The sequence below is a fragment of the Bombus pascuorum genome, unplaced genomic scaffold, assembly GCF_905332965.1.
Source record: "Bombus pascuorum unplaced genomic scaffold, iyBomPasc1.1, whole genome shotgun sequence".
Lineage (NCBI taxonomy): Eukaryota > Metazoa > Arthropoda > Insecta > Hymenoptera > Apidae > Bombus > Bombus pascuorum.
This window is the reverse complement of record NW_026869733.1, coordinates 122012-194100: the sequence shown is the minus strand read 5'-3', so window position 1 is coordinate 194100 and position 72089 is coordinate 122012. Positions and strand designations below refer to the sequence as shown.

Sequence of the window (72089 nt, the reverse complement as noted above, 5' to 3'; positions counted from 1 at the left end):
ACATGGATGGATGGTGATTTAATGCTAAAAAGAAGATGAAATATAAGAAAATTTATCCACATGAAACTTTATTTCTAAAAAAAATGATTTTAAATATTTGTCAAACGTTTGTTATGATATATATGCATTTGGTAATATTTTATTTTACTAATTTCTTCGTCAAATGACTACAAAATATTGTTCTAAGAATATTAGATATACATATACATATTTCTTGAAAAAATTTGGGACAAAGATTTATAATTCATGTTAAATATACATTCTTCTAAGTAAACTTTGAATTGTAAATGGAAAACAATATACATTTTTGATATTCTAACTTAGAATTAGCTGAATTACTAGAAACAGTTAGTTGAATTTTAAACACAAGATTTTATACATGTTTCAAAATGTATATGTGTAATTTAGATCTAGAATATTATAGAAAATGTCAACGATCCACCTCAAAAGATTTTGAGATAGATGTGCTTTTCTATAAAAAATAAAGTTATTTAGAAATTAAAATTGAAATTAAAGCAATGTATGAATTCATTAATTTTTTTCTTAAAGAATCAGATCAATATATAAAATTCACATACTACTGTATTGAAGAAATAAAAAAGAGATGTTCTTATATATAAAAATACACATACACAAGAAGTATTTCACTTATGTAAACAAATTTGTCTGTACAAATATTTTTAAATCCAAATATTACCAAATAAACATTCAATTAATTATATCTTTCACATTCAACAAATAATCAAAAATACATTTGCTGAAATTAAAACTCTATATTGAAAGAAATTTACCTTACATTTTGTACGTATTTCCTAACATAAAGTCACCATCTTCCAGTGCGTCACCATTTATAAAATATGCATACAGCATAAAAAATACAACTTGCTCGTGATCTAATCGCGACTCGTCACAATAATCGATTCACCGAAAATCTCAAAAAAATAAGCGGTTCTAGGTAACCGATTTTATGTTTAGTATCTGTGATGAGACTGAGACTGCCTCCACTCGGGCGTAGAGTTACCGTGGTGATGATGATGATGATGATGATGGCGTTTCTTGTCAGAAATGCTGGCGTGCTTGTTAGACGGGTACGTGGCTACATCGCTCACAACTAATTCTGAACCATCTCTCTCGGTGTTGTTGCCACGGTAATTTTCTCGGTATCCTGATTCATCCAGGGTCTCCTTGCGACGAAGAGGAGGATGATTGGTCTTATGACCGGCCGTCTCATGCAGATTTTCCCAAGCTTGACGGTAATATCGATTCAGTCCTCCTCGACTCTCAGAGGAACTGCTTCCAAAGCTGGCCACGGTATTGCAATCTGGAGATGCACGGTGTCGGTAATGCTTGCTGCTTCTACCGCGATTTCTGTGTGAATAGTTTAACAAATATTTATTATTATTTCAACTTCGAGACCTTTATGCATAATGATTTACTGGTAATATCTGTAGGTTGACAAAATGATAAGTTGTACAATTTTTCTATTTTATATAGAACATTAGTCGAATAAGACTATTGAATGGTAATTTGTTAAATTGATGTACAGAAGTAGTTTTCTAGAAAACTAATGTATAGAAGGTAACTTATAATTTGTAATATGTAAAATTTCACTAATAACATTAGTTGTATTGTGCAAGAGGGGCCAAGTAATATTTTATATTACTGTTTTATTTTTCTAACTTGAAAACAATACAATATTATTGTTGTGTTTAATTTATACACCTTGGATCTAAATTTATAGCATAAATGAAGTCAGGAGAGATTCTCTAGTTCAAAATAACACGAAAATAAAAAGATAAAATTGCGTCGAAGATTTCATTTTATAGAAAATCGTGTTTGGAAACTTATCACATAGGTATTCATGTATTTGATTGATTTTCGACTGGGTAGGAGTAAGGAATTGACAGGATGTTATTCTACATACGAAAATAAATTAAATTTTTTCGACCCGAAAATATAGAATAAGATTTATTCGCTTAGAGTTTAATTTTCAAGAAAATAAAATTTGAAAGTTTGTTGAATATGCGATTTCTTGACCGAATAGGATCAAACTTTATTTTCTTCAAAAGGAAGCTTCAAACGAAAAATTTCTATTTTACATTTTTATAGGTAAAATAGTCTCTTGTCGATTATTTATTCCTGTATAGCTGGGAATGAAGCAAATATATATGTACTTGAAAAGTAACACATATACATTTTTTCGAAAATAAATGCTTCGATGTAATTTTGTTATTTGTTACGGCGGGCTAGACGGTCAGTGCGACGTACCTTTCGGTCTGACCGCCGACGCCTATCTCTCGTCAAACTGACCTGCAGTAACCTAAGGAACCACCATAAACCGAATCTTTTCAACTTAATTTCGATTCATACAAATATTATTCGGTTTATGGATGGTCATTTGAACAGTCATTAGGTTTATTGCACTCTCTTGCTAATTACGGGGAAAGCAGATGTGTCCCGCTAAATGGCGGGTTTTTCCCAAGACCAAGGCCACCCATGAGCCAAATATGCAGGAGACTTTCTCCTCGCATTATGTTTATTAACTTCGGCTATAACCAATGGGCATCGCGGATCGTGTGAACAACGAATCCGGGTCCTTGGTTCGGTAAGGGCACACCCAAACCGATCTTTCCCCCTAAATGGCATGAGATGAGTCAGTCAAGTACAATTCTAGCCACCGAGGCAGTAACTTCAATTCACGCCAACGAGACAGTCGATTCTTGGCGTCAACATACTTCGGACGGTTCTTGCACTCATTCGGCAAGCTAGTCTAATAGTTTCACACGATATCGGGATTCATCGCGTTAACCGGTATCAATTTCAACATATTTCTATATACGTTCCAAGTGTTGTGAAAAGTGCGAAATAAATAAAAATATATAACTGGAGACTACAGTTATTTCAATATAACCACCCCTATTATCGTAACTGAAATCAGGGGATTGCCCTGCTCGCGGTGTCGATTCGTAGATCGTAACGGGAATTTACGACTCCCGTTGACGCGCCTAACGGAGACGCGTCTCCCCGCGAAAGGACGAATTAACATTATTTTTATTTTGAATTTAGAATCTCGCTGATTTCATTCGTTTTAGACCCATAGTGTATTTCTAATTAATAATTTATGATCTTCCTTCTTTCTTCTTAGGAACATATATATACAGTAAGCAAGATATATATGCGGTTTGTTGTATTATCGATTTGGCTTTCAGATATTTAGATTGTTCCTTATAGAAAATTCTTATTCAAATATTTCTGGTTTTTATTATAACACTTAAGTTGAGAAACTGAAGCCAAATCGATTGTTTCATTTTGTATTACGTATGTTTGTTTGGGAAACATAATTTAGCGAAGTGTAATTGAAGCAATTTGTAGTGAAATCATTAGCAATACCATCACCAATTTGAAGATGGAAGGAGCACCAAATAGTTAGATATAGATATATTAGGAGTTTATTATAATTTAAATCTCTTGTGATTTTTATTAAAATTATTTTACTATATATAGTGAGCCATTTTCTAGTAATCATCGCATTTTTCCTTCAGCATAGCTTATTGTACAACCAGAAACTTTATGAAACATTATCAAACTATGCTATTAAATAAATTTTAATATTCACAGATATAATTGTGAATACAGAGATAGTAAATTTTAATTTGTTGAGATTATACAAATATGTTTAGTTGTCAATTTAAAGTTCTATATTTACAGTAACTTCCAAAATTGTTGTAACACTCTTTAAAACTGAATAACTGCTTAAAAATAGGACCGCACGGTTTGAATATTTTTGATAAGTTAGGAGGATTGGTTTACTAGATGACGTATAAAAAAAGTTCTAAAAAAATTGCAATTGGTTGGAATCGTCAAGAAAAAAAGTAAGGATCGCATTTCCCAAAATTTTTTCTTGGAATTGTAATGAAACTTTAAACAACATTTCGAACATTTCTATCAGTTATACATGTACATATATGCCGAAAATTTTATTAAAATTGGTTGACGCGAAAACAAGCGACAGGCACCGAAAGACGTAAATTTCAGGCCATTTTTCACCATCTTTAAACGTTTGCAGCTCATAGCAACGTTAACCGATTTCGATGAAATTTTCAGCATGTATGTAACTGATATAAATGTCTAAAATGTATCGTTTCAATTTTCATTACAAGCTCAGACAAAGAAGTTGCGGAAAATATAATGTTTACTTTCTTTCTTGGCGATTCCGACCAGTTGTAGTTTTTTCAAAAAATTTTTTTATACTTGATCTAGTAAAATAATCTTCCTAATTTCTAAAAAAAATCCAAATCATTTGGTCCAATTTTAAAAAGGTTATTCAGTCTCAATGGGTATGGTAATTTTGAATGTCGCTGGAATTTTATACATTCAGTTTTATCGTATTCAGTCATAATTATATCATGCTATTATTTCTTATTATTTAAGCCTATAAATATCAGTTAATTAAAGTTATCTGACAATTTAATGATGCTCCACGTTTTTAACCCGAAGTAATAGAAGAGTTATAACAAATATAACAACAGGAAGTATTTTTACGACCAATGAAATATCGAAATACAAATAATTAAATGAAAGTTCGAAAACAGTTGAATATGTGCATTAGTACTAAATTGTTGAAACAATTCACATGTATTGAACAGAGGGAACATAGTGGGAAATAAAATATGGAATTACAGCGACATTTCAAGTTGAAAAGTTAAAACCTTAGAATTAGGTATTAATACACTAACAAAATATATAATCTAACTTAAATGTAACGACAAATTCTATTTAAAATTAAATTAAAAACAAAAAAGGAAACAAAAGATATATATTTCCATATTGCATAAATTGACATATAGTGGAAATATCTAGTTTGTGCAAACCTATAACATAAACCAGCAAGCAAGTAGAAACATCCAGTTTGCTCAAGTCCGTATAATTGACGAATGGAGTCAATAGGTTGATCACGTGCCGGTTTATTTGATTTAAACATTGATATTATCGAATCGAAACTATCTCTTGAATGCCCTTGTTCAAAAGTGTTAGGACATCTCGTATTTTTAATAAAATGTTGGTATTTGTTATAGATCATGAATTTTCAATTACAAGCCTGTTTTAATAAAATCATTATGTATATTAGTAGTGTATAATTTCTTCACTGTACAAATACTATTTCTTGATGTCTTTATTATATATTTAATTTTTTCCAATTTTGAGCTAATATAATAACTGTTTTATGACTTTTGAGCGATGGTGTATAACGTCCCTCGACAACAAGATTTGAACGTTAAAGAGTTAATAAAAAATCAGTGCGAATATCAGTTTAGAACAACTTTTCATGCGAATTGAGTTATGTTTAACAGTCAACAAAATATTATTATATTTCTTCCGCTAATTACTCGTTTATTTGCGATTACTTCGTCTTATTAAGCTATCTAGCAATTACTTTTCCTTTATTTATTTAAATCACGAACCATTATTAATCGATGGGCAAGTTATCTTAATTCAGAGACAAATAATTTTCAGAAACTGAGCAAATTTTTTCATAGAACACTTCATCCCATCAAACTCTAAACTTCTCACTATACGTATATTCTTCCCTTAAATCGAATCTCTTCCATTAAGGATAGTGCCCAATCCTATTTAAACGATGTGCTAAGAGAACAGTACACATAGATGAAGCTACTTGGGGGGAAGAAAGTGCGTGAACGCTGCATTGACCTGTGTGCGTCCGGAAGAAGAGGAGAAGCTTTAAAAATACGTGGTAATCGTGGTGAGCGGTGGTGAACGAGCTATCGCTATATATGGGTGCTCATTATAAACGTTGCTCGTTTACCTTGACTAGTAATCACTCGCGAGGGTGGCGCATGGCGGTTGTAGTGGTACGTGGTGATGGTTGATGTAGTGGTGGGCGGTGGTTGCGTGGAGGGTGAAGGCGATAATGGTGGACTATATATGTATATATATAGACTATATAGGAAGTAATTGTTTGATAATCTTAAAGGACAGGGTTGGAAAGGTATCCAGCGCGATGGGCCGCCGAGAGGCCGAAGGAATAAGGATGATCGGTGCCGCGGCGAGCCGTCAAGTCGCGGTGCCCCAGGTGCTGGTCGGGGAAGGGCAGCGCCAGTAGCGTATACCAACGCGAGGGCATCCCGGTGTCACCCCTTCCAAGGCCACCACTACCGCCACCCCTCAACGCACCAATCCCGCCAAGCCCCCTGCGACGCCTTCCTCTGACGCTGCCACTGCCGCTAGCCACCGCAACGCAAATGGGCTCAGTGTTAATTGTTATTTCTTGATCGTTACCTAGTTTCCTCCGATCAATCTTTTCCTTTTTTTCTTTTTTTTTTCTTTTATTTTTTCCACTTTTTAAAATTATTTCTTTTTTTGCGGACGTTACTATTTCTTTTTTAACCCTTTGCGATCTTATTCAGCCGAGATATGGGCACCGTGCTAGTTGGAATTAATTTTCATTGAACAGATACTGGTAATTAAATTGCAAATTCGAGGGCGTAAAAATTTATAGAATGTGCGAAATAATGTGCGAAAATATATAAAAAATAATCCAAATACTGTGCTCATTATAACACTTAATAGATGAAACAAATATCTGTCTTGATTTTATTTCTTTTTAATTATATTGATATATGTAAAAAATATATGCAAAATATGCATTTGCATAAAAATTCGCAGTTTACTGTATGTATATATATATATATATGTCGGAGATGAAAGGACACCGGGCCCCCCCGTTGGAATTATTTGGAAAAGCCCGAATACTGTAGCATTTACGAAATAACCCAGACACAGTCATTCGAAACTTGAGACAATGAGTTTAGGCTCGAGGCGACAACCGGTCGCCGAGCGTAACCACGGTCACGGGATAAACATTCCACCTAACAGAGATATAAAGTAACATAGCTTTCCTTTAAAGAATTGGCAGTACAGACACTTGACAATAAGACATTCCAACATCCCCGCAGCTCGCCACACACAGACCCCATTCTTTGGGCCAGATGATCGCCAGATGCCGATGCATCGTTTACAGTTTATGTTCAGATAACCTGAGGAACCGTTACAAATCTTAGGACTTAGTTAACTAAAGTCCTTCAGATTGACAAACAGTCTTTATTCTATCAGCCTGTAAATCTGTCACCTATTGCGGGAAGTTATGGGAAAGCCTGATTTGGTCACGTACGACGTTGCCTGCTAGGAACTCTCTCTCTAGGGCGGCTAGCATCCTTTTCTAACCGCCAACATAGAAATTGACCAATTAACAGCAGCGCCTATTTCCCTCACCCTCCGAGTGGAGGCTTTCTTTGACGAATCCGATGATCTCGTGCCCTTAGGCACACCCCATCATAGTTTTCCTCTGCAGCGTCGTCGCGACGGAAAGTCATTCTTTTCTGGCAATCCGATTAGCTAAGAGTCAATCAAGCGTTCCTAGTATCACGAGTAGTAAGTTGAGTCCGACTTAGACTTTGAAGCAAAGTATATTCGTTATCCCGTTGACCGTGGATTCGCTATATCGAACCTAGGGCCATTGTCATTAGCGTCCAGCTACCGCGTCCGATTGTCAATCTTGTATCAGCCATACTTGTGTAATAAATATCTGTGCGACAACCATGAACAACACTGGTGAAGATTCATTATACGCCCCTAACGCCAACCCGACATATATATATATATATATACATACTACTACCATACGTATACTAGTGGAAATCCTAACACTGTGTACTTATATTGTATATTAATATCAATATATAGTAATAGACATTAATACCAATACTAATACTATGAGATATTGAACATCATCCTAATAATTTTACTTTTGATAAATAAATAATTTGTTGCGGGGTTAGGGATTTCCACCTTTTGCACTCTGCGCAAGCGTGTCTGCTTAGTTACTTTTCAGAGATATAATGTTTGTCCAGGCGAGGTGCTGACGAAACGTTTCAATAAAAGCACAACAATATGCATATAGCAAGTGGCATTAATATTCGGCAATGTATTACGGCAGATATTCTGTTACTGTACCTACAGATACAATTTTCGTAGGACAAATACAGATTATATTACTGTGTCTACAGATACTTGTCCTACAAAAGTTGTCCACTTGGAACATCATTTTTATTCCAAATAATAAAGGAAATTGTCACTTGCGAAAGTTGTAAGGTTAACGAATGAAGAATTCACCACTCGATTTATGTAACAGACGAAATTACAATATATACTAGGCAGTACTGCTACCCACCGATGAATCAAGAGAAGACACAGTCTCGATTTGAAGCTTTGTTATTCCAAGAAATAATTAGACCGTCCACTTCACCGTATAACTCTGTTTTATGGGTTGTATCGAAAATATCGGACGCCGATAACACTGAAGATGGGCGCAGGATAATTAATTTTCGTGCATTGAACGAAAAAACCAAAGCGACAAGTATCCACTATCTCAAATTACCGAAACTCTGGACCCACTGAGAGGTGCAAAGTATTTCTCGATCTTTGATCTGGCAAATGATTTGCAACGTTTAATATATCAAGTATTAACTCAATGAAATATAAATTCAAAATTATTTGAATGATGTAGAAGTCTACTTTTCATCTTCATAGGAAGTTAAAATTTAAAGATTGTTGAATCATCTCAGAAATCGCGGATTTACTTTCCCAACTAATATAAGCGGAGTTTTGCGTAAAGAAATTACGTACTTAGGGCATAATTTTTACCGACGGTGTCAAACCAGGTCCAAGGAAACTCCATGCGGCAGAAAATTGTCTTACTCCAAAGTCTAATCCAACAATCCAGAATCCAAGGACGTCAAACAATTCTTAGAATTGACAAGTCACATATTATCGTCGTTATCAGAGACTATTATGTTAACGCTAGTATCAGTATTCAGCTACTAGTATCAGTATTGAGCCAAGATGAAATTGGTCGCGATTTACCGGTTCCATATGGTTCTCGCAATTTATACCCAGTCGGAAAGAATTATTCAGCAACTGAGAAAGAATGCCTGGCTATGATATATGCTACGCAATATTTCCGACATTATGTGTTCGTAAATTTGCACTCATTACTCACTATCGACCCTTAGTTTAACTATAGTCAGTTAAAGATCCTATTTCCATTAAATGGAAATTAATGTTGCTAGAGTACAAATGCAATATCGTACTCAAACCTGGGGAACGAAACCAGGACGGAATCGTGCTGTCTCGTAATTCAGTGGTCTTCCTTTAATCGTTCTTCACTTATCCAAGATAAATCGGTTATCGTGTTTAAGGAATAGAACGAAATCCAGGAAGGTTTACATACAGCGTACCTTCTAGCAATTCGAACGAAGAACCAATTACAGCGCCACGTCCATCCGTAAAAAGAGGAAAAGTTCACCAGGAAGCAACCAACACAACAACGAAAAACTTTGGTGCACCGTTCCTCAAATTCACATGGAAGGCGTTATAAACTCATACGATTCAATCATTTCACGATAAGTCTGAACAATAAATAAAATACTAATAATTCAGAAAGGGATCTAATAACATTGGACGAAGGAGAAACCGAAGAAACTACTTCACTTGAAAATCATAACCCATTGAGTGAAATAGAGAAATCACGCGATTAAAGCCTGCAATCCCGTCTATTCTTAGTCTATAAGAATATAGACCCCAGAAATTCTGGAAAGCACTTGAACGCAGTTGAGAAGTATTGTTCCCGATGAAGAATCTGATACAGATATATCTGTTACGTCGGCCGACTCTCTACCTGAGCCGGACCTCACATCGCGGACGGATGGCAGCCAGATGTCCGCACATCCTTATCGCGTACTCTTGAAAACACTCGCAGCCTGACTATAAATCTCAGAAAACTCTGGCGAAAGTCTTTCATTGCAAACAAGGGCTTTTCCACGAAAGCGTTTTCTAAGGTTTCTGGTTAGCGTCTGGAAAACACGTGAACGCTAAGTGTTCACACGTGCGATGCCTCCTACTCCCAACTTTCCATCGAGGGTGGCTAATACCCTTCCTAGTCCATCGATAGTCTTACTAACCAATAGAAACAATTTCTATTACCCTCACTTCTCCAACCAAAAACTGTCATCAACAAATCAGATGATTCCGTGCGTTAGACACACCCATCCTTAGCTCACCTCCGACACAGCATCGTCACTAGCAAGTCAGTTCGTCTTCGTCGTCAATTCAGTCAACACGTCTACAACGATCACTCAGTCCAACGAACTCACTGAGAAGCATCGTAAAGTCGCAATCTAACATTCTAACCGATCAGTCGCAGTCGAAAACTCTCTGTACGGTCGCGTCCAAATCAGTCACATTGTATAAGATATAACTCGAACATTCTAGTGGTAACTTCCGATACTATTTAAACCGACACCTTATATAAACTGTAAGTATTACTGTGATACAAATATATATTTATTCTACAACCGTAGAATAAGTTGCATTCAGTGAATCACCCCGGTTATCCTAAACGAAACGCGGGGAGCGACCATTTCGCGGCGTCGATTAGCCGAATCGTAGCGAGAATTTACGCCTCTCGCTGACGCGTTTCCTCGCGACCGCGTCTCTTCGCGAACGGTCGCAACAATATCACTCTCCTAAGATTCACAACCCGAGGTAGAAGACAACCACGAGCCCTGTAAAATAAACATATACGGAGAAATATTTATCGCTCTAATGGAAAAAGATGTACATTTAATATGTACATTTAATAAATCCGTAAATTGTTACTTAAAAGCTGCCAGGGGAAGAATTCTTGCTGATGTCGGTTACTTGGAAAAAAGTCACCTGCCAAGGAGAATCCGCAGGAAGGACAATTAACCATTTTTTAATCAATTAAGAAATTTTTCCATGAAACTAAAATAAATTGGTCATAAAATATATCTTTGAAGAACTGAAAGACGAAAATATCGTCACAGTACTACGAAACTTGAAAACTATATTCAAGGAAATGAGAACAATAGCCGTTATATTGTCATTGGGAAAGAACCAGAATCAACCCGTCATGCGGGAATACTAAACTCTCATCTGAAAAATACTCAAAAACACCAACGTAGAAATTACTCCATATATGGAAACAAGTATAGCACCTCCAGGGGATATTCGAGAAGAGTTCATAGAAGAAACACATAGCAGTATACAAACGAATCATCAAAACCTAAAGATGCTTCAGAATAAGACATTCATCTCGAGGAATGAAAAACGATGCACAAGAATTAATCAGAAAATGCAAAAGCTGCGAAAAACAACAGTTGGTAAGAGCGAAAATTCCACAACTCATGTTTATTACAGACAATATATAGAAAAACCTGCCATGTACCAACGATGCAAGACAACGTAACCAAAAACTGCATAGCTGTTGCGATATCGAACACCGGAGCCACAACAATAGCAGATACCTTTGCAACGATTTTAATTCCCATCTTCGGAACATCACGTGCAATCCTCACAGACAAAGGAACAAACTTTTCAGTTGGATTCAGAATCAATCTTTCATTCGACTCAGGAGAAGTTATATTTTATGGGAAGTCAAATGTTTTATTACGGTGAAGTTTTGAATGATACAAAGTCGAAACTGGTAATGGCGATAACATACCACGGTTCCACGGCGTTAAGTAGGACATAGTAAATTTAGGTATCGACCGAGCGGAAAAGGCTCGTGGATCTCGCGCCTGGCGCAGACCAACGTTGAATATTATTCCACGTGAGAATTACAGGACCGTTTTTTCAAATTATGGATAATTTCGCGGAATTCTTTTTTATGAGATAGACGTGATCAACAGTCGCGCAAGATGCAGCGAGAACCCGACGACGAAATGTTACCATTGATTGAAACAAACTTTACATAATGCGCCGGTATTAATTTCTAGAGCGTTTTAATTAAATGTATTATGCCCGTAAAAATACACACAACAATACGACACAAATAATAGTAAATCCTAGGCTAAATTTAAAAAATAGTATTTGTAGCATCCATACTATTTCGCACTTTTCTATAATGGAATTGACCGATATGCCTTTTAAGGAATTCGTATCATTTAAAAATATTATTTTGTACTTAACGTGTTTCTATATTTATTATTATTTTGCTATTATCCTATTAATTTGAGTTATAATGTGAGGTAATCTGTCGAGTAATCAGTAAAGAGCTAATTATAATATTGTTTTTGAAAACAGATCTGAATTAATGTCAAGCCTCATGGATATTTTCCACCGAGTCATTAATATATAAAACACGTGAAATCTCGGTTTTCACGCAGTCTGACAGGACGAAAGAAGGAAATTTAACAGGAACGAAGGAAATTAGTGTATGAACACGCCGTTCACTTACGATCGATCAAGGTAGAAAGTGGTTACGGGGACAGTGTAGGGCGAGCGAAGAATAGTGGATAAGAATGGGAAACGGATCAGCCGAATGACTGGCAGTCAGAACAATAGGCCTGGCGAATTCTAAGTGCTCCGCGTTTTCATGTCAAAAGCAATGCACGTAGCAAAAGGGTAAAGAGAGAAACGACCTTATAAATGATATTTTGTCGATTACACGCCTGTCAGGTTTGTTTACTTACGTTACTTACAGTAACGAGCAAAACTATAGTAAGTGCTATTTTATCAGAATGCAAAACAATGACGTGTGCCTATGTGGGTGTCACGTTTAACTGTAGTTACAAAAATCTGAATTTTAGAAAGAGAACGTTATTGTGGAAGTAATGATAAGTAGAGTGCGCGTGTTTGTGTAAATTCATATTTTTATAAATTGAAAAAATGAAATCAGAGTAGACGATTGTTTTATTATAAATATTATAACGAGTACTATATCGCGTATGTTTCATAGTTCGTTCGGTCTAATACTTCATATATAAAACCTATAGTAGTCATTGTTGTCTATATTTATTTAATTAATATTTATTATTAATATTTATAATAAAACAATTGTCCATGTATGAAGCATAAAAGTTTCAGCAACTATATCATACATGGCATTAGCCTTATGTTAGACATTATTTTACATTAGGCTTTGATTCCCAATCTCTCGCTTGCGTGAACGAGAAGGATTAAACTCTTACTTCTTTGGAATTGAAACTTAAATAATTCAGTTTAATTGTTACGACCGTTCGCGGAGAGACGCGGTCGCGAGGAAAACGCGTCAGCGAGAGGCGTAAATTCTCGCTACGATTCGGTTAATCGACGCCGCGAAGTAGTCGTTCCCCTTGTTTCGATTAGGATAACAGGGGTGGTTCAATGAATGCAACTGTAGGCTACAGTTATATTATATATATATATATATATATTTCCATCAGATTAAAACACTCACAGCGTAGATAAAAATTATTTGATTTCGTCGTGTCGGAAGTACAATGATTGACCCGAGAGTTGATAGAGTTAGCGTGTTGATTGCCGAGAACTTGTTAGAATTGTAGAGTTGACTGCCCGATGATCGAAAGAGCAATATTGTTGACTGTCCGAGGTATGTAAGAGCAGTAGTTGACTGTCGGAGATGTGTAAGTGCAGTAACAGTCCCATCTCGTGCTATTTAGGAGGAAAGCTCGATGTGGGTGTACCCTTTTTGAACTAAGAACGCGGATTCGTTGATGACAGTTTTTGGCCGGGAAAGTGAGGATAATAGACATTGTTTCTATTGGCTACTAAGATTGTCGATGGACTAGGAAGGGTCTTAGCCGCCCTCAATAGAAAGTTGGTAGTAGGAAGCATCGCACGTGTGTAAAACTAACTTTCACGTGTTTTCCAGAACCAAACCAGAAACCCCAGAAAACGCTTTCGTAAAAAGATATTTGTTTGATCTGAAAGACTTTAGCTAGAATTTTCTAAGATTTATGGTCAGTCCTTGCGAATCGGAAGGGGTACGCCATAAGGATGTGCGGTCATCTGGCTGCCATACGTCCGCGATGTGAGGCCCGGTCCAGGTAGAGAGTCGGCCGACGTAACATCAATATTCCTTTGAAATTACTTAAGTTGCGACTTACAGAGTACACGTAAATACCCCGACCATTACACTAAATAATTGTACGTCCCTGTTTATAAAATATGTACGTTGTCATTTATTATATAACATTTTGTTCAATCGTAATATCCAGCCAGCGAACTCACACCCACAATGATATACCTTTGCCACTCGAGGTTTACCGATTAGTTGAACGTTGCCAGTTTGCTACTAATACTTCCTGCCTTCTCTTCGTCAGTCATAAGCCCGCGTCGATTTGTTCCCACGCCTTGGCCTTTCCTGTAGCTCCCGTATATACGTCTCATCGATTCGTACACAATAGCCAAACTTCTCGGGCTCCCTTTGCCATAAGTTGATTCGTCTTCGCATCTATTTTCTCAGCAGTCAATGCAATTAACGACACTGGATTTGCCTGATTAGCAACTCCATAACCTAAAAGTTAGCCCGACTACATAGTCGCCACCTTTAGCTCGTAACCATCTTCTATATTTTGTATTATATTTACATTTTTATTTACAGTCCTGCATGTAACTGAAACAATAAACATCTTTGGTGTAAAGATATAATAATTATAAAAGGGGAAAAATTAAGTAACTATAAATGGTAGAATATTCCGTAGCTTGAAACTTTTTATTCATATACTTTACTTTTTATTTCTTTGTAATACAAAAATAGTATATCTCATATATCTTAATCAAGTTTCTAAACACCTCTTTGAAATTAACAAACCTGATTGAACAGTCAAGGTGGCTATAGTTATTAGCCATTTTAAAATAAGATTTCCTTAAGTCCCCTATCGAGGGAACTTGGGTGAAGGTCTTATTTGCGCCTTTTGACGTCATATGAGATTTTCTTATTTCACAAGATCTTTGCTAAGCAAATCCTTAAGACACGCCCTTAAGAATAATCTTCAATCACAACTATGAAATCAAAAGACATCTGACAACTCTTCTTGAGACGATCTTAAGTATAAGACTGAGCATATCATATGGGATGCAATTTTGAGCGCGAGAAACCTAATGTTCCATAGGACGTAGTAATTGCATTACAAAATAATATAATGTTCAAACAAAAATTTTTACAAAGGAAAGTAGCAAAAAAGAAGTGGATGAAATAGTGAGACGGGTTGCTGAAAGCATTCTGGAGGCAGAGGTCAACTATTGGACAGAAGTGGACAACCACTCAATTGTCGAAATTCTAGAAACAAGTAGAATTTGGCATTCCTTAAATTTCTTAAATTCGTTAAATTACAAATTAATCAAGGACGAGCAGTGGTTTGATATTCTCGATCCGTTCTTAGCTTTTGGATGAACAGGAACTTTCCTCCGAAACGCAGGCTCGGGAAGCATCGTCCCACGAGCAACTAGTAAAGAAAGGAACAAAAGCCGAAACAACAGAGAAGACAGAACATTTGAAAATGGTAAAGATGATAAAGGAACAAGAAAACTTTTTACGAAAGATAAATCGATCACAAATGTTTATGACAAATGTAATAATTAATGTAATAATTAAAGCAATTATATGCTTCATTATGCAAAGTACTTCTTCAATATTCGAAGAAAATAAGATACGTAATTATATTTGATAAGTGAATTTCATGCAGTGCTATACTAATGGTACGCAGAGATTCGAGGAGCAATACGTAAATGTTTGACTTTGTGACAATATTAAGTTCAAAGAATGAATGGCTTATATTAAAAATAATGAAAAATAATTTTGGAGATTAACTAAATGAGGAGAGTTTATTTTTATTGTCCCTTATTATAAAAATCATCAAGCAGCGAATGAAGTTGCGACCATTCGGTAATTAATTGAGACTTTCCTGAAGAATTAACGAACACAAATTTAAAGTTCGTACAGTAAATACCTCGAATTTAAAACGAAACGTAGCTTGTAAGATAAAAGTATTGATTCATTGTTATAAAAAAATAACAATAAGCTCATAAAATAGCACAAGCACATTCTTTACATTGAATAGACAAGAAGAAGTAGAAGTATACACAAACCAATCATACTTCTGCCATCAGAAACAAATATTTCGGAACTGTATTACATAGAATATTTCTTTCGTAGTTCATATAGGAAATAAAATTACAACAAAAGCTACTATATGGACTAAGCAAGAAAAGATCTAAACTAAGAATAAAAACTGTACGCAAGAGTAGATTAAAATCGAAATTACTAAGAACAACACCGAAAACATTATGGTATTTGAGAAGCGATGACATAGTGAGTATCCTAAGTGTCCCACCAGTTGAACAATTGCTCAAGACTATTGGCTAAAAACACTGCATCAATGCTCACCAAAATTCGATGATAAAATAATATATAATACCAATTGTAAGAAGATTAAGTAGATTACATCCGGCGAACATGTATCCCGATGCGAAAGCAAATGATCGCAGGAAGATTGATAATGAGCAAAATGAAGGAGTAATAGAAAAGTATATAAATATATAAATATACACGCATACATACGTATGTGTATATGAAAATGAATAAATTACTGCACATATATGTATGTACAAAAGAGATTTGAACATTTTTTATACACATCTGGTAAGTAGCCAGTTTTTTCTGGATACCATACCCTTGATTTTAGAAGGATCTTCGCAAATATTTTGGATGTTTCTGCGTCATTTCGCAGGTGTATCGTAAATTCTTACTGAATGCAAACTTCTCATTACTACATTGCCATGTTTTGACCATTTTCGGAGAAGGAACTAAAACAATTTTGAAAGAAACAGATTCATTTCTGAAGTCAAAAAGAAACCCACGTTCGAATACGTGGGTAAACACGGAGTAATTTGTAGATATTTTCATATGTGTATACGAAAATGGATAAAAATATAAATCAATAAATATATATATACACACACATATAAGGCTACTCCTGTGAGACTTCAGAATGAAGCCTCATACTTCCGAGATATCCCCTCGTAGAGATTTAAAATTTCAGTTTGTCTTAAAATTAAGGTAGTCAATAGTAAAGCAAACAATCAATATATAAATAAATAAATAGTTTAAAACGTAATTAACTAGTCAAAATAAGTAAATAATAAATAAATTATCCGTAATTAAAATGACTAGTAATTAAATCCTATATGTACAATTGATAATAAATAGTTAATAAATAAATAATAAAATAATTTTAAATTCTTAATTGTCTAAAAACAAGTTGCATGTCTCTATTGAACTGCGCAACACATTCATTATAATAGTTTTCATGTCTTTCTTTGATATGTCAAGTGTTTTGAAATTGTTTATCGTTTCTGGTGTTATTGTCCCCCTACTGCCGAGCACCACAGGCAAAACAGCTCCCTCATTGACGCCATATCTCTTTTTGAGTTCATTTAGACAAGTAGTGTATTTGTCGACCTTCTCTTTTGCTGCTTTTTGGAGATAATCTCTATTCTCGTAGCGGACTGTTACGTCGACCACGAGAAGCCGTACCTCGTTTTTCACCACAAGGTTCGGTTTAAGTAGATTCTCTCCAATATTAATTGTAGCCTTGACAAATACTTGATTGTTGACTTGTAAATTTTTGGCAAGGAGAGTTTTTACCTCGTCATGCCTTTTGATTCTTAGGCCTTTAGTGTACTGGCAAAGCCCTAAAATGTGCCTTAGGGTCTCGGGCTGGGCATGACACCTCCGGCACATAATATTGATTTTTTTATCCGCTCTTGCCAGAGCTACTCTGACGCCGAGGGTATTAGTTCTTAATTTCAGAGCGTCAATGAAGCGAGATGGCTTTTACAGATGGTACTCTTTGAGCCAGACGTTGCCAAGTTTCTCTCTTGCGAAGTCAACCACACAATTTTCTGGAGCTTTAGTGGCGAGGGAGCTGCGGGTTAGTGTGGTACTTACCGAATAAAACCCCACGGTGGCCACATCAAGCCCTGGAGCCGCTACAGTATTAGTTCATAGGCTCCCTCCACGCTGTAAGACCGCAGAATTGATCTTGATCTAACAGCGCGATGCGCGGCGTCCGCGCTGACCATAGACTGAAACCTATGAAACTCCTAGTTAAATGAGATTTCATACTTCCGAGGTATCTCCTCGTAGGGATTAAAATAAAATCAAAACTAACATCGACACTCACGTCAATAATAGTGATTAATAATTAACTAAATAAAAGTAAATAAATAAATAATTAAATAAATAAAATTTATTTATTAACTTTATTTGTTTATAAATTCATTATTAAGCATTTAAATAGATCAGTCGGTAATAAGTAATAAGTTAACAAATAAATAAATAAATAATTTCATCTATCTAAACATATGTTGCACATTTCTATTGAGCTCCGCAAAATATTCATAATAATCGTTTTTATGATATTCTTAGTAATGCCGAGTTCGTTAACGAAAAATTTCGTGAATCAACAGTCTTGAAGTTCTATTTTCTAGAATTAAAGGATTGAGTGGATCGTCTGTGGCCCATAGATCTTTGTAGATACTTTTCACCTCCCTTGCTTCATGCGGCTGTTTGGCTGGCTCCAAATACACTGCGACGTTATTCACAATAACATCGGCTAACTTCCTCGAACATTCTTTAAATATCTCCTGACAGCGTACGTATTGATATCGTTTCACCTGGTTTTTAGTCTTCTTGCTATGCCTTCCTCTTCTGCCATCCTTTCCTGGCTTGTTCTGCGGCTTTATTGTTCTGCCATTATCTTCATCTTTATTACTTTTTGACAATACTCCATATAGAGATGTGCTTATAAAATCGTCGACATTACTGATTACTGCTTCCCTGTTACTTTTATATTCGGCCTAAATTAAGTTTAATTGAGTATAGACGTCATGAGTTGGAGGGGGTACCTCAGTAGGATTCTCAATTTCTATTTTTAAGTTACGCCACTACTCATTACTACTGGAGAGTCAACCACTCAGAGATTATATTTAAGAATCAGTAGAAATGAAGGACAAACTCTTAGTACAGCATTTTTACCAGCGGGTCACATGTCACTTTGTATGGAGATTGTAGTTCTACTAGCATTAAAATATGTTCCTCGTCATTTTCTTTCAACTCTTGTATTAGCTACCTAATTTAATTCCAATTGTTTTTTTATTTTTGCACGTGGAGAAGTCCTCATGCAAACTTCGTCCCTGCGGGCAGCAGCGGAGCAGTGTTGGACTCTTACCGACTAAAACTCCACGATGGCCTGCCTACGCGTGGTCTCAGTTTTTGCTAATTACTATCGGTGCATTCCCCGCGGCCCCTTAATCGAGTCGATCCTAATGCATTGGCACGAGTGGAGGTCATTGCCCCTGACGTCATTCCCCTGCTAGTCGCCGCCCGTTGGGGCCGGCGTCGGAGGGGCCCTGAGTGGCCTGACCGCCATCTCCCTCCAGTGCGTTATCCTACAAGTGCGAGAGTTTCTTTTTCACTCCCTTTCTGCCCGCTCCTTTACGGGCATAACTCGCTCGTAGAAGAAGCGGATAGCTTCATATTTCTGCGGCTCGCTCAGCAACGCTTCTACGATCGCCGAGAGAGGGGGTCAATCTTTCGCTTATGACGAGAAGCAAGGTGTAGCGGAGCAGCCGGACAAAACTCCAGCGTGTGCTGCGCTGTGTCCCTGCCCTCCCCGCAGTGGTGACAGATGTCCGTTGTCTCGCATCCGACTTTCATCAGGTACTCACCGAACACGCCGTGTCCTGTGAGCACCTGGGCCATCCTGAAGGACCAGTAATGTGAGCGTTTGAGGGCTCGACCTTTGGTCCACCGCGCCATTCCTGGAGTAAAGACTCATACTGGCTTTGCTTTCAGGTGCTATTCAACTCTCGTCCACTCACCAGCGCCGCTTGCCCTGGGAACGGTGCGCGTAGATGGTCGGCGCGCAACTGGGAAAAACCCTGTCGTCTCCATGCCGCTCATTGGACAAGTTGAACCTACGCTTTCGGGCGGCAGTTCGCATAACCGGTGCCACGCGATGCGTGCATCGCGCTGCAGCTTTACCAACGAGAGCTACGAGGAGGCGGAGCTGCCAGCGTAAAGCTCGGTCCCAGCAGGTTGGCTCTCCAGCCGATTATTCCTGCACCGTCTCGGCACCCATCGTATGGGTTCCGCCTGCGCCGACGGTCGCAGTTATCTTCTCCAGCTCGCATACTGCGTGCTTTTTCTGTGTCTTGGTTCTTTGTACTGTTATTTTCCTGGTTCTATCTTGTATATTGGTCTGGCTTCAGTCCAGTGTTCTGTTTGTTTTTTTCGTTTGTTACTTTCTTCACTGCTATTATTCGTTTGGTTTTTCTTGTTGTTTCCGTTATTCGGTCGGTTTGCCGCTTCCCCGCCCGGGTGCTCGTAGCACCTGCCTAGCACTTCTCCTTAGAGGCTGCCTTGCCTGCTCACCTCTCTGCTCGACTTTCTTTCTGATGGTCTTCCCTGTTGCAGTGGACCCCTCATTTCTTGTAAGATTGTCTTTCTTTTCTGTTCCTTTATCTGCAGAACACTTCTTGTTAACTGCCGGAAGTAGGGGTATACATCTTTGATAATGAACTCCCACTTTTCCTCCGCCCAGTCCAGCTCCAGTTCCTGTATGGCATTCCGCAGCTTCTGTCGTTCTTCATTGAAGATTTGACTGTCTTCCCGTAGTCGCAAGTGTCCACTTCGCTCAGACGGAACGTCCTAAGTTTGCTGTTAAAATCCCCGTGGCCATTGATGAACCGTATCATATAGTGATCGGATCTTACCCAGAGATTCTCAACCCTATCTTTGATGCAATTGAAGTAATCAATGGTCGTCCTGCGTGGTCTGCCTGATCATTTCCCTCTCGCTGCTGCGTCGTCGTGCCCTCTCTTCTTTCTATATAGTCGTGCCCTTACTTCGATTAGTAAATCGATAAACGTGACCCCTGCGATGACCTGCAGTGCTTCCGTGGATGTTGTCCTGTAGGCATTTGTCACCTGTAGGAACGCCATCCTCTGCGTTCTTACTAAGATTTTCTTTGTTTTCCCATTCAGCAGGTCACTCCAGCCAACTGCGGCGTATGTGGTTATCGGCTCCAACAGCCCTTTGTACAAATACGCATGGCCGCATTTCCCCAAGTTTCCATTTCGCCTTGGCGCTTTTGCGAGGCTCTTGAATAGGTTCCTGCACTTGTGCGTTATTTCATGTAAGTGCCTGTTAATCCTTAAGCCACTGTCGAAGTACACACCGAGGTATTTTATCACTTGACGAGTCCGGATGCTTTTACCATTGATTTTAATTATTGATCGTCTTTCCCTATCCAATTTTCCTTGGCTAGTATCGTTTCTGTTTTCTTCACTAATAGTGTGGGCTTCTTCCTAGTACACCAGTTAGAAACGCGTGTGACTAATTCTTGCTCTTTTCTCCGTAGTTCTTCCCTCGCATTTCCCGCGACCTGTATCACAATATCGTCCGTATACGCAATCGGTTCACATTCTGTTGCGCTTGTTCATAGTTCAGTCAGTAGGTTGTCAAATATAAGGTTCCAAAAACTTGGATCCAATACCGACCCCTATGGGCATCCTTTGGTGACGGGCTTGCTAATCACCTCGTTTTTCCCAGTGATCTGCACGGTTCTTTCCGAGCAGTAGCTCCATGTTAACTGGTACAGGTTGTCTGGGTTTTCTTCAGCTCCCGTATTAGATTCGGCCACCATACGTTATCAAAGGCACCTCATATATCGAGCGCGATTACGAGAACGTATTTCTTTTTCCTCTCATTTGCTCGACTTTTTCCGGAATTTGATTATCGCGTCCACTGTCGAACTTCCGGGGCGAAACCCGTATTGTCGGTTCGAGGTCATTTCGTCGTCATGAGAAAGGGTTGACATTCTCGCAGCCATCAGTCTCTCCAGCAATTTGCTTACCATAGAGAGCAGGCTGATCTTCGGGCTACTTTTGTCTCGGTCCGGTCCTTTCGGGATGGTGATGAAATTCCCCATCTTTTCATCTTCTTGGGAAGACCCACCAGGTGAGACAGCCATTCATTAGCTTAAGGAGCTCTTGGTGAATTACAACCCAGGCGCGTTGGATTACCTCTGCCTCGATTAAGTCGGGCCGGGGCATTTCTCTTTCGTCATTCGTTTTACTGCGCCGCAGAGCTCTTCAATCCGAAACTCTGCGGTGACATTCGGAGGGGTTGTCATGTTCCGCCTGATCTCGATCTGTTCCAGCGTGTCGGATTCTTCTTGGTCATCTGGTATGAGAACTGTCAGCATCGCCGCTGCAGTTGATCACCAGTTGGAGGTATCTCCTTGTGGCGTCTGCAACGTGTACACCGTATCTTCCCTCCTGAGTTTACCTGTAACCGTTTTATAAGCGATTCCCCGGGGCTCTTTGTTAGCCTCCTCGGTTACAAAGTTTTGCCAGCACTGCCTTTATTTATTGCTTCCTGATTTCCCGATACCGTAGCTTCTCCCGTTCCCTCGTTGCAGGGTCCTTAACCCCTTGGTATCTTCTTTTTGCCCGGTAGGTATTTCTTTTTTTTCGTGTGAGTTCGGGCGTCCACCATGACACCGATCCGTTATGCCATTTCTTCTTTGGAATGGCCACGTCGCAGGCTCTTATCAAGACTTCCTGCATTTGTTCGACCATTTGATCAACGTCCTCAGCCTGTTGGAAGGTTGTCTGTCGGAGTGCCTCTTTCTCCTCCGTGACAACACTTTGAAACACCTCCCAGTTGCCAAATTATATCTTCTTCTTTGCAGCTGCGGTGGGATACTTCGTTTATCGACGTCCGGTCGCATCTCCAGTATCTTATGGTCACTGGAGGTCCATCCTCGTGAACTCTCCATTTTTTCACGAACAGTATTATCTCCGAACTCGCCATGGTTACGTCTATATTTGATTGTGTTTGATTTGTCTCGAATGTGTGAGCCTGTCCTGGTTTGTTAAGGACGTGTATAATAACGGATTCCAGAGCGTTTCCTGTGTCGTCAGTACTCCTACTACACACAACAGCGATTTGGCATTCGCGTCTATGCCGACGATGATTTTCTTACATCTAAGGCTCCTCAGTACTTTTTCCAGTTATTCAATGTCGACTTGGATGTTCACAATTGGCGGAATGTACTGATTTATTGCGTAAATTTCCGTCGGTCTGTCGCTTATTTGCGCACATACGCAGTGCGTTGTGCACAGCCCGGTGATCTCGAGCGGTGTTATAAATCTACTTTTGACTCCTACCGCTGCCATTGGCAGGTCGTTTCGAGCCTCGGCAGGCGATCGTGACTCCTGTGCCGAGTCCGGGTATTTTCCCTTCTGTGCCGTATGGCTCCTGCGTTAGCAAGATCTCATCACCATCAACTTTCACCTGCGTCTTGTTTTCGAGGGGAACAATTTTGGATCTCTGCATGTTATGCTGCAGGATCTTTAATCCCCTTCTTCTCTTGTGTATACTTCCATTTTCTTCGGTCATACTATTCATATGATGTTCTCGTGGCTCTCACTTTAAGCGCCTTTTTAGGCAGTTCTTTTTGGTCGCCCTTTCTCCCTACTTTCTGCAGTTCACGCAGCTGGGGTTGTTCTCCTTGTTTGGGCACTCTCTCGTGCTATGTCCACTTTCTTCACAGTGCGCGCAGATTTCGTAGCTAACGCGGCAGTATTTTGCCACGTGCCCGTAGCCTTGGCATTTATAGCAGCGACTAACCGCTATGTAATCTCTGACCTTGCATGCATTCCAGGAGATGAAAATTTTTCCTTGTAATAATTTTTCTCTTACCTGTGGGGGAGGGGGTACTTCCATTACCCAATTAGTTTCCTCTTGGTCCTTGCGTCCCGTTCTGAAGCAGAATTTGATGGCTGCGACGTCGTTCTGGTTCAGCCTGTCTTGATGCTGCTTCCTCATGCAGGCCGGTATCTCCTTTTCCGGAATGTCCCTCGGGACATCGTACATGATCATCCTGGGGGACCTTCGCTGCGGTGTGTTGGTTTTTAGGCCAGCCTCCTTTAATTTATGGTGGATGAGGAGTGGATCGGTATTACGAATACAAGAAGGATTGCTGCTGCAACCGTCAATGTATTTTGAATAAATAATTTAAATTACAAATATAATAGATACCGTCGATAGACGTTCGTACAACGTATTCACGCAGACAGAATAGACCGCTGGCGGATAACTCGATAACTCGGATAATAGCTCAATAATAGCTCGATAATAGCCCGATACTAGCTCGAATTGTATCCGCTTACTTATACTGGTCCGGGGGGGGGGGGGCGGAAGATTCAAATTCGTCTTAGAACGGCGGTTGTACGTAGCGGCGACATTTTGAAGTTTGTTTATCATTACGTTTCGTGCGTCAAGGCGGTGCCAATGTCCTGAGGCACAATAACAACATGAGTCGCTCTCGCTTCGCCTCGTCCTATGACTCATATGTCGCCACAAATTTCTCGTTCTCAGTGAACGCTTTATGGCTTTCTGGCTTCGTCGTTCCCACGACTAGACCGTCTCCACTTAGTTTTCGGACTGCGGTAACTTGCATTTTTTTACGGGGAACGGGGGACGGTAACTTTAACGGGGATGTATCAAGGTGAATACTGCATCATATGCTCCCTCACTCGTTTTAATGTCGCTGTCCTCTCCTTCCGGGCGGATTATAACCACGTTTCTCGGTGGTCTAACCGCCATTTGCCTAATCTTCTTGCTTGTCATCTTGACCTTCTCAGCATACGAGGTTTGTTTAGATACAAATTGCGTCGTTTTCTTGACGGCTGTTTCAAGCCGCTTGCTGACTTACAGCGACTTATTCACAGCGCTTAATATTGCTGCTTCTTTATATGTAACTTCGCCTGTGCTTTGCTCTAGCTTTCCGGATAGATAGCTATTGCGAAGCAGAAGCTCCTCAACGATGCTTCTCATGTCTTTGAAATACCGCATGCTTGTTGCGGTCTGTTCTTTATTGATTTGTTCTTTTTTCTTGGATCAAGGCAGAACGCCAGGACTTTCTTTTCTATGTCGCTCGCTTGTACCCTTATATCAGGTAGTATCCACGTTTCTCCTTTTGTTAGTTTATTTTCTTCACTAGTTTGATTTTTGGTTTCTGGGCTTTGCTTTTCCGATGTTTTAGGAGTTGAGTCCTCTATACCTTTCTCTAGCTTTTGTGTCTTCAAGGATCGCAGGACTACCATGTCTACAGGGTTGTGATGTCGCCGGTCGGCCTTCCTTACGGAGCAGAACCAGTTTCGTCGTTCGCCACGTCCGTGGGTAGACTCCATCCCTCAGGCATCTGGTGTAAAGGCGCCGAAGTTTGGGAGAGCCATGACCCCCATTACTTCTCCTTCTCCAAAATCTTCCAGGACGAGCACTTGCCAAGGAAGACGCCGCCGGACTCAGTCGCCAACCCTGTCCAGGAACTCCTCGAACGCTGCCCATCCGCTGTTGGGTGACACGTATACGCTCACCAACATCATTCCTGCCCACTCGACCGCGACGTATGCGTTGCCACGCTCAAGCGGGACTCCATGGAAGAACGCCCCAGGCGTTGATGTCTAAATGACAGCGATCATTTCGTCCGTATCTCCGTCCCAGTCCGAAGCATCCAGAACTCTGTATGGTTCGGCCACCACCGCTAGGGCGACCGTGCTCTCCCAAATGGTTTGACAGAGCAGATCTTGCAGCCGTCTTGACCGTCCCAAATTGGTTTGACAGATGCGCATTTTCTTAATCCCTTAATGACATTACTTCCATAGCATCCTCCGCGCCGCCCTCCTTTCTCGCCAAGTTGGGGTCAGGGGTTTCCTGCGGCGGCGAGCCATTTTTGTTGCTTTACGAAATGAATATTGTTGCATTACGAAATGACGAGAATGATTGCTGCTGCAACTGTCAAATATATTTAGAATAAATAATTAAATAAGTTCGATACCGTCGATAGTCGTTCGTATAAAGTGTTTAACAAATAGAATAGCCCGCTCGCGGATAACTTGATAATAACTTGGTATATACTCGATAATCGCTCAACAATTTATTATTGATAATTGATTCGCTCGCGATCGTGTCCGCTTATTTATACTGGTCGAGGGAAGTCAGATGATTCAAATTCGACTTGGAACGACGGTTGCCCTCAACGGCGACATGCCTGGAGATAATTTCGCGCTAATTTCGTGTCGAGGCGGTGTCCGAGATCCGAGGCGCAACGACAACATAAGTCGCTCTCGCTCCGCCTTGTCCTATGACTCATGTATCGCCACATACTCATCGAAAAGATAACCAATAACTCGAAAAGAAACATGCGATATCTGAAGATTAACTCGTTTGAAGTCTTATATTCGTGTTTAAGACAACACGTATCAGCGCCAACCACTATTAGCAATTGCAGGGATAATTTGAAAAATTTAAAACAAGGAATAACAGAAAGCGTACAATCCTTCGACTCTAGATTCCGACAACAGCTAAACGAATTAAATTACGCAGTTTAAAACGAAAACCGCACGCCAAGTGAACGACGTGTACCTATGGATATCGAAGAACGCGAAGCACTAAAGACATATTTGCCTAATTTACGATACGAAATAGGACAAACAGTAGTAACTAGCGATCCGGAAAACTTGAACCTCGCCCAACAACTAGTAGCCGATAGAGAACAAAGGATCAATCTAATAACACTACGCCCGTATCTAAATGAAATGCTACCGATCCACAACCACGAGCTTTTAGCCAACCATCATGTAGTCTCTTTTATCTTTTTACGGGTACCCTTACCTAGAGCAGACCTCATACAGGGCCCGGGTCCCCTAGGACCAATCGGGGTCGGGTTCACGCCCGACCGACGCACAAGGTACCCAGTACAGTTGCTTTCTTTAGTAGCTAGGTCTGGCAGGAACCTTCGCTCGTCTAAGGTAAAACGGGGCCACCTTTCCTTAGGCCCTACAGTCTCCCAGGACGGTTACGGAGCAGTTGGTACGCTGCTCACCCGCCGGCGTAACCGTTTCCAGAGTACGAGTGGGGATACCTCGCATCCGGGGGATCGGCCGCCTAGCCAGCAACTCGGCTATAAACCACCGCCACCACGAGTCCATACACAATTTTCGGACAAGGGGTCGCTACTCCCTCCGGGCTATTACTCGTACTGCCCATGGTACCAACTTATGTCGCTGGTGGGAGCACCGTGCGGATGTACGGCCACGTCACTGCGGGCATTCAACAGACCAAGATGGGACTTCACGCAAGCGGGGACCTGTGACACTTTCGTACCCAGGGAATTATCCCGGCGGTCCCATCATTCGCATCAGGATCGTGGGTGCGCTACTGCCCAAGACCGCGTAGAGAGAGTATGGCCGCACTTAAGCGCACGCATACTCCCGGCGATCTTCCCTGCGGAGTACATAGAGGACTCACGTAAGCGGAACGCTCGTTCCGACGGTCCTCCCTGGCTGCGGGAACGTGGGTTTGCAGCCCCCATAGGCTTACGCCCTCCCTGCGTAGTTAGCCAACCATCAGGTGAGTTCATGAAACTAAAGTGTTCCAAGTGTTCACGAATCGGATACACAGCCGAGATCTGCTACTCTCGAAATTTTCCATTCGCCAACCAAGGAAAGATCCCACCTCAAGTTAAACAAACAACGAAGAATCATGAAGAAACGTACCGAGTCAACTGAACCACCACCGGAAGATTATTATCAATCGTATTGTAACGAAGAAACGGAGGAAGAGCCAGATGTCTCATTGATACCGGAGCAGGAACAAACCTTATAAAAGAAAAGGCTTCACTAAACGTCCAAACCTCTAACCCAAAGAGTTTCCTAATGCTTAAGAAGAATCACCAATTCCACGTAGTCTGTGACAACTTTCTCCTAATCGAAGATGGAATAATCGGACTCCCATTCCTTACAAAATATCAATGCAACCTCACTAACGATGAACTAACCCTAGACGAAATAATATTACCCTTCCGGAATAGCAACAACAAGATAGGACCAGGTCAAACTCTAATCTCAACTGAATACATTGAAGGAAAGTCATTTGTCAGTGTCATTTCTCCGGAAACATCCGGAGTTGTGCGCATAATTTTCCTCTTCTTCCCCTGGACGCCCCCGAAGCCACTGATGAGCGCGACGCGAACGATGCAACCGACTCTTCGTCGTTGGAGCCCGTTCGCGCCCGCAACACTCCTGCCATCGATGACATGGCATTCGATACCATGGCCGGTGCGAGGAATCCGCTCTCCGACCTGTCCGCAGTTCGGTGCGAACTCCTTGCTACCATCCTTGGAGGCTCTCCGTTCTCCTCGTTTGTCTCCCTCGTGGCAAATTAAATACCTAGGACTCCACTTACACACAACTTACATGGAAACAATATACTAAATCAATTATAGACAGAATACGGATAAAAATGAGACAAATGTACTGGTTAACTAGTCGAAGTTCTAAACTCAGCATAGAAAATAAATTAAAAATTTATAAAACCAATTTGGACGTACGGAATACCATTATGGGAGAACAGCAGCAATGAGCCACATAAATAAACTAAAGTCGCTACAATCGAAGATACTGAGAACATTAATCAACGCCCCATGGTACGTCAGAGACGAGGATATACAAAAGACTTAAAAATACCAACGGTCAAAGAAGAAATCGGCAGGTACGCAAAAGAAAAGCAAGGAAAGAAAGGCAACACATCCAAACCAGCTGGCTGCTGTAGCGAGCAAAACTCTCATAGAAAGAAGACTAAAAAGAGAACACCCCACTGAACACACTAAAGAAATAAAATAGTCAAACTCGAAGATGGTATCCCGTTGGTTGCCATCCAAGTGTTATTTAAAAATTAAGTTAGAAAAATTTATCAGACGCCCAGTCGGATAAATTGTAAAGTACAAATTAAATAATAAAAAAGGAAAAGACTAGTCCCTTCGGATTCCCTTCGCATTCCCCTCGGACTCAAAAACGCTCCAGTAACGTTTCAACGCATGATGGATACCGTGCTACGAGGATTAGTAGGAAATAACTGTTTCATATACCTAGACGACATCATAATATTCGGAAGCTCCATCAAAAAACATAATCGAAATTTAGCTATTGTATTAGACAGATTATAAAATTTAGGATTAAAGATACAATCGGACAAATAGGAATTTTTGAAACCAGAGTTAGAATATCTAGGACACGTAATAACAGAGGAAGGAGTAAAACCCAATCTCAAAAATATTCAGGCCGTGAAAGATTTTGAAATACTAAAAGCCACGATTCACATAAAATCATTCTTAGGACTCATTGGATACTACAGAATATTTATACACAACTTTTCTAACATCGCGAAACCACTGACAGATCTCACAAAGAAAGACAGTTCATTCCACTGCACTGATAAATAACAGTTTGCATTTGACCCACTGATACAAAAATTCTATGATGAACTTGTGCTACAATACCCAGACTTTGAAAAAAGAAACATTTACCTTAATAACAGACGCAAGTAACGAAGGATTAGGAGCGATACTCTCCCAAGAGACATAGACATTCATGCTGTTATATATCCCAAAGCTTGAACCCTCCTGAAAAAAACTATTCCACAACCGAGAAAGAGTTACTAGCAATAGTATGGTCACCTCAAAGACTAAGGCAATACCTACTTGATAGAAAATTTAAGATTCAAAGTGATCATCAAGCTTTAAAATGCTTTAAAACTGTTAAGGATCCCTCACCGAGATTCATGCGAAGAGTACGATTATGGAATTGAATACAAGAACGGAAAGGAAAATACAGCTGCAGACGCTCTATCCCTATTGTATCCTATCTCCAATGAGGAAATTCAATCCGTATCATCCGATCTAGAAAACAGGCTATTATGATGACTACATCAACTGGAAAACTAATAATACCACCCCAGCTCCAATAACTTCTGAACCTAACAAACCACACTTTAAACAAATTACAAAAACCGAACTGGAAGACTTTAAAGAACAACACTGGTTATATCAATTAACTAAACACTTTATTAAATGTCAAACTGAATGCTTACAAATAGTAATAAACAACAATAGCTTCAGCGCGTTGGAAAAAGTAAAGATTCAACTTATGTTAAGATTCTTAACAACGAGATTCCCTCAAATTAAACTAATATTTGGACAAGATCGGTCAGTAGACTACGATAATGAACAAAACCAAAAAATACTACGCGAAAGCCATAACAAAATCGTAGGACACTTAGGTATAAATTTCTAACTTTTGCTCCCTCTGTCTGTCTGTCTGTCTGTCTGTCTGTCTGTCTGTCTGTCTGTCTGTCTGTCTGTCTGTCTGTCTGTCTCCCTCCCTCCCTCCCTCCCTCCCTCCCTCCTTCCCTCCTTCACTCACTCTCTCTCTTTCTCTCTTTCTCTCTCTCATTTTCTATAAATTTTCATTAGCCTCTGAATTCAGAGAATGGTGGATCAGTTACAAGGTCGATGGAATTCTAAGCAGAATAGGACGGTGGCAGATATCAATTCATGATTTTATTGATTTTATCCCGAAACGTAGGAGCAGTGGTTGCGTAATCGCCTACACGTACAGTCTCTAGGAAGGATGACAGATATTAAGCGATCGACTTCCTGCTCACTAAAGGCAGCCTCACAAGCCTCTGCCACGCACATCGAGTGCAGCTAGTCGCTTAATCAAATACGTGGAATCCAATCGAGCCGATCTACGCTACGGCTGCTAAATTCTCTTACGCGAGCCACGTCTACGAATTTATCGCGTTAACGAGCTTTCGATCGCACGCCAATTGCACTTGCCGATTTCTTTGCGCCTGAAAGGAGAGTGGCCTCGATCTACCATTCCTTTTCCTTCATTTTCAAGTCTTATTTCAATTCCAATTGTTACGTCGAGTGACACTCTCCTCGACCGGACCACCTACCGCGGGCAGGCTGGCAACCAGATATCCGCACCTCATCGCGGTGTGTCTTCAATAATCTCAAGGACCCATCCTTATTGTTTACTACGGAAACGTTCTTTCTGTCACGTAGGATGCTGTTGCGCCGCGAGGTTTAGTATGGATCGTGTTTCTTACCGTCGCCCGCGGTCCGTCGGCGTCGTATACCAATAGTCCCATCTTCCCGACGAAACATGCAATGTATCGACGAGCGTGTCACGGACCAACTTTCCTTTTTGCCATGTGGTACGCCAGATGTGACGGTCCTTGTAAAATTCCACGTAGTCCGAACGCCAAGACCTATCTACAGGGTGCGCCGTTAGAATTCGGACAGAATTCAATTTGTAGTTCCCACCATATTAGAATTCAGATGTTTGTGCTGATTGACTCTGAAGTTAGTTAAATATGTCAATAAGTCTTCTATAACCTCAAAATGACAGAACTCGTTAAGCAAAACCCGGAATACGATAGAAGAGCGGCGATTATAGAAAGTCTTCGCGCCGGGTGGATGCCAAAGTGAATCGGAGGAACGACCGTTGGCTGGCCCACAATCTCGAAGATGTTCCTGTTGTGGGCAAAACCAAATTTCCAGCAAGTGTTCACGTTTTGAGCGTTGTCTCAAGTGAGGGCGACGTCATGCCTCCGCACTTCTTCCAAAAAGGCGAAAGAATCACAAAGGAGGTTTATTTGGAGGTCCTGAAGACAGTAATAAAGCCGTGGATGGAAATTACGGCTTCTGGAAGGCCGTATTTATTTCAACAAGATGGCGCACCTGCTCACACAAGTCATCTTGTTCAAAATTGGCTCTCTGACAATGTGGACATGTTTTGGTCGAAAGATTTCTGGCCTCCTAACAGTCCCGACCTAAACCCATTGGACTATTACGTGTGGGGCGTTATCGAGAGACAAACTAATAAATGCAGGCACCCCAACGTCAACTCCCTACGAGCTGCTATCGAGTCAGAATTCGCGACAATTAAACGCGACCAGTTGAAGTCAGCGTGCTCGCGCTTTAGAGCAAGAATAGAGCAGGTCATAGAGGCAGAGGGTGGTTACATAGAATAAAAGTTCTCAGCAAGGACCCTTTAAATGAGATATAACAACATTTTCATGTGTTTTTGTGTATTGACTTAAATAAACAACTTTCTGCACAAAACTTCTTTTGTCCGGATTCTAACGGCGCACCCTGTATTGTTCCATTAACTCGCAACAGGCCTAGGAAGACAAACATAAACCGAATCTGTTCAGTTTCAGTTTCCTTCACGTAAACATTTTCGGTTTATGTTTGTTGCACGCTCTTACCTAATACGGAGAAAGCGGGTGTCTGGCAAGATAAGAGTTTTTCCACGAACAAGGATGCCCACGAGCCATATCTAGCTCTCCTTGTCTTTACTACCTAATTCATTTACCAATGGGCATCGCGGATCGTTACCCTCACTTTTCCACCAAAAAGTGTGGACAACGAATCCGCGTTCTGAGTTCCAAAGGGAACACCCACACCGAGCTTTCTTCTTTGATGGTACGAGTCCGTTCAAATAGTTCTATTTCTAATCTCAATCCAGTTACAATATTGGCCTCTGTAATAAAACACTAAGTCTAAAGAATAAAGACTATACTGAACTCAACATTTGTATAATTACTTAAAAATTACGTGACAAGCGTATGGTTGCCGCCTGGCCGCGAGTTCCAGAAACGTCGATTGCGGTCCGTTCTTTATCTTCACAAAGAAGTCGGCACGTGATCATCGGCACGAGCGGTGGCGTGATCCGAACACGGTGGCGGTCGTCTCCCCGAGAGGACAAGGAATTTATCTAAGGGCAGTCAGTCTCCATCGAACAATCTATTTGAACAGTCGTATTAACAAAGTCTCATACGAATATTCATACTGCAAACATCGAGAATTGTCAGAAGTCGAATCGAATCACTTACTGTATTTATCACGAAACAAGTTGTTGGACGGAGGCGCACCTCCCCTGAACTACAGGGTGAAGCAGGTGCTCACGGGACACGGGTGCTTCGAAGAATATCTACGATGAATCGGGAAGGAGGCAACCGCGCGTTGCCACCACTGCGACGCAAGTGTGGACTCTGCGCAGCACACGCTGGAACATTGCTCGGCGTGAGCAGCGCCGCGACACTCTCTCACCAGGGAAATAGGGGTCAACCTCTCGCCGCCGGCGATTTTTGAAGCGCTGCTGACTAGCGAGAGGGGCAGGAAGGCCGTAGTCTCCTTCTGCGAGTTAGTTATGCTCGTGCGGATCTCCTCCACGAAAAAAAAGAAAAAAAAAGGTCGTAGACAGAAAAATAGGGTAGATAATAAAGTCAACGTGTAATTAAAATGGATATATAATTTAATATTAAATATTAATTATGTATACAGTTTGAATATTCTTGTATTATGTGCCGATGTTTAAATTTTAAATAATCGTAGTTCATTGTTAAATAAAGGTCAATTTGGGCAATGGCCCTGTAAAATGCGATTTTGATAGTATTGAGTAGGATTGGTGGTCCGGGTCTAAAATAAAAATAAAATAAAATAAAATAAAGATAATAAATTGATAGTTGTAGAAAGAAGCTGTAGTTAAGGTATAGTAAGGTATAGTAAGTGTTTCGTTCACTCGCGGAGACACGCGATCGCGAGCACGTCAACGGTATTCGTAAATTCCCGTTACGATTAGCGAATCGACGTCGCGAAATGATCGATCCCCTATTTCGGTTAGGATAATAAGGGTAGTTGAATTGAATATGATACCTATATAACAAATTATAAGTTACAGTTTATTCCAACCACTTTGTAATGAAGATAATTACACTGGTGCATATGTATAAGTAAAATATGAGTTGATAGAGAGTAATTGTAATTTCTAAGTGCAAGTTGGTATGGTGAAAGGTCGAAAACGGAAGAGCAACTGACTCTCTATGAAAATGATGCTGCGGAGAAAAACTTGTTATGGATGGATCTACGGATATGAGATGAGCTGATTCGTTGAAGACAGGGCTTCGCAAAGATAGTGAAGGACATAGGCTTCGATGCCATGTTGTGATAGTGACCTGATTTTCAGAACTCGATTTCGAAATTGCTGCGACTGCGTCAGACGAGAGTGTCATATACGATATTAAGCTGTTAGCGCCATATTGGGATGATGGCTCCGTCCATAATCACATTGCTGCCGGCTGAGATAGTTTCGAGAGATAAGTTGCATTATCGAGTGTAACTAATTTTATTTACTTTTCATGTTATTTACCTACCGCTCTTTTAGTTACTATTAGCACGATGTTAAGCGCATAAAGTTGTGTATGTTTGATTCGGTGATATCATCGTATTATCGACAGTAACCTTCGAATACTGTCAGAGTTATCACTATATTCAGGGATAGTTGGAATATGTTGACCATGTTTAACGCATGTAAATATAGTTTAAGATCGGGAAAGTGGGGTTATTTTAATCGCATGGGTTAATAACATGGAATAAGTCGGAATGGGAGTAATTTTCTAAACGAAAGTTCCCGACAAAATGGCGGCTTGCGAAGTTTGGTCAATATGCCATGTTGTACACGGTTCGGTATTTGTCCAGACGCAGTGTTCGATGTCCACTCGCAACTTTAGTTAGTTTTATACAATTGCAGCTATCTACTCGCCAAATCGCGTGTTGGGGAAAAATTTGGAAGTATGGAAATATTGCAGTAAAACTTCGATACAGTCGGCTTGACATAGTCGACTGCCCGGAAGTTCCTTTATGATATTACACTTGTAAGGAGGGGGGGGGGGCAAGAGTGGTGTTACGTCGGCCGACTCTCTACCTGAACCGGACCTCACATCGCGGACGTATGGCAGCCAGATGTCCGCACATCCTTATTGCGTACCCCTTAAAACGCTCGCGGACTGACCATAAATCTCAGAAAACTCTAGCGAAAGTCTTTCATATCAAACAAAGGCCTTTTCACGAAAGCGTTTTCTAAGGTTTCTGGTTCGTGTCTGGAAAACACGTGAAAGTTAATTTTGCTTCCTACTCCCACTTTCCTTCAAGGGTGGTTAAGACCCTTCCTAGTCCATCGACAATTTTAGTAGCCAATAGAAACAATATCTATTACCCTCACTTTTCCGGCTAAAACATGTCATCAACAAATCCGATGATTCCCTGCGTTAGACACACCCTTCCTTAGCTCTTCTCCGACACAGCATCGTCACGTTCAAGTTAGTTCGTTTTCATCGTCCGAGCAATCAGCAAGTCGAACAACGACTCTACCCTTAAATCAGTCCGTTTGTAAGGTTTAAATGCATACTTCGAGAGTTCCGCCGAAGAAAGTCGCTTAGTTAATTCATTGAGAAATATCGTAAAGTCGGTTGAAGTTCTCTGTAGCACATTTATTGTATTCATCGCCAAATAATTGTGACGCTCATATTATTGTAAGATTGACTGTTAAATATATCTAATATATTAACCTTTTAACACAGTGTTAAATTCATTCAACCACCCCTGTTATCTTAATCGAAACAAGGGGAACGACTATTTCGTAGCGAGAATTTACGCCTCTCGCTGACGCGTTTTCCTCGCGACCGCGTCTGTCCGCAAACGGTCGTAACAAGTGGTGTTCCGCGCATTTTTGGTTGATGGGAAATATTGTCGAGGATAAGGCGTATTTTAGTAATAGATATATAGAAGCAGCTTCTTATTGGCTATACGCATGTAGGGTAAGTTTGAAAGTATGGTCTTGATGTGATGTTCCACCTCGTGTCGAATTTTTTTTCGTCCGAAAACAGGCGGACGCGTTAAGTCCGAAAATTCGGCGAGGAGTTGGTGATACGTCGATTCGCCGATAAAGTTTTTTATCGACGCTGTGTCGGTCGTGATCGAGTATCCCCTTGCGGACAGGTTGGCGGTCGTGTGGATTAGGCGTTTGCTTCGCGGATCCCTTTGAATTCATTTGAAGTCCCGTCGAATGGAGGTTCAGTGACACCACAATCGTACCATAAGTCGCGATGCGCGTTCTGTTGTCCACAAAAAGTTCATAGTCGCCTTTGTTGCGGGCGCATGTACACGCATAGGTCGGCAACCGTGTCCCCGAAGAAAGACATACTTGAAATCCTGCCTTTCACGAAAATGCGGCGGGATGAGAGGCCATCGTCGTACGCCACTGTCACGGACGGCTGCTCGCGTTTCCCTGCTTCCAGTTATAAAGGGAACGGTACTTTCTCGCGCGGTCTCGGAAGGTCTCGTGGAAGTAGCAGAGACCATTTTGCTGCGTCGTATCTCGGGAATTCGGGGATTGTGACTGTGGTCGGCGACCACTGTCGAGGGCAGCGCGCCAATTTGCGCTACTAATCGGCATACCCAGTCGTACTCCGTAGGTGCGAGGGGTGATTCCATTGCCCGCTGGCCGCTGACGGGATATGGGCACCCTCCCAAACGTCGAAGACACCGCAGAGTTCAGCATGGAAGAGCTCAGCGGAGCAGTCAAAAGACTGACGAGAGGGAAATGCTCCGGACCCGACCTGATCTAGGTAGAAGTTATTCAGCACGAAATTCTGAAGACAATGAACAGCTGCCTCGCTTGGGGGATCTTCCCAAAGATATAGAAAACGGGGAACCTCATCACCATCCCGAAAGGACAAGATCAGGACAGAAGTAGCCAAAAATCATACAGGCCAATCTGCCTACTCTCAATGGTGAGCAAACTGCTGGAAAGGCTGATGGCTACCAGAATGATGAACCTCTTCATTCACCACGAACAGGCCTCGAACCGGCAGTACGGCATCCGCCCCGGAAGATCGACGACAGACGCGATAATCATATTAAGGGAGAAAGACGAACAGATGGGAGATAAGAAGTACGTCCTCGCAATCGCGCTAGACACATCAGGTGCCTTCGACAACGTCTGGATGCCAAACGTCATGCACGAACTAAAAAGGAGAAGTTGCCCCGATAACCTATACAGGCTAACGCGGAGTTACTTCACCGACAGAACCGTGCAGATAATTAGCAAAATCGAGGTGATTACCAAGCCTGTCACCAAAGGATGCCCGCAGGGATCTGTACTAGGCCCAAGTTTCTGGAACCTAATATTCGACGACCTGCTGGAAGAACTAAGAAGACACACTACGGAATGCGAACCGATAGCGTACGCGGACGACATTATCATCCTAATTGCAGGAAACGCCAGGTCGGAGCTCCAGAAAGTCGGACAAGAAGCAGTCACACGCGTGTCCAACTGGTGCTCCAGGAAGAAACTAGCACAATCAGCGGAAAAGACAGAAATGCTTCTGCTGAAGGGTAAACTGGACGCCGAAAGGCCTTCAATCATCAAGATCAAGGAGAAGACTATTCGTCAGCGACAAACCATAAAGTACCTAGGAGTGCACCTCGAGAGTGGCTTAAAAATCAATAGACACATAGAGGAGGTAACACAAAAAGCCAGAAACCTGCGCAGCAGCCTCGCGAGAGTGGCCGAGGCGAAATGGGGCCTCGGGCAAGCAGCCATGCGTACCCTGCACAAAGGGCTGTTCGAACCGATAGTCACGTACGCTGCAGCCGGCTGGAGTGACCTGCTGAGAAGTAATACAAGGATCAAACTATTACGGACACAGAGGATGGCGCTCCTGCAGGTAACGGAAGCCTACAGAACGACATCCACCGAAGCACTACAAATAATAGCAGGAGTCATGCCCATCAATCTCCTGATTGAGGTAAGGGCAAGACAATACAGAGAGAAAAGAGGCCACACCGAAGGAAGCAACCCAAAGGTGATCGTTCGAGAAGCCATTCATACATGGAAGACACACTGGGAAACCACTCTGAAAGGCAGAACGACATACGAGTACTATAGTAACCCGAAAGTAAGACTAGCAAGCCGATGGATGAACCCAGACCACCATATGACGCAATTCATCAGTGGTCATGGCGACTTCAATGGCAAATTAGAAACATTCCAGCTGAGCAAAGTGGACACGTGTGACTGCGGCATGGTGGAAACCTCGCAGCACATACTCGAAGTATGCCGACTCTACGATGAAGAGCGAAAGAAGCTGCGGAAATCCATACAGGAAAAAGAGCTACCCCGGCCAGGGGAAAAATCAGGGTTCATGTCCAAAACCGTGTACCTCCACTTCCACGAATTCACCAGGAGCGTTCTCCTAGCAAAAGAGAAGAAGAGGAGAGCGGCACTACAAAGATCGAAGGGCCCTCTCCGACAAGACAGAGCGGTAACAAGGAGACAAATGGAAGGGCAACCAACCCAACCGCCTAGAAGAAGCACAAGAAACATACAAGAACCAAAAAAGAACAGTGACGACTCAACAGAGTCACAAAGGCACCAATAAAGCACAGGAAACTACGGGAGAATCAATAGAACACAAAACAAGACACAGAACCAAAACAAAGAGGAACAAGAAACAAAGACACAGGAATAACAAAACCAAACAGGAACAGAAGTAAAAAGCGCAAGAGCGCAAACTGAGGAGATCACCTGCGACCATCGGTGCAGGCGGCACCCACGAGATGGAAGCCGTGACGGTGCATGTTATAATCGGCTGGAAAGCCAACCTGCTGGGACCGAGCCTCGCGCTGGCAGCTCCGCCTCCTCGTGGCCCCCACTGGTAACGCGTCGCGAAGCGCCGGCTAAGCGAGCTGTCGCCCGAAAGGGTAGGTTCAACTTGTCCAGTGACCCGCAAGGGGATAGCAGGGTTTTTTCAAGCCCCGCGCAGACCATCAGCGCGCCGCGCCCGAGGAGATGGACGCTAGAAAGTAGTAAACAGTCGCTGACACCTTGACGCGCCGCCAGTGTGAGTTTCCACTCTAGGTATGGCACGGTCGGCCAATAACCAGACCCTACGCTCTGAAACTAATTGCCCGCTATCCGCTGCTATCTGTTCGGTTTCTGGACTTATTTCGTGGATTCTGTCTTCCACCACGGATGCTAGGGCATCCGCACTAGCTTTCCTTATGACGGGCAGAACCCATTGTGTATTCACTGGGAGGCAGTTCTTCCAAAGTGTCAGAACGAGGTCGTCCGAGATCGGTGGAGTAGCTAACTTCTTCAGGTCCCTGTAGAACTGGGATGGTGTCCTGTCTGTGTCCTGTAAACTTAAAGAAATGAACGTGTTTATGCCACATAAAGACATCGTGTCCGTAAATCACCAGTGTTCGTAATGGCGAACCACAACAAGGAAAGGCGCACAACGAAAGCTACAGACCGCGGAGACAAAATAAGTGAACTATTCCACGTGTTATCACCAGACTTTCCGGGGTCGCACACGGAAATGTCGGTCCCCTTGCAACTGGATCCAGGGAAACGGGACCAGCCGTCCGTAAACACGGCATACGACGACGACCTGGGATCCTTCCGCATTTCGTCACCGACAGAAAGTCAAAGATTTCCTTTCTCGTGGACACGGGTGACGATATATGCGTACACCCGTGCAATAAACTACGCGCGCCTGCGAACAAAGACGACTATGAACTTTACACGGCCAACGGGACGAGTATTGCGAGTATTGCGGTATATAGCGGCACATGAGCTAGAGGACAATTCGAGTTATGTTATTGTTTTTCCTCGGAGTATCAACATCGTTAGGACATACATGATGTAATAATAAATAAACTCTGAGCAAAACAATGTCGCTGCTACGTGCAACCGTCAAACAAAAATTTTCCGGTACTCCCCAGACCAGTATAAATGAACGAACACAATCGTAAGGCGACCAGTTTATCAGTTTCAGACTCGAGCGATCTTATTAGCGATCTATACACATTCTTTAGCGAATCCGTTAGTACCGAACGTCTTAGCGAACATTATCTGTATTTTTATTTTTATCGAGTAATTCAATATCGAGTAATCTCGTCATTTAAACTACACGATCAACCAAACTCTACAAGTGGTGACCCCGTGATTACTTGATATTGAAACCGTCAAATGTATTTAAAAGTAATTAATAAATATAGAGAATGTTTGCTAAGACGCTCGGTACCAACTGATTCGCTCAAGACTGTGTATTGATTGCTAATAAAATAGCTCGAGACTAAGGAAACTGTTCGACTTACGATCGTATTCGTTCATTTATACTGGTCGAGGGAGTACCGGAAAATTTAAATTCGTCTTTGTTTAATGGTTGCACGTAGCGGTGACATTGTTTTGCATGAAGTTTATTTATTATTACATTACGTGTTTTCTAACGATATTGATACTCCGAGGCAAAACAACATGATTCAAATTGTCCTGAAATTTTTAAAAATTACGTGGGTACTACCCGCGTCGACAATTTTCAAAACGCTTACCGAAACCTGCTTGAAGCCGATCAGGAATTTAACCCTTCTGCCCGAACGCGTGACGTATTTATTTGTTGTATTTCTATCATTTTCTCTTTCTTGACTTTCGCTTTACCAACATTCTGTCCATTGTTTTTCCAGTATCATTGATATTAGAAGGAAGGATCAGGCGGATCTCTATTGCCAGGATTCCTTTGATTTCTCATTTGATAAGGTAATAACAGATTATCCACACTGAGAAGTCTGTAGTCTCCCTTCATCCTCTTAAATCCGGTCTATTGCACCAATCCCTGTATCAACGAATCTACTTTCAACCTCCTTATATGAGGGACAGATCTTCTGTTCCTTGCGTGAGGTAGGGCTTATGCATGAAGTGATATCCCTTCGGGCTATGTAATATCGGGCCAAGGTAAACAAATCCATTTGTGACTATCACGAGATCGACGACATTTCTTCCTACGTGAAACGTATTTGTGAACACCTCGGAACTGTTGCCGGTGCATAGGAGCACAATCATCACAAGTAGCGTTGTAACAGGCACAGGGCGTACGTTGATAACACATTGACTGTCACGCGTGTTTTCAATGAAATCTCCTTCAGGCCACGCGTGCCGCAGTACCAGACGTTCTCAGCTAGATATTCCCATGGATATTTTAGTAATGCGAGTCGCTCAAGTAGTGGTCTCAAGAATGATCACTCGTTTCGTTTGTTCGCAACATTAAAACCACTAGCTATTGTTGCATATAATGAAGTAAAGTGTGGTATAGATTATTCCGACCAAATGGTTCCTTATGCCACCACAAGTAGGAAAGGAATCAAGTGGTACAGAAAACTTGGAATTCAACTCCTTTGGGAATTTTTGTTGTAAACGCTTTGACGGTTTACAAAATTGCAACAAGAATATGAGGTGGATAGTCGTGATAGGTACTGCTGGTGTATAGATCGCTGTGAGGTACTGCTGTTGGTGTATATGATTTTTGTCTTCATCCGTATTGCCTTTTCCTCAGTTAGGAATCTTGGAGAAAAAATCGGACTACGAGTGCCGGGATTTGAACCTGGTCTCGAATCTTCGTAACCTACGGCGCTAACCACTGTTTTGCCGTCGTCTGGTCTTAGTTTGTTGTCGAGTGCCGCTACAGATATAAATATTAGAATATTTAGAGAATTATTAGCTGCAAAATTATTAGAGTTGTCTGAAAATACAAAAAATCCTTGTCTTCGATGGAATTAGCATAATATCGCCTTTCGAAAAAATGATTCCGAAAGAAGCATTAGACACGCATGCAAACAATGTTCTGCAAATAAAAGACGTCGAATGGACCGAACAAAGACACAAATGAATTTCAGGAGAACAACAACTTATTGTCAAAATTGACCCGACCAACCTCAGCTATGTATAAAATGCTTTAAAGTTTTACATTCTAAATAATTTTTTTAATAAACCATTTTCATATTACTTTCATAACAATTCAATAGTTTTATTATTTCTTCTGGAATATCTTTTCAAATATCTACGACGATCCTTCGTGAGTAGTCAAATAAACGCCACCAGAATACGGGTTATGCGGCCCTACCAGAAACTTTCCTGACATCCGAATACAAGTGTCGTGACAATCAATGTGATAAATCTCACATTCGCGAGCACTGTAATCGATGCTTCTCGCGGTGATCGCGCTCGTATGTGCCGGCAGCAGTGCCGATGTATTCACGACGTTTCTCATGGAAATGAAGCAACCTGCAGAAATACATATAGTTGATCGCGTAGAAGCCACAAATGGATTTGTCAATCTTAGACAGATATTGGGTAGTCAAACGGAATATCACTTCGTCCACAAAGACCTATCTCACACAAGGAACAAGAGATCCGTGCACCGCATGAGAAGGTTGAAAGTGAATCCATCGCTACAGAAAGTGGTACACAGCCCGGATTTAAGAGGGTGAAGAGAGGATACAAATTTTTCAGTGTCGATCTCGTATCACCTTACCAAATGTGAAATCCAGCTAATCCTAGCAGCAGAGATCCGTTGGATCCTTTCTTCCAAAATAAATGGTACTCAAAGAAAGCTGGACGAAATGTTGGCAAAGCGAAAGTCAAGAAAGCGAAAATAATAGAAATACGACAAATAAATACGTCACGCGTTCGGGCAGAAGGGTTAAATTCCTGATCGGCTTCAAGCAGGTTCAGATTAAGCGTTGAAAATTGTCCGACACCTATATAATTTTTAAAAAATAGCAACGAACAAGGAAAAACTGTGTAAACCTAGTGTACATATAGCATTGAGTAATCTTGTCAGTTAAACCATACGATCAACCATTCTCTATAGGTACGGTCCCGGTGTCCCTGAACCTGTCTCTTCGACGAGAATTCAAATGGCGTTTCGTAGTAGCAGACTTTAACACGCCTATCATCGACCAGGACTTCTTGCGCTACTACGGGTTGCTAATGGATCTGCGAAACGAACAAACCTAATGGACTCGACCACCAACCTGTCCGCAAGGGGATACTCGACCACGATCGATACAGCATTGGTAAAAACGGTCATCGGCGAATCGACGTATCACTAATTCCTTGCCGAATTTCCGGACTTAACGCGTCCGTCTGTTTTCGGACGAAAAAGAATTCAATATGTGGAATACCACATCAAAACCACGCCCAGACCTCCTGTCTGCAACAAACCTTGACGCCTCACTCCCCGATCGTCTCAAATAGGTGAAGGCAGAATTCGAGCTGATGATGGAACAAGGAGTGATTCGGCGATCACCTCTCCATGTCGTTTCGAAGAAAGACAGAAGCCTACAACCCTACCTAACGGCGACTACCGGGCACTGAACGCCCTCACCATACCCGAGAGGTATTCGCCGCCGCACATCGAAGATTTCGCGCGTCAGCTCTACAATAAGCGGATCTTTTCGAAAATTGACCCCATCCGCGCGTACTACCAAATGCCGATCGCGCCGGAGAATTTCGAAAAACCGGTGATCGTTACCACGTTCGGATTATTCGAAGCCGTAAATGTAATGTTCGGACTTCGAAACGCAGCGTAAACGTATCAACGGTTGTGCACGAAATATTTCCTGGTCTAGATTTCGTATATGCGTACATAGATGATTTCTTGATAGTCTCGGAAGACGAACAGTAACACCGCGAACACCTGCGTACGTTTGTCGAACGGTTAAACGATTATGGTGCCGTAATTAACTCTGCGAAACCTGAATTTAGCTCGAGCGAAATTATATTTTTAGGATGCACCTTAAACGCCGACAAAATCAAAGCTGCTAGTCGATCATGTGGAAGCGATTATGAGCGTTCCAAAGCCTGCGACTGCTAAGCAACTGCGAAGGGTATATTCGTGGCCCTCTCCAAATGTCTCAAGAATCAGCACCTGCAGCAAGTCGAGGATATAGTGGTCTACCAAGCAAGCAAATCTACCAGCCACAGGACGATACAAAAAATTAAAGAGTGAGATTATCCGCAAACTGGCTGATTCAGACAGTTCGAGAATGCAAAAGTTGCCGGAATCTGAAGAAATAGGCGAAAGAAAGCCGTCTAAATTTTATTAATACGTAAGAAAACTCACCAGGCATTTCCAGTCGGAGCGTTCGAAGCGTCGGCAATTAGATTTGAAGATATACACATAGACATTACCGTGATGCAATATTTGCAAGGCTACCGATATTGTCTAACGTGTATCGACCGTTTCTCGCGATGGCTCGAAGCAGTACTCATACCCGACATGGAAGCGTCAACCGTTGCTTCAGCCCTCCTTTCTATATGGATATCCCGTTTTGGCGTATCATCGAAAATAACAACCGAACAAGAACGCCAATTGGAGTCACAATTGTTGAAGGAACTACGCCGATCGCTCGGTATCAAACATTTACGCACGACGGCCTATCATCCTGCGTCTAACGGGGTAGTAGAGCAACTACATCAACAGTTAAAAACGGCAATGAACACGTTGAACGCAGCGCCGAAATTGCTGTCTTTTCCGTTCAGCCGGTAGCGAGTGAGCGCTGAAATGATACGACGATACAGAGTGATCCGCGACTTCAAATCAGGAATTTTGTTTAGATCTGTCGGCCAGTATGTCGTAATGACATTTTGTGTCGAGTCATAAAACACATGACGACAAGCGTAAGCTAAATAATGCAACGAGAAAACTATCTAAGATCCTTAAAAATTATAAAAATGACAGTTTTCACAAATATCTTGCTAATCTGTCTCCCACAGCTGATTCCAACTATTCACTGTGGAAGGCATCCAGGAAACTCATTCGTCCTCTACAAATAATCCCTCCAATTCGTTGTCCGCAAAGTAGATGGGCGCGTAGTCCTATACAAAAAGCCAACTGGTTTGCAAGTCACTTAACTAAAACCGTATTCCTCCACTATTGCAGCGGAAATAACTGAATACTTGCACTCTCCCTTCCAGATGACTCCTCCTATTTAGTCTTTCTCATCTTTGGAAGTTATAGACTTACTCCGCCGTCTAAACTTCAGGAAAGTATCGGGGCATGATGTGATAAGTAACAAAGCTATTAAGGAGCTTCCCATAAAAGGGATTGCACTCATCACTCCTATTTTTAATGGAATTCATCCTAATACTATCCTAAGAAAGATGACAAAGGAAATAAAGTTATCACTGGACGTCTAGGTTACATTATCGAGAAACAAATATACCCTGATCACACAAGATCTATTAACTAAGTGCTCTCTTGGAATTCCTACTGTAGCGGTTCATAGCCATGAAAAAAGTTTCAGGGTTTAAGCGCATGTGTTGGCCACATGGCCTGCGAAATACGACGTCCGAGGTTACAACGTCGTCAAAGAATAAACCCTGTGACTTACGATAAAGCGCAAGTGTTCTCGATGAAGAAAACCGTTTCCCTACTCCAGAAGAAAACTTTCTGTTATGGGGATCTCGGCATCCTATATGAATGAAAACGAGGAAAAGATAGAGAGACACAGAGTTGCAACTGATCAGTGAAGTCGAGTAAACGGTGAGTACGCGAAGAACAATACGAATACGATCCAGGTAAGACGCGCTAGTAAACCTGTCAGGCCTTTCTCGTATAATTAATAAACTCATTGTTAAACCAATCCACGGAGTATTTTTTTAGCACCCTATACCTCCTACCACCTCACTATAGATGGAATCTCTGCAGCCGAAGTGACAGACATGTTCTAAAAACGATTGATTTGTCGTTTCGGCTCCCCGAGAGCGATTTTAACAAATCAAGGAACGAATTTTACATCTTCGTTAATGAAGAAGGTGACAAAAAGATTTCGAATAAAGTAGTATACTACAACAGCATACCACCCTCAGGGCAATGTATCGATCGAAAGGCCACACCACGTATTGTTCGGATACTTCAAATTATATGTAGAGAAATCAAGGAATTAGAATGAATGGAAGGAGTTAGCCATGATCTCCTATAAGACTTCCGTGCACGAGGGAACAAAGTTCTCTTCTAATGAATTAATTTTCGAACATCTAGCCAGGCCAGAGAACCGTCCGGTGAAAGAATAATAAAATTTGAAACCAACCTATGTAGATTTTTAAGGGATCCACTTGACAAGATCAACACGACGCAATTCGCAGTAAAGGAAAATGTAATGTAACGGCCTATGGTCATAAAGAACGTATCGACAATGGTTATTAACCATTAAGTAGTTATATTTGGACAGTTTAATCAGTATATCGCATAGTACAATATTTCCCAAGTGCGATCGACAATACATATAAAAAAAATGCCAAAAGCAATTAGGAATCGTAGAGGTAGAGGCTATAATCCAGAACGATCGAGCTCTGTATAAGATCGATAAACCCGACATTTTATTATCGAACCCACGATATGAATAAATATAATGTCCGCGCTCTTCTCGCTGATATCTCGCGACACTTCACAATTTATGATTTTATCCGCGGGAAAGTAACATACTCAATATTCTGATTTGTGACTCAACATAAATGAAAAAACAAATTTGTACGTCGTCTATACTGCATATCTCGTTGGACATGTGGAAAATCGCTAGTAGAACATAGATTATGAAGATACATTTTACTTTTAAGATATATTAATTTTAGTTTTTCAACACTGTATCAAATTTGGATTTAGCCTAAACACTTCTTCTCTACTAGTGTTGCTGTTTTTTTAAGATGTGTTTCTCGCAGTAGGCCTATAGCATTGTACTATATATTCAACATTACTTCATGAATATAATATGAAAATTATGTATGAAAATTTAAATAAAAGACATATGTAAAATATGTTGTAAAACGAATAAACGATTCACTTTTTATAATATTTCATGCTTTATTGCTTTTGTAAAATGTTTCGATGTACTCATTTTTTATTATTTTTATGCAAATTATGTTATTCTCCCAGAACTTTATAATTTAATTATCTCAAGTTAACTTACTGTTTGAAATTGACTTCCTTCTGCGGAAACATTTTTGACTAAATTTATCCGGATATTTTCTGTATCCGATACTCAGATCCGATGAATATGCGGAGCAGTTCAAAGCTTGAATTTCGAAGGAGGTCCCGGTGCATACCTGTTAGGCGTCAAGTAGGCTATTGTGGGGTTTTAGTCGGTAAGTCCGACACTACCCTGACTCTGTCCATGAGGATTTTCCCACGAAAAAAAAGTTCAAGGCTTGAATATTATTAGAAAAATAATAATTTCACTGATCTTAGTATCAATTTTAGTAATTTTTTCTGAAAATTGCACTTTGTTTTATCCTCTTCTTACCATATTTTGAAATACAAATTTTTAAATAAAAAATTCAGTCTAAAAATGAAGGTCATCATCGAGGTTGATACATGTTCCAGTTTCGAATATACATCAAAAGAAGTGTCTCCTTTTTTAAGTTGAAATCACAATAAGCATCTTCAATCAGCATTCTATTCTACTGTCTTAATGATGAAAACAAGTGATCGAAGAGGTAGTATGCATCAAAATATAATACAATATACTCAAATATACTACAACCTGATACAATATATTGCAAGAGCGATATAGGCAATTGTGACCGAACACAGAAGACCAGGAACGATAGCGTTGTCACGTAATTTTTTAAGTAATTACACGACTGGTGATTTTTTAGTATAGTCTTTATTCTTTAGACTCAGAGTTTTATTACAAAGGTCAATATTGTGACTGAATTGGAATTAGAAATAGAACCGGATTGAAATTAGAAATAGAACTGTTTGAACGGTCTCGTACCATCAAAGAAGAAAGCTCGGTGTGGGTGTTCCCTTTGGAACTCAGAACGCGGATTCGTTGTCCACACTTTTTGGTGGAAAAGTGAGGGTAACGATCCGCGATGCCCATTGGTAAATGAATTAGGTAGTAAAGACAAGGAGAGCTAGATATGGCTCGTGGGCATCCTTGTTCGTGGAAAAACTCTTATCTTGCCAGACACCCGCTTTCTTCGTATTAGGTAAGAGCGTGCAACAAAAATAAACCGAAAATATTTACGTGAAGGAAACTGAAACTGAACAGATTCGGTTTATGTTTGTCTTCCTAGGCCTGTTGCGAGTTAATAGAACAATAGATAGGTCTTGGCGTCCGGACTACGTGGAATTTTACAAGGACCGTCACATCTGGCGTACCACATGGCAAAAAGGAAAGTTGGTCCGTGACAGCGTCATAAGCAGCTTGTTTCTTTTTGTTCCTTATTTGCAGTTTTAGCTTTCCTCCGTTACATTAATCAGCTGTTTGTGTTCTATCTGTTTCATCTTCTTTTTCCACCTACTTAGGTGCTCATTTCTTAGAATCCGCGGACACAGTACGTAATCGATCTTCGTCGAGCCACCTTGCCAATACGCATCGTCATTTGCCACTCGCTCATTTGAAGAGATTCGAGAGGCAACGATTCTGACTTATTTTCCTTTAAACATCATCATTTCGATAGTATTCCTATTACAGCATGTATATATTTCATGATATGGAATAATATCATATGATCGTAATAAAAACATATATCGAGTTCAGCAGACGTTCATATAGATCAAATTTTGATATCCGAATTTACTACAGTAGTGCAGTGGGACATATGATTAAGTAATTTCGTAAAACGATCTGAGTTAAAAATTTGACAGGATTCCTATTTCAGGAATGGGTTATCCAAAACAATAAACTCCATGCATTTTAGGGCATACCATATGAGATGGTTGTTCCAATAGACTCAAGTGCCGACAAGAACATCTTACAGGATTTTCAAATCCAAGTCGAAAATGCATTCATAAGCAGTTGCAATTTTCATACAGCGATGATTGATTTCAGTCTCGTGCGCAAGCACTAACTATGTTTTCACTTGAAATCTTTTCGACTTCAGGTGTCTTCGGGTTTTTCTTTGCATATTATCTATTGACAGTCTTGAGTGCAGAGACATTGGTTTGAAAATTTTGGGTAGGCTTGACGCCTACGTTTTGATGAGAAATGTAATTGTTGACAATACATCTGTTCGGTTGGAATGTACTACTGCACTGCTACTGCCAGTTTTCAATGGTACGAAGAGTATTTTAACTCGTACAAGGATGACTGCAACGACATAAAAGAGGAAATTACGGAGTGCGTTGCCTGCAGTCAAAGCAGTGAAACTTTGTGCTCCTGTTTAGCAACTGGAGGTTAAATTACGCGAATTGCATTTTTCTGTACAAGAAAATGCAAATACGTCTGTAGTACATGCCACATATTCATCGTAAAGTAGGTTGTTCACAGGATCTTCGATTTCCAAATATTTTTGAGGTGTTAATTTAATTTTAATTAATTTTCTTCAAAGAGATTTTGCATCTTACAACCTTTTCCATCGGTAGCGATCTCACTGTGTATAGTTTTGTTCATAAGTATTACACAATATACATCGATATACATCGTACAATTCTTGTATTAAGAGAAGCGTGTTAAAATTGTGGATATAGTTTCCTTACAGATAAAGCATGATTTTACATTCGAAGTGTACAAATGTACCCGTTTGTGAAATAATGAAAATCTCCTCTTCATGATTAGAAAATTGATGTGCTGCATTGCATATCTGATAAAAATGATTGGGTCCATTTCTTTGAGTAACGTTGTTACAAAACTGCGTACTATTCACGCCATCATGTAATTTGAGTGCACAAACGCAAGATTGGAATCGTTACAGTTATCTTCTTTTTATATATGTATCTGTATATAATTTTACACGTTTTAAGGGAATTATGTTCTTCATCTTGTTCGCGTTACTGTGTCAAACTTCAAAATTCAAATTTTTTTCTTATATTTTTTGCTAATAATTATTTACGAGTCTGCCAAATCATTCAATTTCCCCATCACATAAATAGATATCACAAGTTCTAAACGTTGCTGTGTCATTGTCCAATCTACATAGAGTTTTGAACGATATGATGACCAATATCTATATCTTTAGACTTGTTGTAGACACTTCCAATATATGTTGATATACGACAAATTACAATATTGTAGACAATACATTGTTGGCTAGGAATTTCCTGGATATTCTGCAATTCCGTTCAACTAGACGGATTGCATTTCTTTAATATTTTCTACATTGTATACTGTACACGTATCATTATGAACTCTATACGTTTTTCTTTACGTTGAGATGTGAATGACATGTAAGATTGTAGTGTTGCATGTTGCAAATGCTTATATCGCTGCAAAATACATTGTATGGCTTATCGCAAGACCTACTATTTCCGAAAATCCTTTTTGTCAATGCGATTGTTGTCTGCTCTTTCTTGTTTTATACTTTATAGCACTTCCAAGCAATTATGTGCTATCTTTCCATTTCTACTAACACATTTTGTAACTTCTATGACAGTATAATTAATTGTTTACTGTGATAGCAGAATTCTGCCAATTTCATTATCATTTAAAATTTTCCCTTGAAGGGAGACTTACTTGCTTGCAAAATTTCGTGAGAAATAAAAGAATGAAATTTTGGGTAGACTTGTACTCTATTAGTTTGCTTGTAAAATACCTCAACAGTAATTAATAAAAAATGTAATAAAATTCCTTCTATAACTTTCATAATTTATTACAGTGATTTTCCATATGCTGTGCGTGACATGCATAACTTATAGATTATAAAATTTAGAAAATATAAACTTGTAAATTTTATATAAATATTAAGTATGTTCTTATTTATCCTTGAATTCTGTATCAAATGTAGTGTCAGTTTATAATATAACCAATAAAAGTGTGTAAAAATAAAGAAGGCTGGGAAATGCAAATGAACAATGGAAAAGGGTAGGATATCTCTTATAAATACAACACAACCCCTATACGTGATCTGATGTTTCAGTGATCGTGCTTTTACATATGAGATCATCTACAATTAATTACAATCCGTTAGAATGTAATAATTACATAACCATACAAAATTATTTATACAGAGAGTCGCATTTAAAATCGTCCTGTGTAATGTAAGAAATATTTCTCATTATTTACTCATAAAATATAAAATATTGAATGGACAAATTGTAAAGTACAAAGTAAATAAATAAATAAAAAAAATATACCTGTAGCGGCACATGAGTTATAAGACGATTCGAATCGAGGATGACTAATGTTGATGTTGTGCCTCGGAGTATTAACACCGTTACGATGGACGAAATGTAATAATAAACAAACTCCGGACAAAACAATATCACCCGAACGTGCAAACGTTAACCGGAGTCAAACACAAACTTTCCGGTATTCCCCCGACCATTATAAATAGACGATGATGCTCTCCAGACAGTTAGTATCGAGCGAATGTAAGTACTATCTAGTATACGAATATCGAGCATTCTTATAGCGAGAGTATCGAGTGACATTGAGCGAGCGACAATTAACTGTGTATTCTATACTTGGAATTATATCCTATTTCCTAAATCAGATAAAATTCTAGAAATCAGACAACCAAATTTAATTATCAGTAAAACTGGATGCATAATCACATACGACCGTAATATTATGGAAATAGGAGGATCACCCAAAAATATTTCTTACGAAATGAAAATTAAGAACAGTTAATCCAGTTTCGAAGAAATAGATATTTCAATACTAGAGAAAATATTAGAAACGGCTCCAAAGGTGACTCGCAATTCTAACCAACACAAAACCAATCTCAATCCGTTACAAACACAAGTCAATACCCTACAATTTGAGCGACGTATAAATTCAATCAAAGAATATAACATATCTACTACAAATATTAGAATTTAGGCCTAGGACCAGGAACAATATATATAACGTATAAATGTAAACTTTTCGAATGTCTAAGTTCAGTAATTCCTAAAATTGTATGTATCAAAATATTCTGCTCTACCATTCACTTTCATAAGACTATTAGACATAAGACTATTTCTGGTCGCATTAACATTAAGCAAACAAGGTGAAAATACGTGTATTTTCAGGAAATTGCCTTTTTTCTGCTAGTGAATTTGAATATTTACCTAATGAGCAAAATTAATTTGATTGTGATAATGGTGAACGAGACGAAAATTAAAAAATAATTGTTACAAGAAAACTCTGCTGAATGATTTTCCACTTTATGAGATCAACGGTTCATCAATCAATGTTTTTCAAAACTCTACAGGAGCGTAAAGGAGCAAAACTTGTACAGGAGCGTTATGTGTATTTTAAATTTTTCTTTATTATAACTAGTTTTGAACTTCATGATTCATGGTATATTTAAACTTTAAACGTAACAGTTATATTTTACAGAAAGATTAAATAGAGATTAAATAGAGAATCACTTCCTTTGCGGATTTACAAAAAATTTTGTACGAACATCCGGGCTATGTCGATGCTCCTGTTTGGCACTGTATTAGCATGAGCGAACAGTCTAACTTCGAGTCGACTTGACAAAAATCGAACGACTAGCAGAAACAACCAGCGACCGCTTATTTTCCATAACTCAGAATTGAGTTATGGACATTAGGACGAAATTGTTACCAGAGCAAATACAAAAGTTATGTAGTTCAATACGACAAGATTTCTACAGGTTTCCTACATGTTATGTATATAGAAACCAAAAATGTATTAAAAATAAAAAGCGATCTAAAATAAGAAGTTAACCCCTTGGCCTATCACCACGAGCGAGACTCGTGGTAAGGAATTTGTGCCATAAGCGGAACCCACGAGTCTGACTCGTGGTAATTTACAAATTGCTAGTGATTCATTATTCACTTTGAAATAATAAATTGTTTTTGTTAACTGATCAATTGATCATGATTACGCCCTAGACGTCCTAAAACCACTATTTGTCCTCAAACGTTGTTTATTATTTCACAATTCCTTTTGTAGCCCCTATATGTACATGTCATAAGAAGTACACATTCTGCGCCAGTTCGGGCACATGGCTGAACAAACGAATGGCGCGGCGCGCGACCAAACTTCTTGCTTACTATGGCTCGCACGATCGTCAAATAGCATGTAGGCCAAGGGGTTAAATATATTTGTTTTAATGACTTACCTTTACATGTAGAATAATGTCCTGTCCGGTTACTGCAGTACCCCATCTATCATTGAACAAATTTTTAGATTATAATTATTCACACAAAGCTAATACGCGCACGAATATCTTTTAGGTAATTTTCTCTATCTCTTTAAGACAATTTTCCAGATAGAAAAATTAAAACTATCAGTAAATTCTTATACGACGCGCACTCTACTGCGTCCCGAGTACGAATGACGAGTGAACGTAATGGAACTATACGGTGACCGCTTATATAATGACGACGACGGACTAGGATTGCTCAGTGATTAGCTATGCTTCGAGCCTATAGGCGGTACCTGTACGAGATCACTGCGTAAAAGTCATTTCGCGGCACGGTCTCTTCCCCCCGACCTCGTTTGCCAGACGATCACTCATCCCCACAGGAACTAAAAGTAGACTGTCGATCTGTCCCGTTTTGCGATAAAGTTTTCATGACAGAAAAAAAATAGAAAAAGCAATATCGTATAAAAGTACCGCTTTTGAGCGGCTTAAATTAAATTGCAAACTGTAATGTTAAAAATGTAAACCCAACACAAAATATGGTATGGCTACGTCGTACCGTCGCGTAAGGGTACTTTTGCCAAAACCACTTTCAAACAGAAATTCATTGTTTATTGTGAATACACATATGCAAATTATATTTTTCTTGGGTAATAAACATTATATATATGCAAATTCTATAGAATTTAGAACAACAACTGACGGTTTGACTTTCCCTGTGTTTTTACTGGGAGTCGGTCGAACGATAGAAACAGAGAAGGACGGGGAGGTAGGATAGAGAATAAAACAGGAATTCGAGAAGAGAAGATTGAACAATTAAGAAAAAGCAAGTTAAGAACTAGAAGAAGAAAGAGAAGAGGGAGTAGAAGCGGAGGGTTTTGAGGAGATAGGGAAGAAGATTTAGAAAATCGATTCTTGAGTTTTCACGAATCGATCGCCTGATTTCAAAAAATATTACAACGTTACATATATATATTGTGGCATGCTTTTAAAATCTGGACATGATTCTTTTGTTAGGTTTTTATAATTGTATCTCAATTTTAAGATTAATTAAACGAATATTTAATGATGATTTTAATATCGAAAATAACGATTATTATACTACGAATTTTTATATGAATACAATATGTTAGAATATGTGAAACATAAGGTCCGTTCAAATAACATCAACAAATGAAAAACTGTTTTGTACGAAGAAAAACAAGAGAGATATAAAGAATACTAGGCTTTGTTTTCGAGAAAATTGATCTTGGAAATCTGTTTCGAACATGTAAATTTGGTCAGTTACCAACTAAGCAGACGGAAGTTATTCTACGTGGAAAAATAAGAGAGAAATGTGAAATAAAATCTTTTCGTATAAAGCTTAATTTTCAAGAAAATCGAATTTCTTCGTGCTCGGTTCATAACACTCTTCGACATGTATCTAATTTTGCAACCTTCAATAGGCGATTCTTGTAGACATTTGCGAGCTACATTCGAATTTGCAAACCGTCTTTTTCCTATAACTCACAATTTTCTAAAATATCAATTTTGAAGAGAATTGCAAATTTTCAACTTTAGAAATATTTTGTGTTCTTATAATAGCAGCTATTGAGTTGCGATAGAGACGAAAAAATTCTGTGGACTCTCCCGAATAAAATGATATGTATCATTATTGCATTATGAACATTTAAACATGTCTAAATAATGATTAGAGCGAAAAAGCATCTGAAACGCAACATTCCTTCTTACATTTCTCAGTTTATTGAAAAAACTAAAGGTCTAGGAGAAAACCTAACTACAATACGCGATACAACAAACATTTCTGCTAAAGCAATCATCATCTATCGTATTTCATTTGAAATATAGAAGCACAACTCGCGATGTTTTTTCCGCCATTTGGTAGAACGGAACCGATAAACACACGCAGTTTTACTTACATCGAAAGTATTAGCATTACCGAGATTTTTAGATTTCTTATATCGCTGCTTGGCATTGATAGTGGCACAAGTAAAAAGAATTTCGAATTTGCTTTTATTGAACATCAAATCTACATTATGCTTTTCTTTCTATCATATAAAACGGTAAATTTAAAATTCCGTCAGTTTTGCGCCACAGGACAAAATTATTACGTATCGCTCTGACCTTATTTTTACAACAATATTTTCATATCTTCTGTTGTTTGCGACACTATAAGTGGAAGGTCATACTGCTTTCGAGAATAATGGTATATCTTGTGTTTAGTCAGTTTTATAATGTTATTGAAATGACCCGTTCAAAATCTCTTCGTAAATTTTAAAAAACCTCTCCTCTAAAATTTATCTGTTTGCGAATTGTACCACTATCAACGACAAGCAGCAATATACGGTTTGAATACCTTTCTGTTTCTGCTTTATCGATTCAAAAGTATTTACTAAAAAATATTCCATCAATTTCGGAAGTTTACTTTCAATCTCTTTTTTCTCATTAATTTAAAAATTCCCTTTTTCGAGCTCTGTATTCAAATTTCTCCGACGCTCTCCGAAATTTCTCAAATAATAATTTTTGAATCATACACTTGTAAATAATAATTCATCACGATATTCGTAGTTTCCTGACCGTTCTGAGGTATGTACAGAGGATCATAATCCTTTTACCAGAAGGTTCATCGTCTTCTTTGCTTTGTGGCTTTAAGCCAATTTGAGGTGACATTTGCTCTCGACAGTGCTCTGAAATTGTCTATCTATTTGAGAGTTTAGGTTAGAAAAATTTACCAAATGTCCTGCTGGATAAATTGTAAAGTACAAATTAAATCATAAAAAAAAAATTTGAGAGCAGTTTGAAAGTTTGCTATCACACAGCACTCTCAGAACTGTCCATTTGAGATTCGCTCGTGCGTTTGTTCGTCTGTTCTGTAGTTTGTTTCGAAATACAAGTGAGGTGAAATAGCGAGTGAACGAAAGGCTTTGTGCTCTTATTGTTGCGTACAATTGCATACAATTGAGTGTAGAGATAAAGTAAGGATAAAGTAGGACTCAAACGGATAAACAGGGACTGTAGCCTCTCACTCGTCACTGGAGTTGCAGCACGGAATGCCGTAACAACTGGGAGTCTTCTCTCGAGTTCAAAGGTTAAGAGAACAGAGCTATTGGTGATGTCAATAGTTTTCTATTCATTTTCAAAGTCAGGACACGATGGCGGGCTGGTGGCCACGCGCAGTTTTTGCGAGATATGTAGATTTAGACTAAAAGGAATGTGTGTGTGTGTGTTTTTGTAGCGAATGTCTGCGTGAAGACAAGACGAGTTTAAGCGGACGTCTCTTTTTACCCAGCAGTTAAATAATATTTTGATTTCCCGTAAAACTCATCCGCTGTATCATACCTACATATACTATGAACAAAATATAATAGTTAGGTTCACGTCAGGGCATTGTATCCGGTAGCAACTGACGCATATGTTACACGGACGCACAACTATAAGCAGAATTCACTCAAGCGATACCGGCAGTTTTTCGTGAGTATCTCGGAAATTAAGCAAGTTAGGTCCTTGTATGTATAGGAAAAAATTGTTTAAAATATCGATTTGCACGACATACGCAAAAATCATCGAAATCGAAGTTTAGTCAGTCTTTCTACAGTTTCACCGAAGGTAAGTAATGAACATAGACTAATATCTACGTAACGTAATGTAATTAATATCGCAATCTCGTTATACAAACTTGAACGAACGTTAAAGTGCCAATTTTGAACGATCCTTTAGTTTTACGGTTTCTTTCTTTTTTCGCTAGCCAAACCGCGGGCGTCAACCGACGTGGCGCGGTGAAAGCATCCCGATAATCGCTACGCATGCATTGACACTTTTACAGCGCGGTTGCGCACTTAGTATCCAGAAAGGCTTTTTTACGGCTATTAAGCTCTGATTACATTTTGAAACGTTTACTTCATTTTCCTCTAGTTTCTCGGTAATTAAGATATGACGATATGATTTTATGATTTACAGTTTTGTTTTATTTTGAATGGCGCTCCTTTTGACATAACGGCTACTTTAGAATAAGAATAATGCAAATACATAGATGTATCAAGTACAAGAAATATTCGTAACATTCCTGCTGCTTCTACAAGCCAACAGTCATCTAGAAAATTGAAACCTCTAGCTGTTCTTGCATACAATAAAGTGTGGTATAGATTATTCGGATCAAATGGTTACTTATGCCACTACAATTAGAAAAGAATTTAAACGGTACCGGAAATTTGGCATTCAGCTTCTTCTGGGAATTATAGTTGTAAACGCTTTAATAGTTTACAAGATTACAACAAAGAAGGATACAAATATCACAAAATTTGCACAATTATTAGTTATGAAATTATTAGGGCTGACTGATGATGTAATGAAATCTTCTTTTAACGTAGATATCATGTCATCCGAAAAAGTGCTTCTGGAATGTTGAGGTTACTTGATAAAGGAATAAATAAAGGATATATTTATAATAGAAATATATATTGAAGTAAGTATAAGTATAAGTATAGGTATAGTATATGCTGATCCAGATCCTCACTCTAGCAATGTTACATTACAATACAATATACCAGGGAGCAGGTTGATACATTGTGTGTAACTCTAGCTGAAAGTTACAAGAAACAGCAATAAAAGTCTGCTTGTAGCTCTTTTATTTCTAGACCTTGTGACCCAAAAACAATATTCACATAAAACATATTCAAGGAGACAATAATATGAACCTCTCCTTTTCGTTAACTTCTTTGCTTCACTAAGTTCTATTTTCATCGTAACTGCGGTGTCCAGGTCACGTGTACACAAAAGAAAAAGATGTAGAGTTTTTCTAGAAGTAAATACTTCAACAAGGACAAAACACTACATTGTAAATAACTTTTTTAATAAACCATGTTTCTATATTACTTTTATAACAGTTAAATAATCTTATTATTGTTGAGAATTGTGCACCTTAGTCGCCGAAATAAACGTATAGCAACATTCACATTACACATAGAAATGATATCGAAATAGTTTCATATTTATTTGATATGTGATTTACAAGATATTCGTAGATGCACATTGACATGTCCGAGCACTCTCTTTTTCTCGCCATCTTTTTCACCATTCTTCTGTTCTACGAGACGCTGCGCACGTACATACTCCCACGCACGCTCATACTCACATATGTGTGTCACTACTACGCGGCTCATCCAGTGTAGCGCACAAAATTACACATATCTCAATAATTAAATCCTGTGAAATATCTTTCCAAATAACTTTCCTACTAACTTACCTCGTAAGTACTCAGATAAGCATTGTTTAGGATTTTGATAGTAAGAAACACATCGTTCGCATACGAAGAATTATCCACTAACCTGATAGCAATTGAGGCGGGTTTTGTCCGCATGGCAAAAAATACGACCACTGAGACAGCACTGGTGGAGCAGAAGGGATGAAGAATATATCAACCAACTAATGATTGGGAAAAAATGAAATCAACATGGTGCAACAAATTCCAAGCAAAGCATAATGGTCGTATCAAGGGATGACAACACGACGATGCCAGTATTGGTCCTGTGTAACCTCCAATTTATTCATAAGAGCAAACGAAGTAATTCGTCATTTGGCTTGCTAATATTTCTGACTCTGCGATTTATTTTCCGACTAGATTTAATATATTGTTACATTTCATTTTATAAACTACGGAAATTCACGATCAAATACGCGATACAAACGGATAATTCTAATAATCAATAATTATTACGCCATTTTACATATTAATCGCTTCGAAACGCGAAACAACGTATTGAACCTACCCTAGGAATACGAAAGAAATTTATGATAAATCCATTTTGTTACTTAATTTTATTAATTTGCATAATGAACGAATGAACATATTTAAATCTGTATTTAATCGCAAATTTATACCACGATGAATAATGTTCGGTTAACGATGTTTGTTACCTATAATAGTTGTATTATTATGATCGACTTCCTGGTTTGTCAACGAAAGAGGAAATAAGAGAAAAGAGGAATATGATTGTGTAAATGAAACACGCAAGTGTGTACAGTATGTACAGCTTCCTTAGTCTAACAGTTTAATGTATATATATTAAGATGCGTACGATAATTTTATATACCCATTTGCGTTGTAATAGTCGACTTTCTATCAGCAAGTTGGGAAAAACCATCGACGAATGCAGAACTCTGTATAAAGGATGTAGAATTTGCATAAATGTTAGGATGTAAGATGTTCATTACTCATTCGCACACTTGTAAACACACGTCTGTACAACACAGACTTTTTGAACGTGATAAATAAACGTGTTAAAGTTTCGTTTTGAATAGCCACCTGCGTGAATTCTATTCTTTTTTTAAGTTTTAAGTTTCACGATATATCCTATAGGTAGCTCCTCCTGATTTTAAACTATGCTTACTAGAATTTCTCATAGAAAGTCACTTTTCTGGTTATTAAAAGCAATAATTCACTATGTAACATCTCCTGATTACCTACAATATTCAATTTACCCTTTAATATAAAACAATTTCATTTAACATGTCGAGGTATGACCGATAGTTTCTTGAGAATATTCAGAAAATAATACTGAAAATGTGTTTGAGTTTATAATTATCCACAGCACTGTATTATGTATTATTTATTACACCTATTACAATTTAAGGCCATGTAAAGGTATTACAATACATTACACTTTCTCCGCGCACTAGCATTTTGCTTCTTAGATTTTATATTGCCGAAATTGCAATGCAAAGCACTGTAAAATCTTCCGATTTTCAAAATTGGAAACTCTTGAACTCCCGGAATACCTTTCTTTTTTTTCTTTGTACTGTAGCAGCAGATGAGTCAGGACAATTCGAGTCAAGAGTGATTCATGTTTTTTTGCCTCGGGGCATTGACAACGTTTCGATGTACGAGATGTAAAAGTAAACAGACTCCGGACAAAACAATATCGCCATTACGTGCTACCGTCAACCGGAATCGAATTCAAACTTTCCGGTACTGGGTAACATTCATATTTTTATGCATAATAATTAATGAAACAACAGGAACATAATTTTGGCAAATTCAGCACAATAAGGCATTATAGATATTAGTGCAAAGTTCAACTCGACTGCTTATCCCAAAAAGCGAATATCAAAATATTAAGCAAAAATAATAAATTTTCTAACAATAATAAGTAATCTTCAATAATATTAATAATAAAACAACGAAACATGCTCTGACATTCTCTAAAAAGATATTATTAAAATCTTCACTTTCGTGAAATAGAATTTGTTACCACCGTTACGCGCGCGGAGAGGCGCGGTCGCGAGGAAAATGCGTCAGCGAGAGGCGTAAATTCTCACTACGATTCCTATAATCGATACCGCGAATTAGTCGCTCCCTATTTCGGTTAAGATAACAGTGGTAGTTCAAAGAATTTAACACTGTATTAACAGGTTAATATAGCTTCTATATTTAACAATCAGTTATATAATAATAAAAATGTCACAAATTATTTAACGATAAATACAGTTAATGCGACTCGACTTTGTGATATCCCTCGGTATTCGTTTGTCTTATTTGATCTATAATCATTTCAACATTTTTGGTGCAAGAGAACTCAATCGATTATCAATGCACGTATTGAGTTGAGTGCATTTGTTCTCTTCACCCTATTCAACTGTGTTAACGAGGCGAGGTGTATACATGTGCATAGTCCTGTTCACCAGTTTTGAAGTTAACTTATTTTGACCTACATTTCTCCGCGAATCTTCACTTTCTAGCAGTATGCAGTGGGTAAGTGAGTGTTACATAAAACAAAATAGGGGCATGATAAAACAACGATCTATCAACCATCCTAGGAGAGAATAATAACAAAAGTGAAAATGAAACACGTTTCGGTAAGATGGCGGGGCACCTTAACGATAAAAAGAGAACCGAAGTTGGAAACGAAGAAGATACTACAGAAAATTAGTGATTTTCAAATATCTGCAAAAAATAGATACATGTTATTATGCGACAATGATGACGCTGATACGAGATTAGAAACGGAGACGCGATGACGACCGGGGGGGGGGGACGAAAAAGCCAAAAAAGCGACAAATTAGTGTGTTACGGGATAAGACGCGAATGAGCGAAACGTAGTATATAAACAATGCTCGTACAATACGATACTTATAATGTGATAGGGAAATAGAATGAAATAGCAAGTCGATTTTTCTTCAATCATATCTTGTCAAAAGATACGAACACTCTTAAACGTGTTACCTCAGTTGCCATGCTACTGCAAGGAACAACATGTAACATTGAAAATATAATTGAAGGTTTACAAGCAGAAACTTTTGTGTATACAAGCTTCAGACTACTCCTATGTTAATGTAATATATAATATATTTATGTATTTGTTATAGAAGTAAAAATTTTGAATGTCCTTGTTTCTTCTATTCTCCTTAATTATTTTTTTTTTTGTATTACCCGCAAATGTTAACGTTATGGTCATCCGCTACCTCTTCCTCCATACTTTTGTTTATACATTCAAGTATGTTTATATGTTTCTTATAAATCGTTGTGTAGCATATAAGCATAATTTCGTAAACATTATACACAGAACTGTGAGCTATAATTCAGGAACTGTGTGCATCATTAAAAGAAAATCATGCCTATGTTCTGTTTTAGAGTGGTGTATAAGATAATTTAATTAAATTTTAGGCACAAATTAATGCGTATAATAGAGTTAGTTGGAAAAATAAAAATGATATAGAAAAAACAGAACTATATTTCGAGCGTTTTATTAAGATACCAACCTTTGGTATCGTTATATATTATTATCGATACTGCAATCGTTTATTCGTTTGCTTGGTGTCTTCTTTGGCATGTGGCGTTCGTTGCGATATTTATAATTTGGAATGCCTTGTGAGAATAGCATCCTTATACAGGAAAGGCAATGACAGATGCTCTAGATAAAGCGAACAGGTAAGCTTTAAGAGTAATAAGTAATAATAAGCTATTATCTCTTCGTAATTTAAGCGGTTTGAAAAATTGTAAACTTCATTAAGATTAGTATATTGCTTTGCGAGAGACTTTTCTTACGATGATATGATACATGAATTGTACGACTCCAGAGTGGAAAATCGATCGGTTTTGTCGGTTATTGCTCCGAGAGATAAGAACACGGAAACGAGAGATACGAACATGGAAACCGAAATGCCTCCAAATTTCGAGATAGGAATCTTCGACTGTTGTTCAGTTGGTTCGAGTAACACTTCCACAGCCACGCCGACTTTTTAAGTACTTATTTTGTCATTTGAATATTTATGACATATATTATTCTCCTCTAAAAAAAAGAGGAAAACCGCACGTAAAACCAGTTGAGTAGTCGGAAACGGTGGTCGAGTGTAAAATGTAAAAAAAATCGCAGAATAGTTATTTAAAAGTCAATCTTTGTCCTTACGACTTCTAAATCGCGTGTGAAATGTATTCAAATGAAGAACAGACGGTTAATCAATTCTATTTCCGCAAGAAGTTAAAGAAACTGCTATACCAACGCTTACCGCCACCTTGCACCAACACGCAGCCGCACACTCATTTCCGCTAGAGTCGCTATATGCTATATACGTAAATACTGTAAATAAGTAAATATCATGTGGTACAGCGAATAACTCCGGCGCAGCAATATATTTTGTAATTACGTGATTTGTGTAGAAATTAGAAACTACCTCTGTACACAATTACTGAGAATGGGATTTATAAGAACTGTACATTGCGCGTTAAGCACAAAAATGTAATGCAAAATACTACTGCAATTTCGCACCTGGCTAATCTGAAAACTAAAGGAAAATTGATTCCTGGAAATTTGCGCTTTTTGAATTAAATCAGATAGAAGACGCTTGAAGGATCTTGAAAGGGAAACCGAAGGTATCATGGAAGATACTGCAACAAAAATACAGAAACATTTAGCTTAATTCGTGCAATAAAATTGTAACACGTGTATTCGTTTCGACAAAATAAACCACGAAAGCCTACTACAAACAATCAAGAAACAATTCCCGGAACAAATATACCAATTAACAAAATCATACATAAGCAACAGAACCTTCACGATAAAAATCAAGGACGCACACTCCGAAGTCAAAGACATCACAGCAGGGGTTCCGCAAGGAAGCGTCCTAGGACCCATATTATACACACTATACACGGCCAACATACCAACAACTACCAGTAGCAAAATATTGACATTCGCGGACGACACAGCCGTACTAGTCAGGCACACTAACCCTGTAACAGCAGCCACAATACTACAAAAACACATCACCAAAATAGAAAAGTGGCTACAAGACAAACAAATCAAAGCTAGCCGTAACAAATGCAACCGCATCACATTCACACTGAGAAAACAGATAACACCAAACATCTTCCTGAACGGTACGCAAATAACACAAACAAGGCAAATCAAATACCTTGGACTTCACATAGATACACATTTCACATGGAAACAGCACATCAAATCAATAACAGAAAAAATACAGACAACAAGGAGACAAATGCACTGGTTAACAAGCCGAAAATCCAAACTAAGCACAGAAAACAAACTGAAAATATACAAAATAATCATAAAGCCAATCTGGACATACGGAATTCCACTATGGGGAACAGCAGCAATGAGCCACATAAACAAAATAGAAACAATCCAAGCCAAAATCCTTAGAACAATGGTAAACGCACCGTGGTACGTTAGAAATGAGGACATAAGGAAAGACCTCGGAATACCAACGGTCAAGGAGGAGATTACCAGATTCGCAACAAGATACAGAACAAGAATAGAAACACACCCGAACCAGCTGGCAGCTGAAACGTGCAACACAACAAACATCGCAAGAAGACTAAAAAGGAAACACCCAATGGACCTCATAAAAGATATAACTTAGAAAAAACGAAGCTGGCACCCCGCTGGGGGTAGCCGCCCACTTGCTATATTATTTTTTATTTATATTTTTTTTTCTTCACCAACAAGATATAACACTTTACCAAATGTCCGCAAGGACAAATTGTAAAATAACCAAAATAAAAAAAAAAAATTCATAATTTTCGAATAATATATAGGAAAGATAACGAATGAATATACTGTATCACATTTCTTGAATGAAACAGCGCATTTTAGCGATTAAAATGCGGACATTATAACAAATAATACAGCAATACTAGATAATCGAAAAGAAGTAGGGAAAAAACTTACCATAACAGCATGGAAAAGAATTTATAAAGAATTGTGTTACTAGAAGACGATTCTTTGTGTATCACCAAGTGCATCAGGGGAGGATTCTTAAACAAATTTCGTAAAAACTACTGTCTATGAGAAAAATACAATACGAGATTCGGAGAATAATTAATATTAACAAAAACATAATTATTTTATAAGAACATAATATTCAATTAAAGAACTAATTATACGTTAAGTTCTGTCATTAGTAACCATTATCGATGACCGACTTTATTTTTCGTTCTCAATAAGCATTATCTTTGATGAAAGCATTTTTTAGCGGAAGAAAATAAAATGGGGAGAACGATATAACTTTTATGTAAAAAACTATAATCAATATGTTTAATTAAAACTAAAACATAAATACGTATAACATCACTCTTACATGAATATAAATATGTAAATGCAAGTTGTATTAGAAGCGAAAGATATAATAAAAATAAGAAAAAAGAGAAATAAATAAGAAAATTCTATTGGTTTCTACGACTTACTTCCACATGTGGAATAGTCCGTCTGGTTGCCGTATGACCCATCCTAGAAACAAAACAAAGTTATTAGTTTCAAATAATTCACAGAAAGTTTTTAATTCAGAAAATTTACAAGTATAAAGTATTTATACTGAATAAATCCTTTTTTTGTATGTTATATAGCAGATTTTATATGTTATATAGCAACTAGCACTTCTTACCAATTGCTCAAGCACTTGCTAAACACCATAATTATAACGTTCAAATAGGTAACTATTCCGTAGCACGTACACACTACCGCATCTCGAACATGAAAGACCGTTGAACAATACCATACCTAATAAAGACAGATTCGTACTGCGTGTTGATTGGCTACGCTTCTGGACTATAAGCAGCGAATCCTGTGCGCTGCGCAAATGTCTCTGCGCTGATTATCAGTCAATTTTACTACAATACAATAATGACTTTACATCTTGAAAGTTGTTACTATTACGCTGCTAATTTTTATATAGATATGATATATCAAAGTGCATAAAATATGTAAATGCAAAATATATTCAAACTATGTAATAATTGCACTATACTTTACATTGTGAATACGATCTTAATTGCTCATCATGATTTTTTATTATAGTTTGTTTACTGATCGTCAAGGCCAATGTAAATAAAAATCTCAATTAATATATATAAAGTATAGAATATATGTATATATAATATATGTATAATATATGGTATAGTGTATGTATATATTATGTATATAATATTAACTAAATTATGTCTATAATATATATACATAGTAACATATAGATATACATATAACGAATAGAAGAATTATTAAATAAAAATCAAAAATTTTATATGATAGCATACAATGTAATAGTCTTTTAAACAAAGTTACTTTTATGCTTCTATGAATAATTTAAGAATCTGAAAAATCTACGACGGACAAAAATAGTTTGAATCTATGGATATATGTGTATGCTACCCTAGAATCAGTGTAAAGAAGAAAATAGTTAATTTAATGATTGTTATTCTCTGCGGCATAATTAATGCTAGAAATATTTGGCAAAAGATGGAGGCTATATCTGCAGTCGTCACTGAAAATTTGGAACTGCTACACGTATACGTAAGTATAATATATGGTAAAATAATAATTTTACATCTTGAAAATTGTTACTATTACCAGCGGCCCAGCGCTCTCATCTAGATGTATCTCCTCTTGAACACCAACGCCCGATGCTGCCACGGTGGAGACGCGGCCAGAACGGTCACCGACGCGTGGGACACTGTTCGGTATCCCCTAATGATTCTGATGGCGGTTATCCTGAGCAACCTCCTAAGGAGCAGGATGCTGCGACGATTCGCCATGAAATCGTCTGCCCATACCGGGGCTCCGTATATCACTCGGGACCGAACGACGCCCTTGTCGCGGATCGAATTTCTGCTTGGCAGAAATGTGTGTTACGCCAGATGCGATGGTCCTTGCGAGGTTCCTCATGGTCTGGGCGCCAAGACCTACACATTGTTACACTGACCCGCAACAGGCCTAAGGAGATACAATAAACTGAATCTGTTCAGTTTCAGTTTTCTTCACATAAACATTTTCGGTTTACAGATAGTACATATGTTTGTCGTACGCTCTTACCTATTACGGAGAAAGCGGGTATCTGGCGAGATAACAGGCTTTTCCCATGAACAAGGATGACCACGAGCCACATCTGCTTTCTTTGTCTTCATAGTTTCATTTACTAACCAATAGGCATCGCGGATCGTTACCCTCACTTTTCTGCCGAAAAGTGTGGACGATGAATCCGCGTTCTAAGTTCAAAAGGGCACACCCACACCGAGCTTTTCTCATTGATGGTACGAAACGGGTCCGGACAGTTCTTCTTGTGATCTTTTATAATAAAATCATAATTGTGACCAATAAACCCAGTTTTCTACTGAATCTTTTGGTTATCACCTAAATTTACGCGACACGTGCGTGGCAAAAATCGCGAACGCCTAACAGACGCGTGGTTAATGGGGATATTGAAGGGTAAGAAAGAAAAGGGAATCAGATCCCACCGAGAGTCAAGTTGTAAGAGCTTCAGCTTTGAAAAGTCGCGACTAGAGTTCAGAAGTAAATTGTAGTTAGTGTAAAATAAGTGTTAAGAAATAAATTCTCTTTCTTTATTTTATTTATTTTTATTTTTTATTTTTTATTTTCATCTTCGATTTCTCTTCTATATTTTACGTGACACTACCGTGGTTGTCATCTGGTCGCGTGTAAGTGACGAGCTGCGGATGTGAAAGGAAGATTGGTCACTGCCACCATAACGTTTAGAATTTGTAATATCTGCTTACATGATGGGAAAACTGAATAATTTAAAAGACTTGTACTCATAATGTTCAAATAATAAAAATGAGTGGTGTAATACAGAATAATTATTGACAAAAAAGAAGAAAATGGGAAGTAGAAACGGAAACATGGAAAGATTAGAAACGATGAACTTCATTTCGAAGTTGCAGTCGAAGAAGCGGAAATCGGAAGAAGATCCATGCGATGCCAGTGTTAGAAAAATGAAAATGAAAATGAGAAATATATAGATATATAAGAAGAAGAAGAAATTATAACGATTCCATTCTTTCCTTCGTGTATTAAGTATGATGACCACGTGATTAATTTGTAACTACGTTACGGAAAGTATTAGACTCCAATCTAATTCTAATCTAATTCTATTGGATTGTAATGCTAATTATTCCTACACAATGTGTAATGCAGTACGGTTCAATTTTCTGATAGTTGAGATGAGGTTGTCTTCATTTCACAGACGAATACATTTGTATACTTCGAATACAGAACATATGCTTCATATGTAAAAAAAACTGTATCGAAAATTTTAACTTCAAATTTTTAAAATTTAATTATTAAAATTAAAATTTTAACTTTAACTTAAAATTTCTCTTCACATAAAGATTTGGCAATGTGATGAAGCAACGATGATAGATAGATTTCATTATGATTCCAATACAGAAGTGCTACTATTTGAGTAGAGCTATTTCATAATCTTGTAATGTAGCTATTATTAATCTGAATTTATACAACTATTCGCCTTCTATACTACAGCTCACAACTCATAACTGACGACTAACTTACTTTCTCCACGTCCTTTTATACCACAGGTTTCGACTACCAAGCAGGAACCGTTTTGCAGCTGTTGTTGGACTATGATGGCCACGTACACGTTTTTCGATCACTTATTGTCCTAGAGGGCCTATTGCGGGCATATTGCTGGGTCCACACAGCCCATTTTGATTTCCCATCCTTCCCGACCCGTCAGCACATTCACTTTTCTTTACCTTAGTTCAGTAGGATTTCCTCAAATGGCTTTTCCACGATACTACAATATGAAATAATATCAACTTTTAGTTTAACTGAACGAACGGATGAAACATCTTTTGTATACTCATAAATAAAATTATGCAATAGTGAGATCGTTGTTGGAAGGAAGGAGCGTCTAAGTCACGTAGCGTTATGCTAGACTTCACAGCATCGACTCTACTGTTTTTTTAGATCCTTCATGAGCAGTACAGAATCAGACGAAGAAAGAATCTCGACGCGTCTTCTAAACGAGAAAAGGCAACTAAACCTGAACGCATATCACAAGTCGTCATCCGGGATTTGCTGGAAATGTTATCCAATTGAATCTGTGCTGCATTGCGCTTCATTTTCCAGATAGTGTGATAATTTATAGATTCGTTCAATTTTACAAGTATATCCAGATAATATGTACAATATTGGTATTATGTTCTGAAATAGATGCAATTACCCTCTGTTTATGTGCCCACCGGTTACAACGAAATAGCTTGTCCTTATAGGTGATTGGGTCAATCCGCAATTCACCTACGTCGTAATACTTCATAGTGAATGCGCAAGGAAAATCTGTATTTACATACTTATAGTGTACAAAATGTAGAATGAAATCAAAATAATCAAATGAATTGTCTGGGGAGATATCCTGCATATAAACGCATGAAACGCATTTATGAAGAAGTGTGATTTTTATTATATAATTTCTGCAGATGCATTTGCGTTTTCCTGCAAAGAAGAGGGTAATTCAAGTAAATGGATCTCCAGTTCCAAGATCTCCAGATCATCAGCACGAAGCTTCTCCGTTTTGGCAACGCACTCTTCGTACCATTGACTGCCAATCATAGTCACAGAATAGTGGACAATAAAATCAATACAATACAGTGCAGCCATACGTACTACTGTCATAAAAAGAAGACTGAAGAGAGAACACCCCACTGATCTCACTAGAGAAATAAAATCATACAGACTCGAAAAAAATAGACAAACTCGAAGATGGTAACCAGCTGGGAGTAGCCATCCTCATGTTATTTAGCAACTAAGTTAGAAAAATTTGCCATATGTCCAGCTGGACAAACTTAAAGTGCAAAATAAATAATAATAATAAAAAAATACGTACTGTCAACAGCTGCTTTTCTCCCTAGAGCATAAGTGTCGAGCTTACTCAAATTTTATAGCCAATAGCAACGTTATTTCAGAAATAGTATAAGTAAACAGTATAAAAACTTTTTAATACTAGTAATCATACAATGGAAGACTTGAAGACACTCAGTTAAAAAGGTTTTAAACGAAAGCATGTAGTGTTTTCACCCAAGATTGAAATCCTTCAAGAAGTTATTTTTGTAAGAAAATTGCAACTGCTCATGAATGCATTTTTGACACGGATTTCAAAATCTTACAAGATATTCTTTTTAAGATTTGAGTCTATTGGAACAACCGTCTCAAATAAACTCCCTTCAAATACATGGAGTATATTGTTCCGTATATCGAGAACGTTTTTGTGAAGAGGGAGTGCCGCCAAATATTAAGCACAGACGTTTTGTGGAACTAAGTTTTTGGACTAAGTAATCAAACAAAATTAAAAAATAAGAATTGGAAGTCAGGGAACAATTGTGGCCAAACATTTTGAATCTGTAACTAACACCACAAAAGAAACCGCGAAACCGAGAAGCAGGGATCGTGTACCAGTAACAAGCGCATCCGAAATGATATTTGACTCTGACAGCGATAACGATGAAGAATACCAAGGCTACGATGAACCGCGGCAACACCAGACTATGTTATCAGCGAAAGACGCGATAAGTTACATTCCATTTTAAACGGTGACGATGATGTTGGAGTGGAAGATTTCATAAAAGAAGTACATGCTATGCGAATGCGTTGTTCACAAAATGATTTGTTATTGAAAGTCATTAAAATCGATAAAATAATTGGTAAATCCAAGTATTCGGAACATACCTATTGAAAATTATGCAGATTTTCATGACGCTTCGAGATCCAACGTAACAGTTTAAGTAACATCTGACGAATACGGTGAACAATTACGCGATTTGAAACAAGGACGCGGCGAATCTGTTCAAAGTTTCAATATCCGATTCCGCCGCATATTAAATAAACTTGCGTATGCCATAGCTAATGTAAATCCACAACCACTTACACGACGAATAGTGATTGAAGCCACCATGAGAAAAGTAGGTCGAATTCATTTGAAAGGACTTCGACACGACATAGGACGCATACTGTTAGCAAACGAACTAGTTTCATTGAGTGAAACAGAAAAGAAAGCCGCCTACATTGAAAAATACCTACGAGAAGAACAAAAGGAATGGAATAGGACAGCTACTCGACCAACAGCAACGTATGTATAACCGACTTAGTAACAAACCAATGCAGACAAACAACCGACCACTACCGGTCACGCGTAATAATCCAATCAACAAAAATGTTTTATCATTTTATAAAACGGTACGTATACCATTTGCTGAGCGACAAGTAAAATGTTTTAAATGTGGTAAACGGCTGGAACATGTTGCACCGCAATGTCAAAATTTTCAATTAACCAGCCAAAGAAACCTTTCTTTTTTTGTACTTGGAGAAATCCTCGTGGACACTCCGCCGCTGTAAGCAGCAGCAGAGCAGTGTCGGACTCTTACCGATTAAAACTGCACGATGGCCTGTCTCGGTCTCTTGTGAATTACTACCGGTGCACTCCCTGCGTCCTCTTGATCGAGCCGGTTCTAAAATCTGCTAACTGATGAATTGGCGCCAGAGGAGGTCATTGCCCCTGGCGCCACCCTCCCCCCTGCTAGTCACAACCCGTCGTGGGTGAGCCAGAGAAACCTACCGCCTCCACGAGTAAACCAGGTCGGAACAAAACGAGAACGAGAATCAACAGCAGCAGAAAGAAACGACAACGGAATACCAGGAATACCAAGGGTATTATTAACACAACAACCAGACGACTACTTACAATACCATTCAGAGGAATTGCAGGAGAACGAGCTCATCTAATTGATACCGGAGCAGGGATAAATTTGATTAAAGAAAATAAATCGGACACTAAGATATTCAAATCAGATGAACCTCACACTTTTTATATGGGACAAGAGAAATATTTCACTGATAGATTTGTTAGAATCATTATTTTTGGTAAACCTCATAAATTTTACGCAGTACCTAACGATTTTCCTCTGATTGAAGACGAAATTATAGGATTACCATGCCTTGAACATCAATATGAAATTTCAAATGATAAAATCAAATTGGGCAATAATATCTTGTAGTATCAAAAACCTAGGGTTGTACAACCAGAAGAAAAAAGTGTTCAAACCATCTACCTCGAAGGCAAACCGACGCGAGTATGCTTCCTCAATTCTAGTGAGACAAATCAAGAAATCTTTAACGAAATTGGTAATAGTAAAGACCTAGAACAAATTGCTAAATTGAAAACCATAGTGAGAACAGAACATATGGAACTCGAATTCCGTATACCGATTGAAAATATTTTGATTCATTATATCGATGTATTCAATTTAGAGACTGATTTTTTACCTTGTACAAATTTAACACAACACACGATAACTTTGAAATAAGACAAAATCATAAATACTAAATCATATAAGTACCCGGAATGCCATAAAGCTCAAATCGAGAAACAAATGGAAGAAATGTTAAGTAAAAATATTATTGAAGAATCAAATTCGCCTTACAATTCACTTGTTTGAGTAGTACCTAAGAAATCAGACGCTTCAGGTAAACAGAAAGGGAGAATCGTAGTAGATTTCAGAAAATTAAAAGAAACTAACCGATCAAGACGCATATCCTTCACTAGATATTATTATCAAGACATTCTTAATCAGTTAGGAAACACGAAATTCTTCTCAGCGTTAAATCTGTCATCAGCATTCCACCAAATTCCTATAAATTCCAACTCAAAGAAATACACTGCATTTTCCACACCACAAGGCCATTTCCATTATAATCGCATGCCATTCGGATTGAAAAACGCACCCGCAACTTTTCAACGAATGATGGACACAGCATTAAGAGGGTTAGTCAATGTTAATTGTTTCGTATATTTAGACGACTTAATTTTCGGAGACACAATTCAGAAACATAATCAAAATTTAGCAATAGTTTTACAAAGACTTAAAGAATTAGGATTCAGGATACAGCCAGACAAATGTGAATTCCTCAAACGTGAGCTTGAATATTTAGTAACAGTCGATGGAGTTAAACCGAACCCAGAGAAAATCAAAGCAATGAAAGATTTTAGGACGCATAAGAACCTAACCGAGGTTCAATCATTTTTAGGACTGACAGGATATTATAAAAAATGTATACGTAACTTTTCAAAGATAGCCAAACCATTGATCGAATTAAATAAGAAAGATATTAGCTTTTACTGGACGAACAAACAACAAGACAGTTTTGAAACGTTGAAACAAAAATTATGTGAAGCACCGATTTTAACTTATCGAGATTTTACAAAGACCTTTACGCTAACAACCAACCAAGGAGTAGAAGCAGTTCTTT

At 38.9% G+C, this 72089-nt stretch overlaps 1 long non-coding RNA gene across 2 annotated transcripts; it reads right to left on the bottom strand.

Annotated features, from left to right (window-relative positions):
• Nucleotides 1-33171: 33171 nt before the first annotated feature.
• Nucleotides 33172-64587, bottom strand: LOC132915685 (uncharacterized). 2 transcript variants are annotated; one of them, XR_009659935.1, is made up of 4 exons: nucleotides 64423-64587; nucleotides 64226-64268; nucleotides 63711-63796; nucleotides 33172-33284 (listed from the first exon to the last, which is right to left on the bottom strand). It is a non-coding gene; the product is annotated as an uncharacterized LOC132915685 (long non-coding RNA). The 2 variants fall into 2 exon arrangements; XR_009659934.1 differs by lacking the exon at nucleotides 33172-33284 and having other exon boundaries at nucleotides 63637-63796.
• Between the last annotated feature and the right edge of the window lie 7502 nt (nucleotides 64588-72089).